This window comes from Plecotus auritus (assembly GCF_963455305.1).
Source record: "Plecotus auritus genome assembly, chromosome: 7".
Taxonomy (NCBI): Eukaryota; Metazoa; Chordata; class Mammalia; order Chiroptera; family Vespertilionidae; genus Plecotus; species Plecotus auritus.
This window is the reverse complement of record NC_137774.1, coordinates 54,044,334-54,113,428: the sequence shown is the minus strand read 5'-3', so window position 1 is coordinate 54,113,428 and position 69,095 is coordinate 54,044,334. Positions and strand designations below refer to the sequence as shown.

General features: G+C 51.8%; 3 protein-coding genes and 1 pseudogene across 7 annotated transcripts in view; 2 read left to right on the top strand and 2 right to left on the bottom strand.

Moving 5' to 3' along the window:
• The window catches only part of MAPK7 (mitogen-activated protein kinase 7), a 5,323-nt gene extending 711 nt beyond the window's left edge, over positions 1-4,612 (top strand). Inside the window, exons 3-7 of one of the 3 annotated variants that reach the window (XM_080679170.1) lie at positions 664-829; positions 1,700-2,781; positions 2,891-3,558; positions 3,938-4,071; positions 4,191-4,612. In XM_080679170.1, the coding sequence (XP_080535296.1) occupies positions 664-829; positions 1,700-2,781; positions 2,891-3,558; positions 3,938-4,071; positions 4,191-4,344 (2,204 nt within the window). In that variant the 3' untranslated portion in view covers positions 4,345-4,612. The remainder of the gene's footprint in view (positions 1-663; positions 830-1,699; positions 2,782-2,890; positions 3,559-3,937; positions 4,072-4,190) is intronic. The other 2 variants (XM_080679171.1, XM_080679172.1) reach the window with 2 other exon arrangements.
• MFAP4 (microfibril associated protein 4) lies at positions 4,524-7,737 on the bottom strand. Of its 2 annotated transcripts, XM_080679174.1 has the most exons (6): positions 7,685-7,737; positions 7,355-7,439; positions 6,722-6,876; positions 6,190-6,286; positions 5,938-6,120; positions 4,524-5,686 (listed from the first exon to the last, which is right to left on the bottom strand). In XM_080679174.1, the coding sequence occupies exons 1-6, from the start codon at positions 7,688-7,690 to the stop codon at positions 5,439-5,441; spliced, it is 774 nt and encodes a 257-aa protein (XP_080535300.1). In that variant the 5' UTR covers positions 7,691-7,737; the 3' UTR covers positions 4,524-5,438. The 2 variants fall into 2 exon arrangements, with proteins under 2 accessions (XP_080535300.1, XP_080535299.1); XM_080679173.1 differs by having other exon boundaries at positions 4,544-5,686; positions 5,938-6,286.
• A 15,078-nt stretch (positions 7,738-22,815) lies between these two features.
• LOC308252619 (diamine acetyltransferase 1-like) lies at positions 22,816-23,323 on the bottom strand (annotated as a pseudogene). The gene has a single exon. The product of its transcript is annotated as a diamine acetyltransferase 1-like (transcript).
• A 14,665-nt stretch (positions 23,324-37,988) lies between these two features.
• Positions 37,989-43,676, top strand: RNF112 (ring finger protein 112). Its single transcript, XM_080682043.1, is given in 14 exon segments — positions 37,989-38,121; positions 38,302-38,342; positions 39,278-39,512; positions 39,688-39,897; positions 39,990-40,115; positions 40,288-40,392; positions 40,747-40,797; positions 41,059-41,163; positions 41,165-41,269; positions 41,381-41,495; positions 41,645-41,811; positions 41,886-41,939; positions 42,039-42,113; positions 42,220-43,676. Coding segments are annotated over 13 exon segments (1,842 nt in total). The 5' UTR covers positions 37,989-38,121; positions 38,302-38,319; the 3' UTR covers positions 42,691-43,676.
• Positions 43,677-69,095: the final 25,419 nt, after the last annotated feature.

Below are 69,095 nucleotides of genomic sequence, written 5' to 3'. Positions count from 1 at the left end.
ATGTGGAAACCGCTTCCCGAGAGCGAGAAAGCTGCCCCATCTCAAACAGCCAGGAAGGAAAGCTGGGATGCAGATTCTGGTTTAAGTCAAACATGGGTTAGGTGCCATCTGGGTGCCAGGCTCTGTGTTGGGCACAGTTCTCAGAGACTCTGCCATGATAGTTTTGCCAGCACATCAGCTGACTTCCTCCTTAGAAAAAATGACAGTCCCGATTGGACCAGGTTGGAGATCCTGTGCTGGGTAGAGGTAGGGAGGTAGAAAGAGCACAGGCATTATGGAGTCTAGACTACCACTAACTAGCTATGCAACCCCCAATAAGTTACTGAGATGAGATTTCCTCATCTGTAACTTTGAGCTATTAGTAACTGTCTCAGGAGATGGATGAGAAGGGAAAACCTGATCTTGTATGTAAAGTGCTTAGCACAGGGCTTGCACTAGTAGGTGCTCAGTATACAGTAGCTGCTGTTATTCAGTATGTGGCCGCTCCTTTGCTCACTCCTGCCCCCAGCCCCCACCCCTGCACCAGCCCCTGCCACAGGCGTAGCCTGTGGCCAAGTACACGCTGTTGTTATTTGCATGCTGGATGGGAGGTGTTGAAGGCGGCCTTGTGCCACTGCAGCTGCCCCAGGTACCTTACAGTATCTGCCTTTCCTCTGCTCCCAGGCCAGCAGGTGGCCATTAAGAAGATCCCTAATGCTTTTGATGTGGTGACTAATGCCAAGCGGACCCTCAGGGAGCTAAAGATCCTCAAACACTTCAAGCATGACAACATCATCGCCATCAAGGATATCCTGAGGCCCACCGTGCCCTATGGCGAGTTCAAATCTGTGTAAGGAGGGGTGTTGGGAGAGGAGGCTGGATTGGGATGTTTTCTGAAGGCTGGGACCGGATTGCCACAGTTCTGGAAGGACAGCTGAACCTCATATAAGGCAGGCTGGAAAATTCCCACAGTTCCAGGACCAGTGTTCCCTTAGGGCAGTGGTCGGCAAACTGTGGCTCGTGAGCCACATGTGGCTCGTGAGCCGTGGTTTGCCGCTCTGCTGACTAATAAGTTTGCCAACCACTGACCTAGACTCTCGATTCCAGTAATTACAGGCTGTTGTTGTTCCTTGTGATTAAGCCCTTATCCCAGTGGTCAGCAAACTCATTAGTCAACAGAGCGGCAAACCGCGGCTCGCGAACCGCAGTTTGCCGACCACTGCCTTAGGGCATTCCCAGGGACAACTGTGATTCCTCAAGAAGAGTACAGGTGCTACAGTTTTATAGACTCTCGGTATATGGGATGGCAAATGTAGGACACTCTACTATAACCACACACTCCTTTTCCCACAGCAGACATCACTAGTCAATCACAGAACACTTTCCTACAGAAAATGGACAAGATACCACAGTTTTCATCATAGTCTTTCAAGCAGCCACTCCCAGATAATGGAGATCGCTGCCAAACGAAAACTATTGGCCAGCCCTGGTTTAGTCCAACCTCATCTTTTCTCTCATGGGGAAATAGGTCTGGAGAGAAAGGGATTTAATTCACTTAAGTTCATGGAAAAGCTGTAGAGACTAGGATCTTTATACCATGCTGTTGGCCCCCTACAGAATCTGAGGGTAAGGCCCTTACATGTCTGGAGTCAGGAGGGCATGGTGAGGTTGGGGCTGGAGTGTGGGCAATACAGCAATGCCTCTTCCCTGTCCCTTCTAGTTATGTGGTCCTGGACCTGATGGAGAGTGACCTGCACCAGATCATCCACTCCTCGCAGCCGCTTACACTGGAGCACGTGCGCTACTTCCTGTACCAGCTGCTACGGGGCCTCAAGTACATGCACTCAGCTCAGGTCATCCACCGTGACCTCAAGCCCTCTAACTTGTTGGTGAATGAGAACTGTGAGCTCAAGATCGGTGACTTTGGCATGGCGCGGGGCCTGTGCACCTCGCCTGCTGAGCATCAGTACTTCATGACTGAATATGTGGCCACGCGCTGGTACCGTGCCCCTGAGCTCATGCTGTCGCTGCATGAGTACACGCAGGCTATTGACCTGTGGTCTGTGGGCTGTATCTTTGGTGAGATGCTGGCTAGGCGCCAGCTCTTCCCAGGCAAAAACTATGTGCACCAGCTGCAGCTGATCATGATGGTGTTGGGTACTCCATCGCCAGCTGTGATTCAGGCTGTAGGGGCTGAAAGGGTACGGGCATATATCCAGAGTCTGCCACCACGCCAGCCTGTGCCCTGGGAGACAGTGTACCCAGGTGCTGACCACCAGGCCCTCTCACTGCTGGGGCGAATGCTGCGTTTTGAGCCCAGTGCCCGCATGTCAGCAGCTGCTGCCCTTCGCCACCCCTTTCTGGCCAAGTACCATGACCCTGATGATGAGCCTGACTGTGCCCCACCCTTTGACTTTGCCTTTGACCGGGAAGCCCTCACCCGGGAGCGGATTAAGGAGGCCATTGTGGCTGAGATTGAGGACTTTCATGCCCGGCGCGAGGGCATCCGCCAGCAGATACGTTTCCAGCCTTCTCTGCAGCCTGTGGCCAGTGAGCCTAGCTGCCCCGACATTGAGATGCCCAGTTCCTGGGCTCCCAGTGGGGACTGTGCCATGGAGTCACCTCCGCCAGCTCCACTCCCGTGCCCTGGCCCTGCACCTGACAACATTGATATGACCCTGCAGCCACCCCCTGCGTTGGCCAGTGAACCAGCCCCTCCAAAGAGGGAGGGTGCCATCTCAGACAACACCAAAGCAGCCCTCAAAGCTGCCCTGCTCAAGTCCTTGCGGAGCCGGCTCAGAGGTGCCTTCCAGAAGCAGCTGCTGACTGGGGAATGGGGTGGCAAGAGAGGGACTCTGGGCTTGTACAGGGCCATAGGCTCTTACCTTCCCCCTGTCCAACTTCCCTGTAGATGGGCCCAGTGCCCCCCTAGAAGCACCTGAGCCTCGGAAGCCAGTGACAGCCCAGGAGCGCCAGCGTGAGCGGGAAGAGAAGCGGCGGCGGAGGCAGGAGCGAGCAAAGGAGCGGGAAAAGCGGCGGCAGGAGCGGGAGCGCAAGGAGCGAGGGACTGGGGCCTCTGGGGGCCCCTCCACCGATCCCCTGGCTGGGCTGGTGCTTAGTGACAATGATCGCAGCCTGCTGGAGCGCTGGACTCGGATGGCCCAGCCCCCAGCCCCCACCCCTGCACCAGCCCCTGCCACAGTAACAACACCTCCAGCCCAGCCCACCAGTCCTGCTGGCTCTGTAGCCCAGCCCACTGGACCCCTACCGCCACCTGCAGGCGCCACCCCTGGTCCTGCATCACAGCCGGCCTGCCCAGCCCCTGGCCCTGCTCCCCACCCTGCTGGCCCTCCTAGGCCTGTCCCTGGCCCTGCTGCACTCCAGACCACCACCACCTCCAGCCTCCTGGCCCCCCAGTCGCTTGTGCCACCCCCTGGGATGCCTGGTTCCAGCACCCTGGGTGTTCTGCCTTACTTCCCATCTGGCCCACCCCCTCCAGACCCCAGGGGGACCCCTCAACCCTCCACCTCAGAGTCACCTGATGTCAACCTGGTGACCCAGCAGCTGTCCAAGTCTCAGGTGAGAGAAAAGCCCGGCTGTGCGGACCCTTGGACCTGGGCCCAGGGAAATGGGTGTGGGAAATCCTTGCTGTTTGGTCGTGTGTCTTGTTCCATGAAAAGTGAGCAACAGAGGCTTTATCTCTGAACATATGCCCATGCTGGTAGGAGGAGCATAATGCTGATGAGCAGGTGGTTGAGAGATAAATACAATGCTCCCCAGGAAGGGCCCGGCCTGGAGATGGGCCCCAGCCAGCTCCCAGGGATTGTCGAGGCTGGCACTGGTACCCATGGGCAGGCATCCAGATGGAGTCTTGAGCAGTATCAGGACAGGGGTTCCCTGCAGACCTCCGTCTGCTCTTGGTGGTACCTGCATTGTAACCTGCCAATATGCCCTGCAGGTGGAGGACCCTTTGCCCCCCGCGTTCTCAGGCACTCCAAAGGGCAGTGGGGCTGGTTATGGTGTTGGCTTTGACCTGGAAGAATTCCTAAACCAGTCTTTCGATATGGGTGTGGCGGATGGGCCACAGGATGGGTGAGTTGGCTGGACTGAACTTCTGGAGCAGAGCTGGGTTCCAGGAGGAACGTGCCTGTTGGGGGGAGACGGGGGAGCCAGCTCCGGTAACAACTCTCCCTGCTCCCCTTTCCCTGCAGCCAGACAGACTCGGCCTCGCTCTCAGCCTCCCTGCTGGCTGACTGGCTCGAGGGCCACGGCATGAACCCTTCTGACATTGAGTCTCTGCAGCGTGAGATCCAGATGGATTCCCCGATGCTGCTGGCTGATCTGCCTGACCTCCAGGAGCCCTGAGGCCCACAGCCTGTGCCTGAATGCCAGGGGAAGACCCAGATCCCAGGCCCGGCAGGAGAAGCTTGGCTTGGGATTATCCTGAGGTTCCTCTGAGACCCACCCCACAGCCTTAAGCAGCCACCTGAGCCACCACCGAGCCATGACAGGATCAGGAAACCCCTATTCCCCGGGCGATCCTTCTCAGTATTGTATTTTTATTATGTAATTTTATTATTAGTCATTCTCTTTGCCATAAAAATGAGACCTGTGAAATAGAAGGTTCCCTCTGGCACTAACTCCGGGTGTCTTTTTGGAGTGGAGGGCGGGGTGCTGTCAATAAGGAGGAGGAGGAGCCAGGCCCCACGTTCAGGGGGCCAACAGATGCAGTTGCACGCACAACAGTCACAGCCCACTTGCTCGTCCTGAGGCCGAGACCTCCTCTCCCCTCCTGCTTCCAGCCAACAGCATCCTGTGCTCCTCACGTGGCCAGACTTCAACCTGGGCCGGTGGCCGGACCTCATCTATGCCTGCCCGGGTTGTGGCTGTTTGGGGGGTGTGCAGTAGCTGTGATGAAATACAGTTTGGGCATCGAGCTTTGGAGGCCTGGGACAGGAAGCAGGGAAGCTGAGGTGATAGATGGGGCGAGGGGCCCACGGTGCTCGCCTCTCGCCTCTCGAGAAGTTGGTGGGGGGAAGTGAAGGGTGAGACATTCTCTGAGAACAGCCAGGGGGTTGCTAGGGTGTGGTGACGGCGGCCATGCAGGTGGCCTGGTGTACTCTGGGTGCGGATCACAGCAGGCACACCCCGACAGATGAGCGCGGGAAGGAGGCTGGCTAAGGGGAACACCAGCCTGCCGCCTGGGTGAGCAGCTCCTGGCTCTGTGTTGGGCGGAGGCAGAGGAGGCCTGGGAACTGGCTGGCAGCTTTGCCTCAGGTGGAGGGGGGAAGAGGCCTGGCTCTGGTGGACGCCTGGTGTGACAGGGTGAGCTGGGGCTAGAGCCATAAAGCCCTGTGAGAAGCAGGGCTGACTGGGGGAGGGGTGCAGGGGTGCGCAGGCCCAGCGGGGTGAGCACTCCTGGAGGCCAGCAGCCAGGAGTGTGGGCTTGGGGTCAGGCCTCAGGCCCGGCGTATTTTCATCTCGGTGCGCTTGAGGGAGTAGTAGAAGCCCTTCCACTGGGCCCAATTGATGCCGTTGGCATATGAGAGATGGGAGCCCCCCAGGTAGAAGCCATTGAGGTTGGCGAAGTGGCAGCTTCGGAACCAGAAGGCTCCTGAGGAGAGGGCCGCGCAGTTCTGCAGGAAGAGGTCCTGATCCCGGTCGAAGGTGGAGAACTTCTGGCCGCTGTGGTAAGACAGGGAGTCGCCTGGCGGGAAGAGGGATGGCTGTGGAGGCTGAGCTAACAGGAGGGGAGGGCTCCCTTCCTGAGCCAGAGCCTGGGGGCTGAGCTGCGCAAAGAAGCAGCTGCTCCAAGGCAGAGGGCGGGGCTGCGCCCAGGGCTGTGGGCCTGGTTGGGAGCCAGCTGTGACCTTTCCTGGCCAGGAAGGGAAAGGGGGGCCACAGAGGGTCAGAGACAGCCCGCCTTCCCCCACTCCCCTCCGCCTGCCAGGAAGGTACCTGCCCCACCGTCCTCGAAGCCTGCCACATAGAGGGAGTAGCCGTCCTCCTCGGCGCTGACTGCGTTGGGTGCAATGGAGAAGTCGGCGTACTTGGCATAGGCCGTGTTGTTCTCAAAGTCTTCCAGGTCCACTCGCAGTTCGTACTTCTGCTTCAGCGTGAGGAGGTGCAGGTTCTGCAGCCCTGTGGAGGGGCAGCAGGTCAGCCAGGTTCTGGCCCGGAGGGCCCCCACCTGCTTGGGCCCCGCCTTACCCAGCCAGTACTCCCCATCTGCGCGGCCGAAGCCCAGCTTGTAGTCGTTCCAGCCCCGGAAGAAACTCACTGAGCCATTGAATCGCTTCTGGAAAACCTGGAGCAGAGATGACAGGCCTGGGTTTTCAAGGTCCAGTGGACAGGGGCCTCACCCAGGTCTGGACCCTGAGGTACTAAGGTGGTTTGTTAAAGGACTGAGCAGGGGGGCGAAACCAGGTGCACACTGGCACCCCTTGAGCAGCTCCTGAGTGCTGGGAAGAGGTTAGGATGGTTTCAAACGCCAGGGTAGGAGTCCCTGTTGGCTGTGTGATGTTGAGTAAGTTCCTTCACTTCTCTGGGCTTCAGTTCCTTTATAAAAGGAACCTTCCTCCCAGGGTTATTATGGGGATTATGTGCACCTAGAATTCACTGTTGACAGCAGCTTACAAACTATGCCGTGGGGACAGAGATGAAGAAATTGAGGCTCCCAGAAGTGCAGCCTGGTCACATGCTGGGACCAGAACTGGGCCTCTGTTTCCCTCCTCCCACTCACCGTCCACTTCCCGCCCTCCGTGGTCATGTCGCAGAAGACGGGCACCGGCACGCTGGGCCCCTCGGGGTAGATGAGGTACACCCCATCGGTCTGGTAGCCCTGGCTGTAGATGTCGTCGCAGTCCAGGGGTTGCTGAAGGCAGGACCTCTCCAGAGCTGGGGGCCGGGGTGGGGGGAGGAAGGGGCTAAGGCAGCCGTGGGCAAACTACGGCCCGCGGGCCGGATCCGACTGTTCTATCCGGTTCTCTTGCTCTCCCCTCCGCTCCTTTACTTTGAATTTATATTAGTTCACACAAACACTCCATCCATGCTTTTGTTCCGGCCCTCCGGTCCAGTTTAAGAACCCATTGTGGCCCTCGAGTCAAAAAGTTTGCCCACCCCTGGGCTAAGGCATAGCTCACACCATGCACCCCACAATTTGTCTTTGTTCCTAGGGGCAGGGTACTCTCACAAGAAATTGCAAGAGTTCTTAGAGAGGGGGTGCTCGAAGGTCATCTCATCCACCTGCCCCGTTTAGAGCAGGAGCCGAGTCCTGAGAACTGGAGGGCTCCAGACACTGGCTCGGAGCCTCTCCCGCCCGCCCGCCTGTGGGCCCGGCTGCGGGCCCCGCTGCATTTGTGAACGGGCTGCTTACCATCTCCTCGGATCAAGGGGGTCTGGGGGGCACAGTGGGGAGTGGAGAGCAGCAGCAGCAGCAGCAGTGACAGGGCCAGGAGGGCCTGGTGGCAGGAAATCAGGATCCTCAACACAGTCCTCCCGACGCCACAGAGCACCCTGCTTTCTCTGCACTCGCCACCCTCTCCCCGTCCCCCCACACACACCGCCCCGCCAGAACCCGCTCTGGGCCAGGCTGCACGCCCTTGGAGACAGAGAGCTGCAGTGAGAGCCCCGGTGCTGTCCCAGTCCCCTCTCTGACTAGGGTCCTCTCCAAAAAGGGCTCAGTCCCCCCCACCAGGGCCCGTACCTTCATGCTGCCAGTTCAGCTCGGAGCGGCTGGTTGTCTGCTGCCCCAGACGGCGACCGCGTGAAGTTATGTGCTGGGCCCCCGCCAGCAGCCGGGCCCCACCCCCTGGAGCTGCAGAACCCCCTCTCCCCAGCCGGGCGCGGAACCAGCATCTGCTGGAGCCAGGGGACCACCTGGGTCTCATTAGGCCTGTCTGGTAGACGCCGCCATGGTTAACTCTCACTGGCTCGGCCCGAAGACGTTTCCTTTTTCTCCCTCTCCTCCCCGCCTGTGTCACCCTGCAGGGGAGCTGGGGTGGTGGGGGAGGGGGGGTGCGGGTGCCTGGGTTCTGCGAAGGAGAGGCCCACGGGGGACAGCTTCAGAGCCCCCCATGTTGGGCCAGGCTGGGGTGGGCGAAGAGGCAGCAGGGCCCACAGGCTCCTGGCAGGGCTGGGGCATTTCTAAGCCATGAGCATGGCTCGCAGGCGTCCAACTGCTGTCTGCTCCAGCTCTAGCCAGGGCCCTCTCCAGCCCCTTCCTTCCCTCCCAGACTCCCCCGGGGCCTGTCTGGCCGGCACACAAGCACAGGGCCTCCTTTGTCTTCTTCCACCGCACTGTCTCCCCTCCTTTCCTCAGACCCCTCACTTTGGCTCCCATCCAACATTAGACTCCCCTCTAGGTCACTCGCAACCATTGCACTATTTCCCAGCCCCAAAAGCCATCTCTTCCCTTCTTGCCTCCATGGAGCCATCCTGTCCGCTGGCCAACCGTCCAGAGGACCCGTGCTCCTTGTGTCGCTCCATCTGGCCTTCTAGAGCCCGCTCCCCCGGCGCTCGTCCAGCTCTTCCTGGTCTCTCTGCTCTGTACCCCCCTTTGTCCCCCTGCTGCTCTGTCCCCCCCCCCCCACTGCTCTGTCCCTCCCTGCTCTGTCCCCCCCTTTGTCCCCCTGCTGTTCTGTTCTCCCCCCCCCCCTCCGCTGCTCTGTATCCCCCTTGTCCCCCCTCCTGCTCTGGACCCCCTGCAGCTCTGGCCCCCCCTCTGTCTCCCCTCCTGCTCTGTATACCCCGCCCCTGCTGCTCTGGCCCCGCTGCTGCTGAAAGCCACCAGTGGCTCCTTTGGCCTCAAGGTTGAGGCTACATTCCTTCCTCACCTTGGGTTTGAGAGGAACTTGAAGTCAGTGTACCTTAAGGACCTTATCCCTTATTGCCTGTAGCTCATAAGCCCAGCCCAGCCACACCAGCCTCCCCGGCCTCGCCTGCTCTGGGAGTTTTCTGGTGGCCACCTGTCGACCATGAGTGCCAAGGGCAGGTCTCACTCTGCACCCTCAGCACCCATCCCAGAGCCTGGCACAGAGGACTGGCAAAGCCCTCATTCACAGACCAAATGTCTTCTGAGCAGGGACTCTGTGCTGGCTGTTGGGGATACAATATCTGCCCCCAAGGAGAGGCAAACACAGGCATTAGCCAGTCCATCGCAAATGTAGTGTTATAAAAGAACCTTTGTTGAGTGGATGGACAAAGGAAATATTCAGAAGTACAAAGTAAGAAAGCAGCTGTGCCTCAGGTCCCCTCTGAATCCCACAGGCAAGCCCAGCTGGCCTCCAAGATGGTTGCCTGTCCTTAGGACCCTTCTCCCTCGGCCCTGAGCACTCGGCTCTTTCAGCGGACTGACGGCCTAGCCTCCCTGGTGTGGCCACATTTCTGAATTTTGCCAACAAGATGCAAACAGCAGTGTCGTAAAGGTGGGTTTCTGCCCCTGTCCTGTCACTGGGCAGGATGTAGGAGTGCCAGCTGCCACCTTAGACAGTGAGGACGAGGCTGGAGGGGTGTCCAGAGGAGCGGGTCCTGCCAGCGTCATGGAGTGGCCCAGGGCCAGCTTTGGCCTGACCTGTAGGCCTATTTTACGTGCAAGCGAAAGAAATGTGGATCTAGTTTAAGGCTCTTTTTCCTGTTCCCACTGCTGAATGGAACTCGAGTGCAAATGCCAGCTGATTTTAGCACTGGCTACAAAAAGGAAATAATGAAAAATCAGCTATTGAAACAAAACAAAATGTGTTCTAAGCCGAGTATCGAAGACTTTTGCAGAATACAACTAATAAAGGAACCAAAAAAGAAAGAAAAATTAAGCAATGAGATATCAATCTTATTTTGCCTATTAATGTTCTTTTAAGTATTTTATTTTTTTTAAATATGTTTTTATTGATTTCGGAGATGAAGGGAGAGGGAGAGAGAGAGAGAAACATCAATGATGAGAGAGAATCCTTGATCGGCTGCCTCCTGCATGACCGCCACAACGCTCAACCACTGAGCCATGCTGGCCGGGGCTTGCCTATTAGTTTTTTTAAAAAATATATGTGGTTGCGGCAAAGCAGGTGGTCTGCTCACTGGGCGACATGTGAATGAGCATTGGGAAGAGAAATTCAGTGACATGTACCAAGGTCAGGGGCCAGGATCCTATTACAGAAGAACGGAGAAAAACCAAGCAACGCTTAGAGAAATGGAGTTACACTTTATTATTATTATTACCCACGGGCCCAGAGAAAAATGTCTTTTAACTTTCTGGGCAAAAACATGGAGGAAACTTTTTCCTATTTATACTTTTTCCAGTTCTTTGTCTCCCAAACAAGGGTTTTTCCGGTCCTCTTTGCAAGTTCTCTAAGAGCCCCATGTGCTGTGGCCTTGAGACCTCAACCAAAGGCCTGGCCTGGCGCCAGCACTGATAACTCCATCTGGGGATGGTTTATGGCCTCTCTAAAATGGGAGTAAACAGGTTTTGCAGGACCAGACAATTAAAGGGGCAGAGACTAGACCAGGGGTGGGCAAACTTTTTGACTCGAGGGCCACAATGGGTTCTTAAACTGGACCGGAGGGCCGGAACAAAAGCATGGATGGAGTGTTTGTGTGAACTAATATAAATTCAAAGTAAAGGAGCGGAGGGGAGAGCAAGAGAACCGGATAGAACAGCCGGATCCGTCCCGCGGGCTGTAGTTTGCCCACGGCTGGGACTATTAGGTTAATGGCACAGATTCAGATTGCTAGACCCCAAAAATGTCTCATTTTCCCCATCAATCCCAGTCTGGAAATACTGTCAGAAGGACACTCTGACTTTGAAAAAGTTATCTGTGCACATTGTTGGCTGCCCAGCCTGGGAAACTTCTTCCCAACTTTGTGGTTTCCCCCTAATTGGAATGCGGGTGCTTGCTTTCCCAGGATTTCTTCAAGTTTGGTTGCAGGCACTTGACCTTGGTTTAGCCAATCAAATGCCTTGCCCTCGGTTTTATTTTGGGAGGTGTTGGTTAGAGAAGCAGGGGCATGAAAAATCCATGATTCCAGAGTGTTTGGGTTCTAGGGCCTCTGGCTGGTTGGGGGTGACTTTGCAAGTGCCCTGAACTTGGTTCTGAGCCCTCCTGGCGATTGGTTGGTTCTGCCCATTCTCTGTTGGGGAGACTCCCAACTCACACAGGTGATGCTCACCAGCTCGGACTTCGCTGGGAGGCTTTTGGGGCCTCGCTGGTGGGAGCACCCCTGCCTGTTGGCCTTGCTTGGGTCCCTTGCCTCCCCCTCCCCACACCTTGCTCTGTCCTGCTCTGTGCCCAGGTCATCACTGGGCTCCCAGGGCCCCTGGCTTCTGTCTGGATGTGGCCACTGGGAGGCACTGGCTGGAGATGGGAGAGGAGAGAGGCTAGGGTAGTTCTCGCTGGCTTTCGATCTACCCAGCCTGCAGCTTTGGTGATGTCTGTGCCCTCCCCATTATAGTTCCTGCTGTAACCCCTCCACTGGCCCTCTTCCCTTCCCCCTGCTGGTCCCAGGGTGCCTCACACCGGGCTGGATTCCTTGATGCCCACACTCAATAGTCCCTTCATCAAAGTATCTTAAAAACAAAAAGAACAGCTGAGTCTGCCTTCCTTTCCTGCCAAGGTCATTGGTTTTGTTCTAAAAGCCCAGAAGCCTGTGGAGTGGCTGAGGACAAGACCCCAAGCTCCTCCTCTGATGATTCCCCCAGTGAGTGGGAGGAGGCCCAGCAGGGACTTTGGGAGGGAACTCCCAGGAGGGAGAGCACTCGAGGCGAGAGGTGTGTCCCCAGCCCGGCTAGTGAGGGGCTCCAAGAAGGGCTCCAGGAGGATGGTGTCCTGCCAGATGGAGATTGTGGCTGAGCCCCCGAAGCCCAGCCCTTCCCGAGGCTGCTTCTTGCGGCAAATGGAGGGACTCGTGGAGACAGTGCAGGAAGCGGCACTCCACGTGGAGGGAGGGCCTGTGCAGTATGTGTAGTCCTGGGGGCTGGTTGGTGCTGGACCCTCAGGCAGACAGGGTTAGGGCCCACTCCAGTGGTCTCAGTTGAACACGCAGACCTCTCTAAAGGCCTGTCTCCTTACAGTCATGTTCTGAGGTGCTGGGAGTTAGGCTTCAACATAGACTTCTGGGGAACACATTTCAGCCCCTAACAAGCACCTGCTAAGATGCCTCAGACACTGTACCCCTATATAGGCAGCGCTGGACAGACACACACATCTTTCAGCTCTCCTGGAGCTAGGCAGGGAGGAAAAGTATAGTGAGATGATGACCAGCGCTGTGAAGGAAGGGGTGGTGAGGGGGGCAGAGGCTGTGCCAGGAGAGGGAGAATTTGTGGTAGGGAGCACATTCCTTCCCCATATTTTCTTCTTTGTAAAGGGGAAAATTGTGAGGAATTCAATGTCTCTCCCACCTTTTTGTAGTGTTGGGGCTAGTTCATTCGAGCTGAGAATGTGGCCAAGAGAAGCAGCAGGTTGGAGATGAGGGTGGGCATTGAATGCCAGGCTAGGGGGTTGGAAGGTGCCCTGAAGGCCTCTGGGATTGGGGTGTGAGACAGACCTCCGTTCTGGTCTTCCTCTGGATTTATGCTGACGTGAGACCTGTGGCTGTTGCATTTGGGGAGAAAACATGCCAATGAAAGGCTCCTGCGCTGTGCTTTTTAAACAATCGGATGAATGCATGCGTGTAGCTGGGAAAGGCCCTCCTGGGGCCTGAGGGGACCGCGGCGGTCTCCCCGTCTCACTGTGTGGCCACTCGGTGGCCCTTGCACAGGGGAAGCTTGTGAACTTATTCTGAGACAGTCTTCCCTATTACCTCTTCTTTCACTGCTTTCTGCCCTTCCATTTTCTCTGTTCTCTTTCTGGTAATTTTATTAGTTGGATGTTGGACCTGCCAAACCAAACCTTTATTTGTTCTTATCTTTTCTCCGGCATTTTCCATCCGTGTTTTAAAATCTAATTTCTGGAGCATACCTTTAATGTTCGACACTCCTATTGATGTAAAAAAATTGGCTTTCGCCGAAACCGGTTTGGCTCAGTGGATAGAGCGTCGGCCTGCGGACTGAAGGGTCCCGGGTTCGATTCCGGTCAAGGGCACATACCTTGGTTGCAGGCACACCCCCAGTGGGGGGTGTGCAGGAGGCAGCTGATCGATGTTTCTCTCTCATTGATGTTTCTAGCTCTCTATCCCTCTCCTCTCTCTTCCTCTCTGTAAAAAATTAATAAAATATATTTTTAAAAAATTGGCTTTCATATTATTTTTTATTTTTCATTTCCTCCTTGTTTTAAGGCTTTATGGGGGATATAATTTACAAAGCGTGCAATCTAGTCACTGTGACTGAACAGTTCAACAATTGTTCCTTTAAACAAATTGACTTTACTTTTTAGAGCACTTTCAGGTTCACAGCAAAACTGAAGAGAAGGCACACAAATTTCCATATAACACATGCGAGCCAACCCCCTCTACCAACACCCCACAGAGTTACACTCAGCGGACCGCCATGGTCTTCCTTTTGCGGAGTGTCACGTAGTATCACATGTTGGAATCATGCAGAAGGCACCCTTTCAGCTGGCCACATGAACTTAGTAGTATGCCTTTCTGTCTCCTCCAGGCCTTCTCATGGCTGAACAGCGCATTTGTTTTTAACGCTAATACTTCATTGTCTGGATGTACCACAGTTTATTCACCTACTGAAGGACATCCTGGCTGCTTCCAAGTTTTGGCAATTATGACTAAAGCTGCTATGGTTGGGTCAATACCAAGGAGTGTGATTGATTGCTGGGTTGTATGGTAAGAGTACGTCTAGTATTTTATGAAACTGCCGAACTGCCTTCCCAAGAGGCGATGCCGTTTAGCAGTCCCGCCAGCAGCGAGTGGGAGTCCCCATTGCTCCACATCCTCGCAGCATCTGCTGTCAGTGCGCTGGTGTTCGCTGCTCCAGAAGGGGTGTCATTTTGTTGTTTTAATTTGCAGTTCCCTAATGACATATGACGTGGAGCATCTTTTCATATGCTTATACGCCATCTGCATATCTTTTTTGTGAGGTGTTCGTTCAGATCCTTAGCCCATTTTTAAATTGGGTTGCTCACATTCTTATTGTTTAACGAATTGCTCCACTTTAATAGCATGCATTATTTTCTCTTGGTTTTGGTTTGTTTCATGGACACTTTTTTTTTTTTTTTTTTTTTACTTCTTTGAGGATATAAACTATAATTTGTGAATTTTTCTTCTGTTTCCTGCATTGTCTCTCTTTCCTCCACCTGTTTGATTTGGTCACTGTCTCTTGTGTTGAGGCTTCCTTCAAATGCCTGATCCTGATTTTTTCAGGGTTGGGAGGAGGCTCTGGAACCTGTTAGGGTCTGTGTGGGCCCAGCGCAGCTGTGCCTCACTGTGGCTGCAGTGTGTTCTGCTCCACAGAACAGAACAGAACACCTGAGACAGCAGCACAGCCAGATGGAGGTGTTCACAAAACAAGCAAAACAGAAAGGGGCAGAGCAGGGCTACTTGAGCCTTTCTAACTTTTTTCACTTCCATACTCTTTTCAGTGGGTTTGGAAGGAAGAGGAAATAAGTATGAGAGATGAATTCATCAGATTTAAACCCCATGGGTTAGTTACACACTTCATCTTATTCTAAATAATTTCCTATTGCAGGCACAATGTTTTCCCTTAAAAAAAAAAAAAACTTTTAAAACCCAGTGTTTTATTTTTTTTTCAAATATATTTTTATTGATTTCAGAGAGGAAGGGAGAGGGAGAGAGAGATAGAAACATCAATGATGAGAGAGAATCATTGATTGGCTGCCTCTTGCACACCCCCTACTGGGGATTGATCCCGAAACCCAGGCATGTGTCCTTAACTGGAATCGAACCCAGGACCCTTCAGTCTGCAGGCCGATGCTCTATCCACTGAGCCAAACCAGCTAGGGCCAGTGTTTATTTTAACAGTAAAATGCTCAAGAGACTTTAAAAAGGTCCAAAGGCCTTGGGATACCCAGGTGTCAGGCAAGATTATAGGCAGGTGCCGAGTGTTGGTTTCTCCGTTGCTAAAACCTAAACTTTAATGTGCTGAGTCTGTCCTCCATGGTTCTGCTAGCTGGGAGCCGTGACCTCCTCCCACTCCGGGCCCATCAGGGCGCCACACTAACTAAACCCGACCAGGAGCAGGCGGCAGCAGCACGTGCTGCCATTGCCTGGGGGACATTTTATGGTCTGGGAGAAAGCTGCCACAGCAGTTCCCAAAATCAGAATTCACCCGCTGAGGAAGGAAGAGAGTCGCCGCAGAATCTTTCCTGGCGTGTTCCCTGCACCAGGCCTGCGGGCGCAAACGCGAGATGCTGGGGTCACTATTTAAACACAGCTCTCGACCAACAGGAGCCTCAGATTCCTTTCAAGATGAGACATGTTTGCTTTTTATGATAGATCCTCCCTTCCCCCAACTGGTGGGCAGAGTAACAGTAAACATGACGTAACCTGCAGCCTGGAAATACCTGAGTGCCTAACCATGTATCTTATATGGACTATACATTGAATCACCGATCAGCGCCCTAAGCCCCTATTCCTTCCCATTCGTCCCCTCAAAAGGACTTCTCACCTCTGCACGGGCCGCTGCTCTCCACTTGCAAGACAGCCCGGCAGGTCTTTCTCCTAATAAAGCCTGTAATATCTGGTATTTGGCTCCCGACTGATCTTTCATTCTATAAATGAGAAAAACTGAAGCTCAAAGACACAGCAGGACCAGGGTCAGAACCCGACGCTCGTTCTTTTCCCACATTCCTGGGAACCCCAAGAGACCTCTGACCCCCTGGGCAGGAGAGCGTCAGGTCCCCGGGGATGTGGAAGCGGGTGGGCCACATGCAGTGAGGATGCGGGGAGAGGGAGATCCAGGCAAGGAGGAGGGTGAGGGCCCGCAACCCACAGAGGTGCTGGGTGGCTGGCCTGTCACAGGCCACGTGAGTGGGGACACACGGCACTTTCTGTGGTGCCGTCCCACGGTGCCCCTCCCTGACACCCAGTTGGCCAGGCTCTGGCTTCTGTTGCCCAGTTCCCAGCACCGGCCCACCTGTGGGAGGAAGGGAGCCTGGGTGTGACCTCAGAGGGGGAGGGGGAGGAGGAGGGGGGGAGGAGGGGGAGGAGGGGAAGGGAGCAGCCCCGTGGAGTGGGTGAGGGCGGGCCTGGCTGAGGGGCGGTGGGAAGAGGCGTGGGCAGCGTGGCTCAGCACAGGGCGGCTGTGAGACAGGAAGGAATATTATGGTTTACAAACTGTAAGTGCTGCCCAGTCAGGAGCACCTTCTAGAGATCTGTGAGGAAAGCTAGGGTGGGCGGGCACGAGCTTGGGGACCCTGGTTCAAGTCCTAAGTGCCATTCCTGCTGATAGAGGACAATGGGCTCAGAGTTCTATTTCCAATAGTTCTCTCAGCACTGAGCTTTCATCCTTAGTTCCATATGCTCTCTCTCAACACTGCAGTGTTTAGGGAGCACTTGCTGAGAGTTTAGGGAGACAGAAATGAAGCAAACAGTCCTGCACACCCATATCCTCACTCATTCATTTTACTGAGCCCCCCCCCCCCGCCCCCCCCCCCACACACACACTTTGTGGCAATGGGGATACACCAAGGAACGAGACAGAGGAAGTCACCTGCCCTGGGAGCTGACATTGGGTGGGAGAACAGACAACGAACAAGACATACAGGTGGCTTGTGCAGCTCGCCGCGGGGTGATGAGTGTTGTGGAGGGAAAACATGCACGTGCCGTTGATGGAAGGGACTGACATTTTATCTCCCTTGGGCGGGGAGGGCTCAGGGAGGGTGTAAGATGGAATGAAACCAGGGATCAGACAGCGTGTTCTGTAAAGAGCCAAATATGAATTACTTTAGGCCTTGGGAGACATGTGGTCTCTGTCACAATTCTTCATTTCTGCTGCTGTGGGCACAGCTGCCATGATCACCCCACAGACACAGCGTGGGCCCTGCTCCACAGAGCCTCTGACAAGCAGTGGTGGTGGATGATCGGGCCATGGTATGCTGACCCCTGGAGGGAGGCCCTAAGGAAATGAGGGAGGGAGGCCCTAAGGAAATGAGGGAGAGAGGCCCTAAGGAAATGAGGGAGGGAGGCCCTAAGGAAATGAGGGAGGGAGGCCCTAAGGAAATGAGGGAGGGAGGCCCTAAGGAAATGAGGGAGGGAGGCCCTAAGGAAATGAGGGAGGGAGGCCCTAAGGAAATGAGGGAGGGAGGCCCTAAGGAAATGAGGGAGGGAGGCCCTAAGGAAATGAGGGAGGGAGGCCCTAAGGAAATGAGGGAGGGAGGCCCTAAGGAAATGAGGGAGGGAGGCCCTAAGGAAATGAGGGAGGGAGGCCCTAAGGAAATGAGGGAGGGAGGGAGCTGTGAGGACATTTGAGTAAAGAACAGTTTACTCAGGGCCCTGAGGCGGCAGTGCACAGACATGTTCCAGGGACTATGCGTCAGGTTGGGTGCTAGAGCAGCAGGACGAAGGGGGAGACTAGCAGGAGACTTCGAGAGAAGTGGAGCAGATTCTCTGGGCCTTGTCGACATAGGAAGGGCTTTGGCTTGTGCAATTATAAATGATGGGAGGAAGGGTTGTGAAGAAGTCTAAGGCCAGTGCATAGTTGTATTAATCTGGTTGCACCAAGACTAAATGTTTAGCTCCTGCCTGAGGTAGAACCAAGAGCAGGTTCTTCTTTTTCCTGCAGAGAGAGTTGGTCATGAGTCAAAGAAGAGACTGACCAGGATAAGAAAGTCCAAAGTCAGCTTTAATGCCCCTCCCACTGCCGACCTTGGAGGGGCACAGGGCAGGCACTCCTGCCCAGGGCCACGCAGACAGTGGGTCAGGCAGGGGTGCACAAGGTGTGTGTCATCCGGGCTACCTGTGGGTCCCGAGGCACCGGGTCTCCCTGATCCAGCCATGGCATTGCCACCTGAGTGTCCCGTGACCTCTGAGGTCTTCCCTGGCTGGCTGAGGGTGATCTTGGCTCTTACGGAGAATGGTCATGCACTTTGGGGCTGGGACCCTCACAGGTGACCTCTGATCTTTACAAGCTAAAGGGCAATCACACCTTGGCATTTCTAATAAAGCCGAATGTGCCAGAATTTATTTCCCTGTTTGGTCTCCTGTTTGGGTTGTTTCAGTTTGGTTGTTATGAATAAAGCCACAGTGAACATTCATGGCTCTGTCTCCTATGGACGTTCCCCTCACTCCCCACAGATGTTTGTGCAGGCATGGATGCGGGAAGGGAGGGGGGAGAGAGAGAAACATCTATCGGTTGCCTTCCACATGCATCCCACCAGGGATTAAACCCACAACCTGGGCATGTGCCCTGACCAGAGATCGACTTGACCTTTCTGTGCACAGGACGATGCTCAACCACCTGACCCACACTGGCCAGGGTGACTGCAGCTAGTTTAGAGTGCCATCTGGTGCCCCAAAGAGGGCACCTCAACACACATTGGCTATTTTCAGGGGCTTGTCCTGGGGTCCCACCAACACACTTAGTGCAGCCAGCCTGCATGCAGGCCCCGATGGTCACAAGTGGTGACCGAGGGTGAAGTCTGGTGTGTGGTCCCTTGAGGAGTGTCTGCTGGGAGAGGAATGGGGGATTCCCCTCAACTGGAAGTTCAAGGAAGGCCTTGTGGGGGAGGGGAATCCAAGCAGAGACCTGGAGGATGAGTAAGCATGGCCCAGGCTGGGCAGCCTCTCACAGGCCCTGCCAGGGAGGAAGGGGGCGGAGGGAGGGAGAGAACGTGTGCAGTGGGTGGGCGATGGAGAGAAGTTTAGGCTGGCACCCTTGGAGAATTTGAAGCAGGAAGGGACACACTTCACTTTTTTTTTTTAATTTTCCAGTTAGATTCACATGCAGTTGCAAGAAATAATACAGAGAGATCCATGAATCTTGCACCCAGTTTTCCCCAATGGTGGCGTCTTGTAAAATTCTAGTTCAGTATCACAAGATATGGACATGCATGCGGACAGCTGAGCACACTTCCCTCACCTTCACACAGGGACCCTCCTGCTACCTTCTCCAGCTACATCCGCTTCCGCCTCCCCAAGCCCCGCCCCTAAAGCCCCCCCTCCCAGCAACCACCTAACTTCTGTTTGTATGTTTTTGTCCTTCAGGAATGTCATGTAAATGACGTCATACAACATATAACCTTTTGGGACCGGCTTTTTCATTCAACATAATTCTCTGGAGCTTCAACCATATCATTGTGTGTCAACATTTCATTCCTTGTTACTGGTAAGTGGTATTCCACGATGTTCACGTACCACGTGGTTTAATCATTTGCCTATTGAAGGACATCTGGCTTGCTTCCAGTTTGGGGCTGTGATGAATGAAGCTGCTATAAACATCTGTGTGCAGGCTTTTGTGTGAACTTAATTCTTTATTTCTCTGAGACAAATGTCCAGGAGTGCAGCTACTGTGTTGTATGGTAGTTGCATGTTTAGTTTTTTTAAGAAACTGCCGAACTATTGCCCAGAGTGGTTGTACCATTTTACATTGCTACCATCAACGTGTGAGCAATCCAGTTTCTCCATGTCCTTGCCAGCATTTGACATCGTCATTTATTTTCTTTTATTGAAATCAAAGGGTAGTTTATTAAAAAAAAGAATCAAAGCAGAAGCTCTAAGTACCAGAGTGTACATTGTACACATTGAAATGACTCACAAGAATGAAGTTTTTTCATATACATTAAGATTACACCACCATGTTATGTTATCAAAAGATGTTCAAGGATAAATCTGACTCCAAACTGCATTGCCATCTTATTTTTTTTAATTTAATAAATCTTTATTGTTCAGATTATTACAATTGTTTCTCCTTTTCCCCCCCATAGCTCCCCTCCACCCAGTTCCCACCCCACCCTCTGCCCTTACCTCCCACCCCCACTGTCCTCATCCATAGGTGTATGATTTTTGTCCAGTCTCTTCCTGCACCCCCCATACCCTTTCCACCTGAGAATTATCAGTCCACTCCCTTTCTATGCCCCTAATTCTATTATATTCACCAGTTTATGTTGTTCCTCAGATTTTTTTTATTAATTTGGGAATATTGGGGGCCAGGCGGGAGCCCACCTCTAGGGGGGGAGGACTACACAATGCTCTGGCCTTGCTACCCCTTTTATTAAGGTTTGGGATCCACCCATAGAGGCAGGCAATTCCAGTAATAGCCAATCAGCAAGGATTTACATAAGATTGACAGGTGGAAGTTGCTTCAGCTATAATTGTCTCAATTAGACAGTGAGTGGTTGGCTCTGACCTTTCAGAGCTTCCAAGGTTAACCAGCCTTCCTGGTTCCTTGTCCACACCTCTCTGCTAGTGAAGGCAATGGGCGGTTTCCAACATCTCCCCCGTTTCTTTTCTTTAAAAAATTCTTGCATCTTCAGACTAGAAATAAACATATAAGAACAAAAAATGAGACAAGCAATAATGGCTATGCTGAGAGGCAAATGAATCAGTCTGTAGTAAGTTTCTTTTCTGGGCCAACAGTTTTTTGAGTCCCAATTTCAATGTCCAATAGTTTTGAGTCCCACTTTCAATGTCAAACAGTTCCTTATGTGTACATGTCAGCAATGATATCTCAGTTCTGGATGGTGGACAAATGGTGGTAATGCAGGTCCAACCCTCTCTGGTTTGGTCCTGGGCAACCTGCAGTGACACACAGCTGCTGACTGCAAGTATGGCAAGGTGTCGTCAGCGTATTCCATCTCTGGACTGTTTCTCCTCTTGTCTTCATGGCTGGAGTAGTCCTGTCATGTTCCTCAGATTTTTAATTCACTTGATTTTTAGGTTCACTTGTTGATAGATATGTATTTGTTGTTCATAATTTTTATCTTTACTTTTTTCTTCTTCCTCTTCTTAAAGAATACCTTTCAGCATTTCATATAATACTGGTTTGGTGGTGATGAACTCCTTTAGCTTTTTCTTATTTGTGAAGCTCTTTATCTGACCTTCCATTCTGAATGATAACTTTGCTGGGTAGAGTAATCTCGGTTGTAGGTTCTTGCTTTTCATCACTTTGAATATTTCTTGCCACTCCCATCTGGCCTGCATAGTTTCTGTTGAGAAATCAGCTGACAGTCGTATGGTAGGTAATTAACTGTTTTTCTCTTGCTGCTTTTAATATTCTCTCTTTGTCTTTTGCTCTTGGCATTTTAGTTATGATGTGTCTTGGTGTGGTCCTCTTTGGATTCCTCTTGTTTGGGGTTCTCTGCGCTTCCTGGACTTGTAAGTCTATTTCTTTCACCAGGTAGGGGAAGTTTTCAGTCATTATTTCTTCAAATAGGTTTTCAGTATCTTGCTCTCTGTCTTCTTCTGGCACCCCCATAATTCTGATGTTGGTACGCTTGAAGTTGTCCCAGAGGCTTCTTACACTATCTCCAACTTTTTGAATTCTTTTTTCTTTTTGCTTTTTCGGTTGAGTGTTTTTTGCTTCTTTGTTTTTCAAATCTTTGACTTGATTCTTGCATTCCTCTAGTCTGCTGTTGGGTCTCTGTATAATATTTTTTATTTCAGTCAGTGTATGTTTAATTTCTAGTTGGTCCTTTTTCATATCCTTGAGGGTCTCGCTAAATTTATCAGCCTTTTCTAGGATATTCTTGAAAAGCCTTATAACTGTGGTTTTGAATTCTATATCCAGTCATTTGTTTTCCTCCATTTCTTTCATTTGTGATCTGTTTCTTTGCCTCCACATTTTTGCTGCTTTCCTGAGTTGGTAGGGTAGCTTTGTGTGCTAGGTTTCCTATATGGCCCAGTGGGTCGGCCTCCCCAGTTAACCTGAGGTGGACACTCTTGGTGCACCCCTTTGTGGACTGTGTGTACAGCCTTGTTGTAGTTAAGTCTTGATTGTTGTTGGTATCACTGGGAGGAATAGACCTCCAGGCCAGTTGGCTGTGAGGGTCAGCTGTGTCTACGCTGGGAGAAGTTCGGTGCTGGAGACACCCTTATAGGATTAGACTTGCAAAATTGCAAGAGCCTCTGTGCTCAGCTTGGATGGGGCAGAGTCTCAGGGCAGAGCAGACAGTCTTGGCTTCCCGTTAGCCCTGCCCTTGCGCGCACGTGCGCGCCTCCAGACCTCTGCCTTCCGCAACTCCCCTTAGTTTCCGCCTGACAGTCCAGATTCCCCTGTAAGAGCATGGGTCACCAGGGGCTCGCCCGGAACTGGGGTTCAGTGCAGTCAGAACTAGGGTTCAGTGCAGTCAGGAGCTTCCGACTCCCTTCCGCTAGGGAATGCCTGCTGCAACCCCTGCATTCAGCTTTCTCTGCGAGCACTCCAGACCCGCCGCGGCTCCTCCAGGTCTCCGAGTCTCTGAGTCTCCGTGTGCCTTTCTCTCTACCTGACGGTCCAGACTCCCCCTGTATGAGCCTGGGTCCACGGGGTTTCGCCCGGAACTGGGTTTCAGTGCAGTCGGAACTGGGGTTCAGTGCAGTCGGGGGCTTCCTTCCCCTTCCTGCCAGAGAAAGTCAGCCAGGCACTCAGTCGCTCTTCCTCTCTGTGCGCGTCTCAGCCCTTTGCCACTCCTCTAATTCTCTGTGAGCTTTCCTTTTTCCTTCTAGTTGTAGAATTTCCACTCAGCCAGCCTTCCTGTGGTTCTGGATGATGTTCGTTCTGTCTTTTAGTTGTAGTTTTGAAATTGTTGTGTGAGGCAGCAGTTTAGGTGCTTACCTATGCCGCCATCTTGGTTTCTCTGCATTGCCATCTTAAAGTGACCACATTTCAAACATGCAACAATGCCACTGGCAATAAAGCTTTGGCATGGATGCTCATTCTCTTATTTCACTACAGACATGATAGAGAGAAGGTAAGTTGAGAATTTGCTCTAAAATACATGGGAGGTGTAGTATACACCCCACTCCTCACGCCTCCGTTGCCACTTTTAGCGAGTACTCTGTGGATCTTGAAGCGTCTCCATCCCTCCTCACCGGACAGATCAGAGGCACCTCTTTTTTTGTAGAAGTTGATAGATGGTGTATTCCATCCTGCCACCAGGAAGTGCATACTGCTTCAGCAACCTTTCATCACATCCTGGCTTAGAGTCTTCAGAATCTTTGATCCTATCCCAAAGCCTCTAAAGTCACTCACTAGGAAGAAGTCCTCAAGATACCAAAGTTTCCAATCCATGGGTCAGAGGTAAAAGAGTACATGGAGAAACCCACTGCTGCGTCCTTCCAGGGTGCTGTGCTCCCTGGCTACTTCTGCCAGCAGGCAGTGTAGAAGGGATGCTCTCTGAAACCGTCCTCCAGTGATCTTTCTCCATTATTATTACTTGTTCTTCCATACATTCACATCTAGCCAGTTCCTCCATCAGGCGCAGGGTGTCACCACAGTCGCGGCGGTGGCAGGGCAGATCGCGAAGTTAGCCATTTCGTCTTTTCCTTTTCTTCGGGTAGCAGACCAGGCCTCTGCACTTGAACAACAGGAGAAAGTGGCTCTTCACTCGTTCCGGAGCGGCCTCTGCTCACCAGGAGCCTCGGTTAGCAATGGAGAGCCGTGACCCAAGAGGTGGGAACTGCACATTTGTGGCACAGCTGACCTGCCTCCTTACTCTTATTTTAACCTTTCCAACTGATGTATATCTTGGAGTTTTAATTTGAATTTCCCTAATGACTAATGATGTTGAAGATCTTTTCATGTTCTTATTTGCCACCTGCACATCCTTTTCAGTGAAATGTCTGTTCGTGTCTTTGCCCATGTTGTAATTAATGGTTTGCTTTTTCACTGCCAAATTTTAAGGGATCTTTACATGTTCCGGATAATAGTTTTTGTCAGATATGTGGTTTGCAAATATTTTCTCCCACACGGTGACTAGCCTTTTATCCTCTTTACAGGGTTGGCCTTTCATAGAGCAAACATTTTACATTTTTATTGTCTAATTTATCAATTTCTCCTTTATGGATTGTGCTTTTGGTGTCATGTCTAACAACTTTTTGCCTAGTTCTGTGTCCCAAAGATTTTCTATTTTTTTCCCTAAAATTTTTTAATTTTACATTTGGGTTGGTGATCCATTTTGAGTTAATTTTTATAAAAGTGTGAGGCTTAAGTTAAAGTTATTATTATTATTATTGCCTATAGATATCCAATTGCTGCAGCATCATTTGTTGAAAAGGCCGTCTTTCCTACACTGAATTATTTTTATATCTTTGTCAAAAGTCAGTTGGGTAACCCTGGTCAGTGTGGCTCAGTTGTTTGGAGCATCATCCATACATAAGAGGCAGCAGGTTCAATTCCTGGTCAGGGCACACGCAGGACCCAACTGATCAGTGTAGCTCCTCCACCCCCCTCCTGCCCCCAATCTCTCTAAAAAGAAAGTCAGCGGGCCGAAACCGGTTTGGATCAGTGGATAGAGCGTCGGCCTGCGGACTAAAGGGTCCCGGGTTCGATTCCGGTCAAGGGCATGTACCTTGGTTGCAGGCACATCCCCAATGGGAGGTGTGCAGGAGGCAGCTGATCGATGTTTCTCTCTCATCGATGTTTCTAGCTCTCTATCCCTCTCCCTTCCTCTCTGTAAAAAGTCAATAAAAATATGTTTAAAAAAAAAAAAGAAAGTCAGCGGGGTATTTATGTGGGTCTGTTGCTGGGCTCTCTATTTGTTTCATTGACCTATGTGTCTATCCTTCTGCCAGCACCACACAGTCTTGATTACTGCAGCTATATCACGTCTTCAAGTTGGATAAACTAATTTACCTAATTTCTTCTTCTTTTAAAAAAAAGCTTTCACTATTCTAGTCACCCTGCCTTTCCATATAAATTTTAGAATAATCTTGATATATGTACAAAAATATCTTACTGGGATTTTGATAGAAATTGCATTAAATCTGCATGTCAGTTTGGGGAGAATTGATCAACATCTTTACTATCTTGAATCTTCCAATTCATGAACATGGTATGTTTCTCCACTTATTTAGATCTTTGATTCTTTTATTGGAGTTGTGTAATTTTCAGCATACAAATCCTGCATGTGGCTTGTTAGATTACAAATAATTACAAAATAGCTACAAAATACAAAATAAATATCAAAAAAGTAAATATTTTTAGTGTTGTAGATACTCAAATATTATAAAAGTATTGCATTTTTAATTTCAGTGTCCATGTGTTCATTGCTAGTATATAGAAATAGAATTGATTTTTTATATGCTTCTTGCATCCACTGACCTTGCCAAACTCACTAATTCCTCCTAGGAGCTTTTAGGTGTTTTTATGTGGCTCCCTTGGGATTTTCTACATTGACAGTTGTGTCATCTGCAATTGGAGACAGATTTATCTCATCCTTTCCTACCTGCCTTTTATTTCCTTTTCTTGCCTTATTGCCCTGGTTAGGACTTCCAGTGCTATGCTGAGCAAGAGCAGTGAGGGCAGACACCTGTGCCTAGCTCTGGGGGAGCAGCTTCTCTCACTGTGTGTGCAATGTTGGCTGTAGATGCTCTTTACCAAGCAGAAGAAGCTTCCCTATTCTTCTAAGAGGTGTTCTTTTTTTAAAAAAAATCTTCAATGAATATTGAATTTTTAAAAATAGTTTTTCTGCTCCAACTGATATTGATTATGTGGTTTTTTCCCTTTAGTCTGTTCATATGATGGGTTGCATTGATTGATTTTCAAACACTGGACCAGTTTTTCACCCTTGGATTATTAAGTCTCATTTATCTTCTCTCTACCTTTCAGTCATTCCTTGTTTTATATCCACTTTGTCATGGTGTATAATTCTTTTTTTCACTTTGCTGGATTCTATTTGCTGATATTTTGCTAAGGGCTCTTGCATCTACTGATGAGGCATATTGGTTTGGGTATTTATTTTTTAGAATTATCTTTTGTTTTGGTATAAAGCAGTACTAGGTTTATAAGTAAATTGGGAAGTGTTTCCTCTTCCTTCCATTTTTCTGGGAGAAATTGTATAGAATTCATGTTGATTGTTCTTTAAAAGTATGATAGGCCAAAACCGGTTTGGCTCAGTGGATAGAGCGTCGGCCTGCGGACTCAGGGGTCCCGGGTTCGATTCCGGTCAAGGGCATGTACCTTGGTTGCGGGCACATCCCCAGTGGGGGGCGTGCAAGAGGCAGCTGATCGATGTTTCTCTCTCGTCGATGTTTCTGGCTCTCTATCCCTCTCCCTTCCTCTCTTCCTCTCTGTAAAAAATCAATAAAATATATTAAAAAAAAAAAAAGTTTGATAGATTCTCGGAGGAAATCATGTGATCCTGGAGATCTTTTCCCTGGAAGACATTGTGCCACTTCATTCTGGCCGCCATGGTTTTTGAAGAGAAATTTGCTGCCGTTTGAAATGTTTTCCCCGTAGATAAAGTGTTGTTTTTCTCTGGCTGCTTTAAATACATTATCTTTAGTTCTCAAAGTCTAATTACGATGCATCTTGCCTTGAACTTATTTGGGTTTACCTGTTTGTGGTTTGCTCATCTTCATTAGTCTGTAGGTTTATGTTTCTTGTCAGATTTAGGGCGTTTCAGCCATTATTTCTCTGAGTACTTTCCCTGCCCTTCCTTCCTGTGCCACTGCTTCTAGGACTGCTTTGTTATAGTTCCACAGTCCTGAGTCTCCATCCCACCCCCACCTTTTTTTTCTTTCTGTTGTCATATTGGGTATTTCGATTGTTTCGTCTTCCAAGTTGCTGATATTTTCTGCTGTCCCCTCCATTCTGAGCCCTCCACTAAACATTCTATTTCAGTTGTTGTATTTTTAGTTCTAAACTTTCCATCTGGTGGTTGTGCAAAGCTTTTATTGTTTTGCTGAGACTTTCTCTGGTTTCATTGGTCTCAAGTGTGTTCTTAATTGCTGTTTGGAGCATTTATCACGGCCTCGTTACACTGTCAGGCGTTCTAACATCTCTGTCATCCTGGTGTTGGCATCCAGGCACTGTTTTTTTCACTCAGTGTGAGATCTTCCAAGTTCCTAGTATGATGAGTGATTTTTCAAACAAAATCTGGGCAGTTTTGAGTTATGTTAGGAGACACTGATTCTGTTTAAACGTGTCTTCGCTGGCTTTCCCTGGCGGCCCTCTGGCAGGGCAGGGTGCTGCCTCGTGTGCCTGGGAAGGGAGCCTGCAGGTTCCTCCTCCCGCCTTGCCCACATCCCAGGGGCCAGGCTGGGACTGCTCGTGGCTCAGGGCTTTGGCTCCCCATGTGACCTCCACTAACACTTTGGGGTGGGGGTAGAGCTTGTTACTGGCTGGGAGGAAGGTCAGGGCGCTCCTACTGGGCCTCCTCTCATACAACCTGGGGGAGGGAGGAGGTCTGGGCTCCCCACCTGGTAGTCTGCGGGCCTGGTGGGGGCGAGCTGCTCCTCTGAGGGGTCTGGCCGCAGTAGAGTACTTATTGTCCAGGAGTTTTCTGTCTTGCCAGATTTTCCCTTTCCTGGCTCCTTGACTAGAGAGAGCAGGCTTGGGAGAAGGGGGCGGGTGGTGGTGGTGGTGGTGGTGGAGGGGGGGAGGGGGTAGGTTGAAAGGCTTGGGAGCAGGGTGGGGTGGAGGGGAGTAGCGGGGTGGTTGAAAGGCTTGGGAGGTGGGGGGCAGGGTTGAAGGGGGCGGAGGGGCTTTCTGTTTGTGCTCCCTGGCATTTCCAGGTGCCGGCCTGTTTCCACACAGAGCAGCAGACTCATCCTCACATCCTCACAGAGTGCACACCGCCAGCCCTGGGCGGGCATTTCAGGCAGCTGCAGGCTCCCTGTTCTGGAAGGGCTCACGCGATGTTCATTCTGGTGCAGGGGGAGGGCAGGTTGGTGAGGAGCAGGGGAGGGAGGAGCCTCGGGGTCTCGAGCCTGTGTCTGTGCCAGGCGGCCTGCAGGTTGGGTGGCGCCTGTACCGTGTGGCTGCTCCCAGCCCACAGCCTGCTTTCCACCTCCCTTGTTGGTCCTGGAGCATCAGGTAGGCACGGCCGCCTAGACCGTGTGATCAGGGGTCTCCTGCTCTCCCTGCATCAGACTCGCTGTCGGAAAGCAAAAGCAAACTCCAGCTGGGCAACCTCCTTCCTGACCTCGGGGTCAGCTGTAATTTCCGTTCCCTGACCTTGCGTCAGTGGCTCCACATGCATGCCATCAGCAAACATGCTGGACTGCGGATGACAAGGCCACATCGCTCTGCCCAGCCCCGGGCTATGGGGCCGGGAGGGGAAAGCAATTGGCCAGGGTTTTGAGAGAGGAAGGAGAAACGTGTGTGTGTGTGTGTGTGTGTGTGTGTGTGTGTGTGTGTGTGACAGAGGGAGAGGGGGGAGAGGGAGGGGGACTAGAGGCAAGACGGGCGTGGCTGTGCGTCCCTGGGTGCCTCCGGCTCCCCTCTGTGCAGTGGAGCGCACCCCTTTAGAGGAGCTCAGAGCACTGGGGACCCTGCTGCTCCATGGCAGCGGGCGAGGAGCCCAGTGAGCACGTGATCAGCATGTCAGCGGCACCAGTGGGCGGTGGTTACCTGTTGGGCATCTGTCCTCGGGTGCTCCCTGAGATCCTGCTTCTGTAGGAATCTCTTGGCTTTTGACAAAGAAAAGGAGGCCAGGCTTTGGGGGGAGGCTGAGAGCCACAGCAGTTGGGGGGACGTGGGCACAGTGCTATGAGTGGCGTGGGCTTCTGTCAGTGAGCGGAGCGACTCCGCCCGGGAGCTGGCGGGACGGGGTCTGAGGATGCTGCCTGGTGCCCTGCACGCTGCTGGTCTGGTCCACGCTGAGGACAGCCTTATGCGGGGGTCTGGTGCCCCCACAACTGAGGACACAGTCTTATGCAGCGGCCGGCGGGTTCAGTTTGGCTGTCCGCCTATGTCCAGCTGTGAGTCTCTGCCTCTCACTTTGGAGGGGCCGGGGGGCCTGGGCTCAGCTGGGCAGAGTCTGCAGCACGGAGTGTGCTCTCAGCGCCAGCTGGCCCGGCGCTCCGCTTCCTGGCTGACCGCCTGGGTGCTCCAGGCCTGGTGGGCAGCATGGGAGTCAGAAAGAGGGTGGCACAGAGCAGGGGAGGGTCTGCGGCCAAGTCTAGATTCTGATTTGGGGGAAAGATGGAGCAGGAGGGAGGGCTGCTGCCAACAGCCAAGAGCCCGCCAGCCGGTGTGACTCTCCAGAAGGATGCTGTGGTCTTCACGCCCACCACTGGCATTGCCCACCCCTCCTGCTGTCCCCATCCTGTGGTGCCACCAGCAGGTACATTCCACTTGGCCCTGCCTCTGCAGCCCGCTTCCTATAGCCATGTTTCACTGCGGCTTCTCTATTTTTTTCATTACACTCAGCAAACGGCTGCTGGGCTACTGCAGCCCGACTGTTTAGCTGTTGAAGCTTCAGGGTAAGACACGGTGTGGCCCTGGCCGGGTGGCTCCGTTGGTTGGCGCATCGTCCTGCACATGGAAAGCTGGCACGTTTGATTCAGGGCACAGACTTAGGCTGCAGGTTCAATCCCCTGTGTGTGGGCGGAAACTGATCAATGCTTTTTTTTCTCTCTTCTCCCCTTCCTAGCTCTAAAATCAATAAACATGTCATGGGGTGAGGATAAAAACATGCACTCCCCCCAAAAAACTGGTGGTAGCATTGGGGAAGTCATTTAAGCTCTCCAAGTCTCCTTTTCCTCACCTGTAAAATGGGGGAAGGGGGTTAATTCCCATGTCAGGGTGTGTGAGGGTTAGAGTGGTAGCTCCAGTCTCAGGTGGCTCCTGCCCCTCCTCCCACGCCCACAGATAGTCCCCAGCTCTCTCCCCTCTGATCTGCTGAGCCAGCTGCCAGAGCGAGGGCCCAGAGGGGCTGCAGGAGTTCTGTCCTCTGGTTCTCCGTTGTTTCTAGTTCTGTGCCTGAATCCAGGCCCTCCTGGCCCCTGCGGCCTCTGAGCTTCTCTCCCCGTCATCACACGCATGCTGTCACTGTGCCTGTTCTGGGCTGAGTTGTGTTCCATCAAAATCTATCTGTTGCAGTCCTACCCCCAGCGTCTCACATGTGGCCGCATTTGGAACTCGAGCTTTAAGTAGGTAATTAAGGTGACAGGAGGTCAGGTAGGTTGCCCTAAGCCAGTGACTAGTGAGCAGAAGAGATTGGGACACAGAAGTCACAGAGGGGAGACGAAGTGAGGACACGGAGAAGCAGTGTCTAGACGCCCAGGAGAGGCCTCCGGGCAGATGAACCCTGCCGGCACCTGCTCTCCAACTCCAGCCTCCAAAGCGGTGAGAAAGGCTGTGTCTGCCACTCAGTGGGTGGTGCCCCACGGCAGGCTGCCCACCAGGGCCTCCATCAGACCTCACTCATGGCCAGAGAAAGGCTTTGCTGTCCAAAGCATCCATTGTAGATGTTTAAAATGTGCCTGGCTCCTATAAGCTTGTTTGGCATGACTTCAACTAGTACTGTGCCAGAACCTCTGACTGTGGGCGGGGACTGCCCATGCGCTGACCCCACCCTCCACTCACCCGCCACACCCTCCCACAAGCCTGCTTCCCGTGGGCCTTCCCTACCCACCGCCAGCACTGCGGCCCTGCCAGGGGCAGCCTCTGAGGGCGCCATGGCTGAAGGAGCCATGGCAGGCATCGTAGGTGAGACCTCTAATCAGGAATGGGCTCATCCTGAGGGGTGGGCCTGGAGGTGCCAGAGACCAGCAACATGCTGCTTGGTAGCCCTGAGTGTACACCGCCTAGTTATTAATCACCCACCATCTCTCTATATAAAAGCCTAATATGCAAAGTGTCCCCTCAGGAGTTCCATCGCTCGCTATGATGTGTGCTGACCACCAGGAGGCGGCACAGAACGAAGGAAGGCCCTGGCCAGCAGCCAGCACTGCTAGGGACCCCACTAGTTCATGTATAACTGGACATTTAGGATGCTTTACAACTTCCCCTTTAATTAAAAAAAGCTTCTGTCTTTGATCACATGGCCAATGGAAAACCTCAAAGCAGCAGAGCAAACGAGAGCTGGTGGGGGGCTGAGAGCCTCCCTCTCATGCTAGCAGCTGATGGGGCGGCCCCCTTGGAGTGGCTGCGTGGGGGGCTCCCCCCCACACCCACTCAGGTGTCAGATGGGGACATGGGACAACATGCTGCTGACAGAAAAGTGCCTGAACCCCTCCAGACCTCCGCCCCGAGGGCTGGCTCAGGGCTGTTTGACACTCAAGGTGCCCGGGAAGCAGCTGTCTGTCATGACTCAGGGACACACTCTGGCCACACGCCTCCTGTTTACACTGCTTACGGTTCCCAGCATCATGGAGGTCAAGCCGGAGATCGAACCTGGCCCCCTCAGGCCCTGGCCCTGCCTCTGCTCTCACTCCAGCCCCACCCCACACTGGCCTTCGTGTGTGTTGCTCCCTGCGCCCGGAATGCCTCTTCTTCCCCTACTGTTCATGGGGGTTCATTCTCACACCCCCACCCCGCAAGGCGGGGTGAGGGCTTTTCCAGGTCCATGGTCCCTGGACTCTGCACAGCACCGGCCCTGCTGAGGGCAGCTGCCTGGAGCTAGGGGCAGGGCGGGCATTGTCTCCCTCGGTTACCTGTAGCCCTTGCGTCCAGGCCCAGGCTCGGCACACAGGAGGCATCTCCTGAGCACGAGGGACACCTAGGAGAGGAGCACGTTACCTGTGGGAAGCCTGAGCCAGCTGGACCTGGGTGAGGCTGTGAGGGCCTCCCAGAGGCATGGCAGGGCCAGGTGTGGCGGTGGGAGCGCTGGCGACGCTGGGCTACGGGAACTCACAAGCGCACAGGGGCAGGTGAGGGTGCCACACAGCCCTCCCTCCCTCCATCTGGCGCTGGCTTCGCCTGGGCTGGCACCATGGGAGGTCTCAGCTCTCCCAGCTGGGTTCCTGTTTCCCTGTTAACAAAGGAGCTGAGACACCTGTTGTGAGCATCATTGGGCAGCTCAATGGAAGGCACTGTGACCCCTGAATTGCTAAGCAAATGTTGGTTCATGTTCTCCTCAGAAATTCTTTCAGGAAGCCTGGGATTGGATTGATGGGGGTCTTGGGAGGGAGGTGAGGAGCTCAGCCTTGCCTCCAGCTGCCCAGCGGGAGGAGGTGTCAGGGTCAGGGTCAGGTCAGGGTCAGGAGCAGGTCAGGGTGGGCCTGGCTCTCCAGCGTCTGGACAACTTACGCCAACGAAGAGTTCAGGGCCTGGCCTCAGTGTCCCTCTGCCAAGTGCCCTACCACTCTGAGCACAGAGGGCAAGAGTAGATACCACTTGTAGCCAGGCCGTCGGTGGGGTGGGTCATGTGGCTTCATTCGTGGGGAGCTGAGCGGACAGTGGCCTCTCCAGCTCATCAGGGCTTGGGGATCTGGCTGCAGCTTGGAATGGGCTCACTCAGGGCCCAGCCCCTGTGAGAAGGGGCAGAAGGCCTGGGAGGGAATTCCAGGCCACGCATGGCCTTATCTTGATCTTCATCCAAACTAACAGATGCCAGCCGAGTGTGGAGGCTCCTGGGGAGCAGCATACCCTCCAGCTCTGTGGTCTCTGCTTCAGCGTGTCCCAAGGCTTCTCCTCCTTCACCCCAAAGAGGCCTGACCCCCAGGCCCACCTGCACCGGCGTCTTAGAGGCATGCACAGGGGTCCTGTTGCGGATGCCCTGTGCCAGGCCGGGGTGAGCTCAGGGATGGCCGGGGGCCTGTGGGCCTCAGGAACATCCTGTTAACACCCGGGGCCAGGTCGAGGGGCCAGGACAAGGGGCAGCCATGATGGATGGGCACCAGGCAGTTGGGGATCCCATAGCGCCCATCCCCTAGCTCACCACATCTGACAGTAACCTGGGGCCTCTTCCTGAGCCTGCAGGGGCCTGAGGGGCAGAGCCTGCGATGGTGCCCTGCAGGCCTGGGCCACCCTAGCGCTCGCCGCCCCCTTCACAAGCTGGGCTCCATGTCTGGTACCTCTGGGTCTGTGCAGGTGTAGGTTTTCCCGCTAGAAATGTTTCTTAACTCCCAGCCTTCACCGACCAACTTACCCATTTTTCAGGCTGAGCTTTGGCACTGCTTTGTGGAGAGTCCCTGCGCAGGTGCCCAGACCCGATGAGGTGCCTTCGGTCCTTTCACCTACCACTCACTGCCCTCCTCTGAGCACTTTCACCCGGGACCTGTCTGACCACCTCGCCAGGCTGGAGGAACCCGAGGCCACCCGTCCACTCCCCAGGCAGGCATGATGCCTGGCGTGCACTGCTCAATACAGATTTGTCCTAGGGCCCTGGCCTGCGTGGCTCCATTGGTTGGAGCGTCATCCTGTGCACCGGAAGGTTGTAGGTTCGATTCCTGGTCAGGGCACATACCTAAGTTGTCGGTTCGATCCCTAGTCAGGGTGCATGTAAGAGGTGACTGATCACTGTATCTCTGTCACATTGATCTCTCTCTCTTTCTCTCTTTCTCTCTCCCCTTTTCTCCCTCTCTGAAAATCAATTTAAAAGTTTGTAATATGGATGGATACATATAAAAATAGATAACTGGATGGGCAGACATGTGAATAGTGAGAGATGAAAGGATGGACAGTGGCTGGGTGGACTCACTCACCTGGCAGGCATAGGGACGCCTTGGGTGGAGTCAGTACACGGCACATCCTGCCTAGGGAGCAGGGGCTTTCCTGGGAAACCCCGCTGACTGCCCTAGAGACCTTCGCAGGCTTCTCAGTCTGAGAGCGGCACTTGCACCTCCGCAGAGACCGTGGAGGAGAAAGATGCTCTGGGGAGAAAGGGAGCAAGGAGCGGCTGTCTCGCCTTGGCCATAGCCAGAGGGAGCTGGGGGCATTTGGAGAGAGGCACAGTGGACGGGGCGTGGTGAGGCTCAGGCTGGGGGTGGGGAGTAGCTTGGGGAGAAGAAGCTAACAGAGCTGTTGGCTCAGGGTGGTGATAGGCAGAGGGGTGCCACCTCAGCCCCAGGGTCCCAAGTCTGAGCTTGTTTCCTCCACTTTGCCCAGGCACTCACCCAGCAGGAAGTGCCCCTGGGCAGCTGGGTGGAGGCCTGCACGAGCGGTCCTCCCAGGAGAGGGACACAGGGCTGGAGAGCTGTAGCGGGCCCAGGCTGTGTGACCCCCACGTGGCCTGTACCTGGCTGCAGCAGCCTGGCCTCCAGGCGTCTCCCAGGAGCACAGGGGAGAGGCGCTGCTGGCCATGCTCAGCACCTGCTGTGCAGGGCAGGCCTCCCATGCCCCGGCAGCTCCCAGGCCGGGGAGGTGGAGAGGAGCAGGACTCTCTGGCAGAAGGGTTTCTGGTCCTTTGAGCCCCTTCATCACATGCAGGAGACCGAGGCTGCTTGCCCAAGGCCACACCGGAAGCTGGGCTCAGGACCACCCCAAACTCAGTTGCCTGCTTCTGCATAGATTGGCTGGCTGAGTCTTCTTCCCCCTTCCAGCCAAGTGGCTGAGCTGCAGTAAGACCACAAACTTCTCCATGCTGTCAGCACAGGGACATGATCTGCCGCCCAAGAAAACCATAGAGCCCTAACTGGTTTGGCTCAGTGGATAGAGCATCTGCCTGTGGACTGAAGGGTCCCAGGTTCAATTCCAGTCAAGGGCATGTACCTTGGTTGTGGGCACATCCCCAGTAGGGGCTGTGCAGGAGGCAGCTAATTGATATTTCTCATCGATGTTTCCAACTCTCTATCCCACTCCCTTCCTCTCTGTAAAAAAATCAATATAAATATATTTTTTTAAAAAAAAGAAAAGAAAACCATAGAGTGTAGTGATTTAAAAGCCTGGTATGGGGCCCTAGTGCCTGGGCTTAGGTTCCAGCTCTGCCAGTAACAGCTGTGTGACCTGGAACAAGTGATTTAACCGCTCTAGCCGCAGTTTTCTCGTGCCTCCCTCATAGGCTGTGTTGATGAGGGTGAGTTCATGTATATGCTGGAACGGCACTGTGAGCAGGAGTGCGTGATCTGTGTTCACATAGGGGAGTGTGAGCTCACGTGTAAGTATGCGCGAGTGTGAGGGCGTCGGTGCACAAGCAGTGTGTGTGTCTGAGAGTGTTAATTAGTGAGCAAATGAGTGTGTGTGGAGGTACAGTTGTGAATCTAAGTGCACTTGTGTGAACTGAACATACACGTGCATGAGTGTTGGGGGTACAGAGAGAAGGGAGAGTAGTAAAGGTGTGTGTGCAGTGTGGGGAGTGGGAGCATTTTCCGCATGTAGATGTGTGTGTTTACATGGAAGGCCGTGAACAGGTGAGGCGTGTGTGTGCCTGTGTCAGGGGACTCTGAAGCCTCCGCAAGCAGGGTCCAGTCTGAGAGACTGGATTTTGGGCTCCGAAGCTGGTTTTCCAAAAGTGACTTCACCCGTCACCTCCTCCTGGCCCAGCGGCTGCAGCTGGAGCGCAGGTTGGCGGCCGAGCTGGGCCCCAGGAGACTGGTCCCACGGGGGTGGGGGGTGGGGGGTGGGGTGGGGAGAGGAGCCCGATGCCTGCTGGGTGGACGAGTGGACACAGGGATGAAATAATACTGAATTCAATCTAGCCCCACAGCTCAAGCTCCTGAAACCAGGACCACCCCCCTGCCCCGGCCCCTCCCTGTCCATTCCCTTCTCACTGAAGTCACCTCTTGCCCCAGCTGCACCAGGCCTGTCTACCTTGCAGGGCAGGGCCTGGCTCGGTGTGGCCTTTCCTTTCCCATGATCCCTGGGGTTGGTCAGGGCCCATGGAGAGCCTGCGTGGAGCCCTCACCATTGTTAGAGAGCAAGGCGTTTCCTTTCCTTCCAGACAGCGAGGCCCTGTGCAGGTGATGCCAGCCATGGTCGCCTCTGGGCAGAGCTTGCCTACCAGGCAGGAACTTGCCATGGGCCCGGCCTGTTGACCCGGGAGATCTTCCTCCACATCAGAGTGAACACAGCAAAAGGAGCTGCCCATAGCCCACACGGAATTGACGTTTTTACCATTAATTTTTAAAAGAGGATTTAAATAATCTTTACAATGTTGAATTTGGTAAGAACCAATTACTTATTATTGTGTAGAAACACTTAACTGCCATTTCCTGTTTTGGTCACCCTGATATTCCAGAACCTAGTTCAGTGCTTGGCACTTCATAGGTGTTCAAATATCTGTTGGCTCAGTGGCACCCATGACTGGAATCTGACTTCATAGAAGATGGTGCAGCTGCGGTCACCGGAGGACATGATGGCGGGCAGCAGACACTGGATTAAGCGGACACTACCTTGATCTTGACGTTTTCTTTTTGCAGTTTAGACTCATTTTCTCATCAGGTTTCTGATAGATCCTCTCTTCCCCCAACTGGTGGGCGGAGTATGACGTAACCTGTGGCCTGGACATACCTGAGTACCTAACCAGGCAGCTTATATGGACTATACATTGAACCACCAATCAGCACCTGCCAGATACCCTAAGCCCTTGTCCCATATGACCATACATTAAGCCACCAATCAGTGCGTGCCGAGTACACTAAGCCCCCATTCCTTCCCATTCCTCCCCTCCAAAGGCATGTTCACCTCCCATGCACGTGTTGCTGCTCTTCCCTTGCAAGACAGCCGGCAGGTCTCTTTCCCCTAATAAAGCCTGTAGTCCTGGTTTTTGGCTCCCGATTGATTTCTCAGTTTCAACCATCCCCAGAGACTAGAAGTGCTCACAGGCCTGTGGACCAGAGGATATAATGGGGCCATCCCTGCCTGACCTCCACAGCCGGTCTCCTGGACCAGGGGTTCTCCTTGGAGCCCAGGAGCAGGCCAGGCCTTTCTCCAGGGGCACAGGCTCTCAGCAGGGTGCTCTCCCCTTGCCTCTGCCAGTGTCTCACAGTGAGCCCTTCGGTTGCCCAGACCTGGGATGGGGCCTCTGCTGGGTAGCTGGGCCTCCCTCCTGCTCTGTCCTTCTAACCCAGGGGTGGGCAAACTTTTTGACTCGAGGGCCACAATGGGTTCTTAAACTGGACCAGAGGGCCGGAACAAAAGAATGGATGGAGTGTTTGTGTGAACTAATATAAGTTCAAAGTAAACATCATTACATAAAAGGGTATGGTCTTTTTTTTTTAATTTCAATAGTTTTATTCATTTCAAACATTTTTACAAGAAGAATGTAAATACTAATTATTATAATTTGAAACTTCAAAAAATGGAGGAATCATAGCACAATAACATACCCATACCTTATATTGAAGATGGCAAAGGCAAAATAAAATTGCCTAACAAAGGTACAAAAGCCTTTCAAATTAAACTTAAATATAATAAAATAATTTAAAACTAAAACAAATAGAAAAGAACAAAATGTGTAAACAGTAAATTAAACATTTTCTTTAGTGCAACTTCCAAATTATGCCCGGGACGTAGATGTAGATGGCAATGTAGACTGGGTTGAAAGGTTTTTGGTCTTTAAAACATCAACTTCAGTGGGAACAGTGTTGTTGGTCTCCTTTTGAGCTAATGCTCTGATACTGTGCTCTCCAGGGGCGTGTCTCCCTACATCACCACGATAACGTGTCTACGCATTCCCAGGGTGATGTTGGGGGACGCGTCCGCGGGCATTACAAGGAGCCTCTGGAAGATTGAGAGGTTGTTCCTTTACTGAATGGGCGGATATAAATCCGCCCACTCAGAAGAAGGAGCTGCGGCTGTGTTTCCTGACGACGTTGCCATGTTAACACTGCTGCTGGTGAAGGAGTGGAGGGGAGAGCAAGAGAACCCTCCACTCTTTCGGCTCCGTGGGCCGGATAGAACAGCCGAACGGGCCGGATCCGGCCCGCGGGCTGTAGTTTGCCCAAGGCTGTTCTAACCTGTTGTCCACGCAGCAGCCAGAGTGACCAGGGCTGCTTCCTGGGGGTGTGACCAGTGCCACACGTAGGCCTGAGCCGGGGCGGTGCAGTCTTCTCTGGAAGTCACGCGCAGTGTGAGCTTCGAGTGTGTATTTCAAGTGAAGTCTGATGGGAAAATGGAGCATGCACCCTCCCCCTCCTGCCCTTATCTTTTCCGTCTCCATGGTGACTCATCACTTTGCCTGCCGCATGCATCCCAGCCTCTGCCAGGGACTCAGAGCCTGGCTGGGTCCCTCCCTCCTCTGGGCCTGTTCCTGCAGCCCTGCCTCCTCCCCCAGGCGAGTCCAGAGGCAGCCTCCTCTTCCCCATCGACCGTCACATCTATTTTTCAGCTCTGGCAGCGGCTCCTCGGGGAGACCATCCCCCACACCCTCCGCCTGCCACAGGGCACCAGCCCTTCCATCCTCTCTCTGCCTCAAGGTCTCTGGGCCTCCGCCCTCAGCCGCTGGACCCATCCCCACTCCCAGCCTCCCAGTCATTTCCTTTTGTCACCGGTTTGGCAAACAGGCAAGTCTTCTCCTAATATGTGGGGAAAAGAATGGGAGTGGGAAGGGGCTCCCTGGAGATGGGGTGGAGCGCAGAGGGGCGATGGAGAGGCCATGAAAACCCAGGATTGAGACAGGAATCTGGATTCTTTTCTAAATAACGTTTTTTGTTGTTATTTTCCCTGCCAAATTTCTCTCCAAGGAGAGAAACCAGAGCTTCATGGGAAACAGCAGCAACAGTTGGTAAGCGGCAGGGCCTGCTGGATATTGGTGCAGGCCTCCTGGGTCGGCTGTCCCGGGAGGGAGCTCCAGGTTGGATCTGCCCGGATCTGGAGAGGAGGTGGTGCCGGAAATGGCGGGTGTTGCAGGGAGGCAGATTGGAGCTCAAGAAGGGGAGCGTGGGAGAGTACAAGAACCAGGTTTCTGCCCCACCACCACGGGCTCCACCCTAGGAGTCCCACCTCCGGTGTGTTTAGAAGGTTGCAGAAGGGATCACTCCTTGGGCAGCCCTAACTCCTCCAGGAAGCCCTGGCAGCAGGGGGCTGTGGGTGAAGTTTTTACGAGCATTTGAGCCAGGCGCTGATGGGGTGCAGGCGCTGATGGGGTGCAGGCGCTGGGTGGGGTGCAGGCGCTGATGGGGTGCAGGCGCTGATGGGGTGCAGGCGCTGGGTGGGGTGCAGGCGCTGATGGGGTGCAGGCGCTGGGTGGGGTGCAGGCGCTGATGGGGTGCAGGCGCTGGGTGGGGTGCAGGCGCTGATGGGGTGCAGGCGCTGATGGGGTGCAGGCGCTGGTGGGGTGCAGGCGCTGATGGGGTGCAGGCGGTGGGTGGGGTGCAGGCGCTGATGGGGTGCAGGCGCTGGGTGGGGTGCAGGCGCTGATGGGGTGCAGGCGCTGGGTGGGGTGCAGGCGCTGGGTGGGGTGCCGGCGCTGGGTGGGGTGCAGGCGCAGTGCCTGGAGCACCATGGCATCAGCTCACTCCGATGGCCCCCCGTGGCCGGCGCTCTCGCCTGCTGGACAATGAGGGAGCAGCCGGATGGGGGAACCTTGCCCAGGGAGGTACTTGGCCTGGCAGAGCCAAGGTTTCACCCTCCAGGCAGCTCTCTGCTGCCCGCGGTTCTGACCCTAAGTCCCTGCCCCACATGCTGCTCTCAAATGACCCGTTTGCCCCCGCCCCCCAGGTCCCACACACCGTCCCCCAGGCTGGAGCTGGGCCTGGGGTCCCGGCCCCGGGAGCCTCGGGAGCCGCCCGCCTGCGCCCTCTGCCCGGAGAGGCTGCGCGAGCCCCTGCGGGACCGCGGCCCGGACGCCCGCAGCCGGTGCCCCCAGCGCCGCAGGGGCTGCCCGCGGAAGGGCCTCCGGGGTCTGGAGGAGAAGATGGGGCGCCTGCTGCGGAGGCCGCCGCCCGCCGTGCAGGTCGGGATCAGGCCCCCTGGAGGGGTGGGCGGGCGGAGAGAGCGGTCGGGTCTGAGAGGGGGTGGCTTCGGCCTGCCCTAGGGTGTCGGGTGAGAAATGGGGCCGGGTTGGACGCACTCCAGCTTGGGGTCCACTCCCGCAAGCCGGGCGCTAAAGGACCCCTCCTCGGGCCCAGGAGAGCTGCGCGGGGCCGGAGCCACTGCTGCTGGTGCGGGTCGGCACCTCCGGAGGCCCGCTCCTGAGGATGGGGGCTGTCAACCGCTGCCTGAAGCACCCGCTGGCCCGGGACACCCCGGTCTGCCTCCTCGCCGTGCTGGGGGCGCAGCGCTCAGGGAAGACCTTGCTCCTCAACCGCCTGCTCCAGGGGCTGCCGGGCCTGGCGAGGGTGGGCTCCGCCGGGGCTGGAGGGCTGGTGTCCGGCGCGGCTTTGGGTGGGAACGGGCTGGACACACCCTGATGCCCTCCTCTGCCCGGCAGGAGGCGGGCGAGGGCTGGCCTAGTGGAGGAGGCGCCCTGCCGGGGTGCAGATGGGGCGCCGACAGCCTTGACAGGGGCGTGCGTATGTGGAGCCACCCTTTCATGCTGGGGAAGGAGGGTCGTGAGGTGAGGGAAGGGCCCAGGAGGTCCAGGTTGGGGCAGGGTGGGGAGGGGAAGAAGGAGCTGAGATGGGCAAAGGGGAGGAGAATGGATAAGGAGAGCTGGGGCCAGGACAAGGAGCCGGTGCCCAAAGGAAGTGAGGCAGGCTCGGCCCCTCAGTCTGTCCTGCCCTGCACAGGTGGCTGTGTTTCTGGTGGACACTGGGGACGCCATGAGCCCTGAGCTGAGCCGAGAGACAAGGACCAAGTTGTGTGCCCTCATCATGATGCTGAGCTCCTACCAGGTGAGGCGCTGGGACCTGGACCCTGGGCACCTCACTGGGTCTGGCCCTCAGAGCCGGGGACGGTCACTCCAGGGTCTTTGTAGATTCTGGGGGTGCCCCTGCAAGGGAAGGATGCCCCCAGTTGGTGAAGGTGGGAGCATCACTTGTTCTAAAGGAGATTGAAGTCCCTGGGGGGCAGTTGAAGTTCAGGATCACCCCTGCCTGCTTTCCATCTCCCGCAGGCTGTGCAGACCCCTGGGCTGGGCTCTCCAAGGTCCCGAGACCCACAGCCAGACTGTGAGCTCCCTCCTCACCGGGATCTTCCCAGGATCTCTGCCTTCGCAGACCCTCTCCCATTTATTCTCCTTGTTCCAGATCCTCAACACTTCCCAGGAGCTGAAGGACGCAGACCTTGAATATCTGGAGGTGAGGACACATCTGGTGTTGGGGTGCCACCCCGTCCCTGCTCTGACCATAAGGCTAGAGGGCTGGACCAACCGGAATCAGGTGCCTCCCAGTTCTGACCTAGCATCCCATGATCTGCAGGTTTGGTGGGTTTGAGGCAGAGGATGAAGCCTGAGACACCTGGTGGGAGGGAGGCTGGGAGCGTGCATCGTACTGTGGGCCCCCTGGGGACGGGAGACATCGACCCTGGAGTGTCCCCGCTGTGACCCTCATTGCTTCTAGATGTTTGTCCACGTGGCTGAGGTGATGGGCAGGCATTATGGGATGGTGCCCATCCAGGTGAGAGACCCGTTTCTGGACTCGTCACTCAGACCCAGACACCCGCTGGCTGCTGGTGTCAGGAGCCCTTCTCTTCCAGCACCTGGATCTCCTAGTTCGTGACTCATTCCACCCCAACAAGGCAGGGCAGGGGCCCGAGGGGGACACCCTCCAGGTGAGTGTGCAGAGGGAGGGGTGCAGGAGCGGGCAGGCAGAGGTGAGGGTCCTGTAGGTCAGCTAGGAAGGGGGCTGGACCCCCAGCTCAACGATCTCCTCTGTCTCTCAGAAATCTGGCAAATACCCCAGGGTTCGGGAGCTGCTGCGAGGGAAGCAAGCCCGCTGCTGCCTCCTACCTGCGCTGAGGCGACCATGCGCCGGCAGAGACCATGGGAGCCCGGGCAGTAAGTGTCCCAGCAGCAAAGGCCCCCCAGCTTGCCCTCCTCTAGTGACCGGACCGGCCTCACACTTGCCAGTGTCTCCCAGCCTCGGACCCCTCCTCCTCCTAAAGCAGGTCCCGCGCAGCCCATCCTCAGCGAGAGTCTCTTCTCAGGCCCAGAGGACGATGCCTGCCCCATGCGGGCCTACGTTGCCGATGTGCTGAGTGCCGCCCCCCAGCATGCCAAGAGCCGTTGCCAGGGCTACTGGAGTGAGGGACGCCCCATGGCCAGGGGGGATGGACGCCTGCTCACAGGGCAGCAGCTAGCTCAGGAAATCAAGGTGTGACATCTCTCCAAAGACCCAGGAGAGGGCCCAGCCTCTTCCTCCCTGACTCCCTCATGATATTTCCGCAGAACCTCTCGGGCTGGATGGGGAGGCCAGGGCCTGGCTTTGCCTCTCCGGATGAGGTACAGAGCTCCCCGGGGACCCAGGGGGCAGGGGGAGCAAGCTGGTGCACCTGGGCCCCGCGGAAGAATGAGAGGCAGCCTGGGTTTTCCTGTGGACAGATGGCCGCCCAGCTGCACGACCTGAGGATTGTGGAAGCTGCCAAGAAGGAGTTTAAGGAGTATGTGCGGCAGCAGGTGAGTCCCAGCCTGTGTGGGGCAAGGTGTCCAGAGAGGCGGGGCCCTTGGGGGAGAGGCTCTCAGATCTCCTGGTCAGGGACCCCTCTTTCTCCTCCTGGCATAGGATGTGGCCACCAAGCGCATATTCTCTGCACTCCGGGTCCTGCCAGACACGATGAGGAACCTCCTCTCTGCCCAGAAAGATGCCATCCTGGCTCACCACGGAGCGGCCTTGCGGTGCCAGGGGAGAGAGCAGGCCTTGGAGGCCCTGGAGGCTGAGTTGCAGACCCAGGCCAGGGCCTTCATGGACACCTACACCATGCGCTTCTGCGGCCACCTGGCCGCCGTGGGTGGTGCCGTGGGGGCCGGGCTCATGGGCCTGGCAGGGGGCGTGGTGGGCGCCGGCATGGCTGCAGCAGCACTGGCTGCAGAGGCTGGGATGGTGGCCGCTGGAGCTGCAGTGGGGGCCACAGGGGCCGCCGTGGTTGGGGGTGGCGTGGGCGCGGGGCTGGCTGCCACCTTGGGCTGCATGGAGAAGGAGGAGGAGGAGAGGCTGCAGGAAGGGGACCGAGAACCGCTGCTCCAGGGAGAGTAACAGGCCCAGGAGACAGGAAGAGGAGGGAGGGATGCGAGACGGGAGGGAAGGAAAGGGGGGTTCCGAGGACCCCCATGTCCCACACTGCCCTAGTGAATACCCAGGTCTGGGTGGCTGGCTGAGCTGAAGAATCCAGGGGGCCCTGGGGAGAGGTCCAGGGGCAGGAGCAGCGGTGGGTGGTAAGTAGAATGTAGGGCTGTTTCGGTTGCAGGCAATTGCTAACTGGCCATTGACCCAAATAAACCTGACACGTGTCCCCACCAGCTGTTTGCTCCTGCTCCCTACCCTGGCTTATCCTGGGCGGGCTCAGGAAGCTGAGTGAGCTGGACCTTCTGGGGGGGTGGGGAGGATGGGGAGAGGGCTTGTCCTTTCAGATGGGGACAGCCCTGGGTTCAGTGACCTTGGCGATCAGTATTGGGGAGCACTAAAGGGGGGCTGGGGTGGAGAGAGCAGGGAGGCCACTGGACAAAACCAAAGACTCCATGTGGGGGGCAGTGGCCTGCCCCCGGAGTGGAGAAACCTGTCCCTGGGACTGCTCCCAAGCTGCCCAGCAGGACCGAGGTGTGTCCCCACTCATGAACCTCGGGGAGTCGGCAGCAGGCCTTGAGCGAGGCCTCGGGGCTGTGCCCTTTGCCACGCTGGTCAGGTGCAGTGTGCCTGTGCTGTGTGTGGAATGCCATCCTGGCGCCGCGCTAGCTGCCAAAGATGAAACCCCCGCGATCGCATCCGCGCTGGACAGATGGCCCTGGGAGCATCTGTGAAAGTCCTCAAGCTTCAGCGAGGGAGCACGCTCTCTCCTTGCCCCACCAGCCTTGGGAAGACCTTCTGCTCCATGTCAGCAGGAGGCCTGGGTACAGCCCCACAGGGAGCCCGAGGGCCCAGGGCCCTCCCAGGGGGCCAGGAGGTCCCACCAGGAAGACTTGCAAGCTTTTGAATTGTAAAAAGCTGAAGGGCACATTATACGAAAAATAAAATGTGTGCTTGAATGTTCACTTCCCAGTCAATTATTGAAGCAGAGGCAAGAGGAATTGTATTAAGTGCTATTTGTCTTGTGCTTGATAGCTTTCTTTTCTTAATCCTCACCCGAGGCTATTTTTCATTGATTTTTAGAGAAAGTGATGTAGGGAGGGAGAGAGAGACACACACAGAGAGAGAGACATATATGAGAGAGAGACACATCAATTGGTTGACTCCCACACATGCCCTGACAGGGGCCGGGGGACGAACCTGCAACCCAAGTATGTGCCCTTGATCTGCAATCAAACCTGAGAACCTTTGGTGCGTGGGCCTGATGCCCTACCACTGGGCCACACTGGCCAGGGCTGTGCCTTGTAGCTTTCAAAGCATTTTCCCAAACATATCTCTCCTAAGCCTCAAAAACATCTCATGCAGTATGTACTTATTTTTTTAAATATGTTTTTATTGATTTTAGAGAGAGAGGGTGAGAGAAACATCAATTGGCTGCCTCCTGCACACCCCCTACTAGGGATGGAGCCCACAACCCAAGCATGTGCCTTAATGGGAATCGAACTGGCAACCTCTTAGTGCATGGAACGATGCTCAACCAACTAAGCCACCCCAGCCAGGACTAGAGTACTTATTTTTACAGAAGCTCAAAGGAATGATGTGATCAGTTGAAACAACTAGTCCAAGATAAGCCAGGACTTGAACCCAAGTTTTCTGGTGCCAAATTCCTTGCTCAAGTGAGCCATCTCCCACAAGTCTATCCAGGCTCCAAGACCCGGCCTCTTGGTCCCAATCCAATTAGGGGGAATCTCTGGCTTCCAATATTAATTCACAAGAGCCTACATGATGCTGTCCAAGGTCCCAGCCACCTGCTGAAGTCTGGCAGGTTTCTCCTCTGTAACCTGTTGAAGGTCACTCCAAGGTACTTTAAGATTCTTGAGTGACAAGTTTCTGGGTTAGAGATCTGGTGACTTACTTTCAATTCCTGCCTCTGAGGTCTCCCTCCTGTTGAAGATGACAGTACCACAGCACAAAGGGACGAAGCCCTGCTTGGACTGAATGCTTGTGTTCCTCAGATCCACGTTGAAATCAGTCCTCACTGTGATGGAATTAGGTGGTGCTGCCTTTGGGGTGATTAGGCCATGAGTGGGATTAGCGCTTCCACCATGCGAGGACATGGTCACCATGAGCTGGGAAGCGGGCTCTCATCAGCTACTGTTACCAGAGATGTTGGCGGCAGAACAGCACCAGGTGTTATCAGCGAAGTTGGGCCTCGGTTCTTTTTTTGTTTTTTTAAAATCTTTATTGTTGAAAATATTACATCCCCTAACTGGTTTGGCTCAGTGGATATAGCGTCGGCCTGCGGACTCAAGGGTCCCAGGTTTGATTCCAGTTAAGGGCATGTACCTTGGTTGCGGGCACATCCGCAGTAGGAGGTGTGCAGGAGGCAGCTGATGGATGTTTCTCTCTCATCGATGTTTCTAATTTTCTATCCCTCTCCCTTCATCTCTGTAAAAAAATCAATAAAATATATTTTTTTAAAAAGAAAATATTACAGATGTTGCCCCCCCTTTTTTTTTGGACCTGGGTTCTTGAGCTCAGCAAAGAAAGAATTCAGAGCCAGGAACTCAAATTATAAAAGAAAGTTTAATTAGAATATTATAGAAGGAAGTGAGCCAGATGGGCTGTGTGGGCTCAGGAAACAAGCTACAGAAGCAAAAGAAGGGCCCTTGGAGCTTAGGAAAGGGAAAGGTAATGCTCTGGGGTGGGAAATGTGGGGTGTGCTCCTGGGAGGGAGAGCATGCTGGATCCTTTCTCATGAGTTTTTTGTTGTTGTTGCTGTTAATCCTCACACGAGGATATTTTTCCCATTGCTTATGAGAGACAGACAGACACACACACACACACACACACACACACACACACACACACACAGAAAAATATTGCTATGAGAGAAACACATTGATTGGTTGCCCCAGCATGAGTCCTGACTAGGAACTGAACCCCGCAACACTTTGCTGCATGGGCTGATGTTCTAACCACTTAGCACACTGGCCAGGGAGAGTTTTAAAGACTGAGAGTTTAGGGGAGGTCTTATGGGAGGACTCAATAAAATTCAATAGCTTTATGCTGATACAAAAAAAAAAAAAAAGAAAAAGATTTATTTCTCTGACTTAATCTGTCCTTGGGTGTGGTTGGCACAAAAAGCACTGAATTGGATTTCTGCTATCTCCCTGAGTAGGGCGACTTAAGCCATTTTCCCTCTGGTTGGGGAGGAGAAGTGTAAATCATTATTCTTAAGCAGAGGTCCTCAAACTACGGCCCACGGGCCACATGCGGCCCGCCGAGGACATTTATCCGGCCCGCCGGGTGCCGCTGCCTGTCCTGCTTAGCAGCCGACTGTCCCGGGCCCGCAGTGCGCATAGGAATTTGTTCATAGTTTGTTTTTTTTAAACTATAGTCCGGCCCTCCAACGGTCTGAGGGACAGTGAACTGACCCCCTGTTTAAAAAGTTTGAGGACCCCTGTGTGTCCTTGGGTAGGGAAGACAGGATTTTGAGATTTACTAGATGGCTGTAAACTGCTTGGCTGTTTAACTAATTCAGTTTCTCTCTTGCACTGCCCTGGCTTACTAGCTTGTCTCAGTATCTCACCGCATCTGCTGGCCCCTGGATCTTGGACTCCCAATATTCAGAACTGTGAGAATAAGTGTTTGCTGTTTTTAGCCACCTAGTAATGTGTTCTGTTATAGCAGCACCTTGACTTCATGGAGCAGGAGCCCCTGACTGCATGAAACCATGTCATGAGCAAGAAGAATCCACGAGAGCCAGAGACACCACATGCAGGAAAGGCTTGGAGATAAGAAAGGAGGACCTAGGTTGTAAGACACCCAGAGCTGGGGGTGAGGTAGTGCACCTTGGGGCCTTGACGAGCCATTGCAGGACAACAGGAAGAGCAAGTGCTTAGTAAATAGAAGTTTGTCCCACCCTATAGATACAATCTCTGCCTGGCCAGCATGGCTAAGTGGTTGGGGTCATGAACCAGGAGGTCACAGTTCAATTCCCAGTCAGGGCACATGCCTGGGTTGTGGGCTCCATCCCTAGTAGGGGTGCATGCAGGAGACAGCCAATCAATGATTCTTTCTCATCATTGATGTTTCTATCTCTCTCTCCCTCCTCCTTCCTCTCTGAAATCAATAAAAATATATTTTCAAAAATTATCTCTGATAATCTCCCATAGTGGGCAGGGTTCTTAATTCAAATTCTTCTAGGCAGTCAGGGAGGAACAGAAGTTTCTCTCGAGCCTGTGGCTAAAGCTGCCTCTAGCACAGAGCAATCTGCATGCTACAGAGGCACAACTTGGGGTGACTCGTTCAAACTCCACAATGCGACATGTATGTTTATTTATTACTGCATTATAGCCTCCCCTACTCTCACTAGCACAGAAATTTGTCCCCTGAAGTGGGTGATGCTCTAACAAAAACCCGAAGTGTCAGTGGCTGGGTAGAGGCAGTAGGAAGCACTGCTGGGTCACCTCATGCACTGACACAGCATTTGGTAAAACTTGCCCACAATAACATGGGGAGCAGACCCTGAGCTGTTGAGGAAAAATTTTTTTAAAATCTGCCAACCTAGAAAACCTCTGCAAATGTAGAAAATAAATAGTTCTGGTATTGAATAAGCATTAAACCAGACTGGGCTGTGTTGAGGAGTTAGGAGCCGGCCAGGCAGTTAGGGGTGGGACTACAGGAGAGGGATGTAAAAGGGAGGTGCAATTGAACCCCATGAGCAGAAACCAGTTGATCAGCCACAACCTGTCCCATGAAAAATCGCCAGAACAAAGGGCCCTGATCCCAGGCTGAACACACAGGGTCCAGAAAATGAGCCAGAACCCTGAAGTATAAAATGTATGGATGTTGCTGGGGCCACATTTTTAGAACCAGCCAATGGGAAGTTAGCAGGGCATATATCAACCTCTAGACAAAGGAGCGGCCCCTGGAAACCCACCTGGGTCCCTGGCCTGCCGCAGGGTGTCTTTATATACCAGTAATAACACTTTGCTTTCACTCATCTCTATCCCTGAACTCATTCTTCGATTTCGTGAGACAACGAACTTGGACCTGAACAGAAATTTTGGATACCAGTGTCACATGTAATCTAATATTTATAAAGGAGATTACAAAGAAAGAAAAGAAATGCCACCATTTTCATACAGCCAAGCAGATACAACCTAGCAGGTGAATGTTCTCAGGCATGAGGACTCGACCTCGGGTGAGAGGGCTTGGCAGCGTCATCTGCTCTGTGTGCTTTCCTAGTTCAGCCCTTTCCTGAGCGTACTAGCAACTTCTCCTGGGCCTGGAGTGGCACCTGTGCTGGTACAGTCTTGTTGGAAGGAAAAATAGAACTTGTATCTATAATGAGCTGGCAGTCAAGGTGTCTCAGCTACAGGCCCAGGTGACAAGGAGATGGGAGTTGATGTTGACATTGAAGAGTTGACTCCCAGGCCCTTCTGAAAAATAAAAAAAACAAAAAACAAAAAAACAATTCCTGGGTTTTAATTCTTGTAAAAGGCTTATTTAGCCTTTAAACAGATTTGCATATATATTAAAAGGACAAAGTACTTGCAAATACAAGTTTGCTCTAAGAAAAAAGAGGGGGAGAAAAGATCTCTTTCCATTTTTTTTTTTTTTAAATATATTCCATTGATCTTCTACAGAGAGGAAGGGAGAGGGATAGAGAGTTAGAAACATCGATGAGAGAGAAACATCGATCAGCTGCCTCTTGCACGCCCCCTACTGGGGACGTGCCCACAACCAAGGCACATGCGCTTGACCGGAATTGAACCTGGGACCCTTGAGTCCGCAGGCCGCCGCTCCATCCACTGAGCCAAACCGGCTAGGGCTCTTTCCATTTTTGTAACAAGGAAAACTCGATCTTGTTTTTATTTACCCTTGCTATTTCCCCTATTTGTTACTATTTTGTAGTAGCAATGTCAGCATACTAGTAGGTGGCTAATTAGTTAAGGGAGCAAATGGAATCGGACATTAAGCCTGATTCACTAGGAAGCCACAGCATTCACAGGCTCCCCAGAGGACAGCTGCGTCCTTCCCCAAGGGGACTTCATCCCCAAGCGGGCAGAAAGAGTCACTACCGGTTCTCTCAAACTCTCAGCCTATAAAACCCCTCAAAACAAAGGTCCAGGGTGCACCCTCCTTCCCAGGAGCCACCTGCGCCTCTTCTCCCCTGTCCCCCACAAGCATGCACTTCCTAAACTCTAGGGGACCCTACGAGCCTTGCGACCAGGGCAGCAATGGGCAGTGGCAGTTGGTGTCAGGCTACCCCCCTGAACCCTGTCCCAAAGCCCCCTTCCTTGTTTGAGGTCCCCAGCTCTAATACACGTCCTCTAACATTCACCTGGACTTGCGATGGGAAAACTTTCCTGTACCAACTCAAGAACATGCTCACGGGCAACCTGCAGCAGGGAGCTTTTCTGTAATAAAACTTTGCTTTTGCTCATCAAAAAACAAAACAAAACAAAACAAAACAAAACCACAAAAAAAAAAAAAAAAACACCCAAAAACAAAAACACACTCATTACCAGCTGACCCTAGCAGACCCGCTCAGGGCCTGGTCCCCTTTCTGGGAAAAGTCATGGATGAGACCCTGGGCATCTGGAAGCAGTCCTTTATTTTGCTCCACTAAATCTTACCACTAAAACTCACCTTCCCATGTGTGGGCCCCTGGAGGAACCCTATTTCCACTGGCAACACCAGCACAATGTCTAATGAATGCCAGCCGTTTTCTACCCTTCGCTTGGCATTTCGCAGCCATCAAAATAACCCGCAATTCTATAGTAGAATGCAAAGCAATGACCAGACTCACAAGGTGATGAGTTAGAAAATTAAGTACAATATGTGGTGTGGTGAACAATCTTTAAATACGTGCACCAATTATGTAAGGGAGGAAAAAATATTTTTCTTCTACTTGTTAAACACAAGACAACAGCCCCAAATGGCGTTGTTTATGTTAAGCTCTGCATCACTGAACCGAGACTGAATTTAAGTAGAGTTTTAACTCCTTCAGAAATGGAACCTTAGCCGGTCCGTCAGGAATCCAGGGGTCAGCACTAGAGAGGTCACGGGCCTGATGGACCCTGTCACCCCGGAAGGAAAGTGACCTTGCAATGACCAGTTAGCTTTTTTCCTAGTACAGCTGCCTTGTTCCTGCTCCCTTCTGCCTATGAAGGTCTTTCACTTTCCGCAGCTCCTCAGAGCTCCCTTTCATCTGCTAGGGGGGAGGCTGCCTGATTCACGAATCATTGAATAAAGTTAATAAGATCTTTAAAGTGTACTCAGTTGATTTTTAAAAAATTATTTTTATTGATTTCAGAGAGGAAGGGAGAGGGAGATAGAAACATCAGTTATGAGAGAGAATCATTGATTGGCTGCCTCCTGCACGACCCCCACAACCCAGGCATGTGCCCCTGACCGGAATCGAACCCAGGACCCTTCCGTCCGCAGGCCAACGCTCTACTCACTGAGCCAAACCAGCTAGGGCAGTTGACTTTCTTTTTCTTTTCTTTTCTTTTCTTTTTTTTTTTTTTTTTTTCACATACTTTTCTAAATTATTGGCTAGGTCCATGTAACAAAAGGCAGATTAATAAGATAAAAGCATACACATTTGTGTAATATAAGTTTTATGTGACATGGGAGCCTTCGTAAGAAAACGGAGACCCAAGGCTGGAACGAGGGTTGGCGCTGTCCCTGGCCTGCGGGAGGCTTGCGGCCCTGGGTGAGCGCATGCGCAGGGGAGGCAGGGGCTGGGGGCGGGAGGCCTGCCCGCTCCCTCTCCGCTGATCCCACAAGCTGCGTGGTCCTCCCGGACCGGATGAGGGGCGGCAGGCTTTGCATCCAGGGGCCGGTGCTTGCATCTCTCGGAGGCTGCTGTGGTAGGAGGAGAGATGTCTGCAAGCCCTAGACCTCCCAGCTCAGACCCTGGGACGCCCCAGTTGCCCCAGTTTACAGTCTACATGGAGAGGCGCTCCTTGCCAATGTCGACGCCCGCCTGCTCTTCCAGATTGCAGAACGGGGCGGTTTGGAGGAAGCATCTGCTAAGTGATGGAGAGGCTGCAGGCGCCGTTTGCCTCATCCTCCGCTCCATCGTGTTTTTGCCGGCACGTGCGACAGGCCCCTAGCAAACCGCTTGAGTAGTGTCTACTCTGTAAAGGTGTTTGTTTGATTACATTTAAACGGATTCCCTGCCATCCTCTCCATCTTACCCCCCTCCTCCTAAAAGAAGAAAGATCACAAACTAAACAACAATTATAGCTACAGCCCACCCCCCCAGGGGAAATATTTTCTCAGGGTCTGCTTTTTGTTTTTGTTTTTGCTAATCCTCACCAGAGGATATTTTCCCCATTGATATTTAGAGAGAGTGGAAGGGGGGAGGAGAGGGAGAGAAACATCAATGTGAGAGAGACACAGCGATGGGTTGCCCTGACCGGGTCCAGGGATTGAACCTGCAACCCAGGTACATGCCCTTGAGGGGAATCGAACCCAGAATGAGACCCTTCAGTGCTCCGCTGCTGCTCTAACCACTGAGCAACGTGGGCCAGGGCTTATCTCAGGATCTTTAGGAAATGTTTTCCTGAGGCGCTGGCTTCTCTGATTAGCTTTATTTTTATTTTTTTTTTAAAAATAAATCTTTATTCAGATTATTACAATTATTTCTCCTTTTTCCCCCCATAGCTCCCCTCCACCCATTTCCCACCCCACCTTCTGCCCTTACCTCCCCCCCACTGTCCTCATCCATAGGTGTACGATTTTTGTCCATTCTCTTCATGAACCCCCCATACCCCTTTCCCCCTGAGAATTATCAGTCCACTCCCTTTCTATGCCCCTGATTCTATTATATTCACCAGATTATTCTGTTCCTCAGGTTTTAAATTCACTTGATTTTTAGGTTCGCTTGTTGATAGATATGTATTTGTTGTTCATAATTTTTCTCTTTACTTTTTTCTTCTTCCTCTTCTTTAAGAATACCTTTCAGCATTTCATATAATACTGGTTTGGTGGTGATGAACTCCTTCAGCTTTTTCTTATCTGTGAAGCTCTTTATCTGCCCTTCAATTCTGAATGATAGCTTTGCTGGGTAGAGTAATCTTGGTTGTAGGTTCTTGCTATTCATCACATTGAAAATTTCTTGCCACTCCCGTCTGGCCTGCATAGTTTCTGTTGAGAAGTCAGCTGACAGTCGTATGGGTGCTCCCTTGTAGGTAATTAACTGTTTTTCTCTTGCTGCTTTTAATATTCTCTCTTTGTCTTTTGCTCTTGGCATTTTAATTATGATGTGTCTTGGTGTGGTCCTCTTTGGATTCCTTTTGTTTGGGGTTCTGTGGGCTTCCTGGACTTGTAAGTCTATTTCTTTCACCAGGTGGGGGAAGTTTCCGGTGATTATTTCTTCAAATAGGTTTTCAGTATCTTGCTCTCTCTCTTCTTCTGGCACCCCCATAATTCTGATGTTGGTACGCTTGAAGTTGTCCCAGAGTCTTCTTACATTATCTTCAACTTTTTGGATTTTTTTTTTTGCTTTTTGCTTTTTCGGTTGAGTGTTTTTTGCTTCTTTGTATTTCAATTCTTTGACTTAATTCTTGGGTTCCTCTATTCTGTTTCTGGGTCTTTGTATAATATTTTTTATTTCAGTCAGTGTATGTTTAATTTCTAGTTGGTCCTTTTTCATATCTTCGAGGGTCTCGTTATATTTATCGGCCTTTTCTAGGATATTCTTAAAAAGTCTTATAACCGTGGTTTTGAATTCTATATCCAGTCGTTTGTTTTCCTCCATTTCTTTCGTTTGTGATCTGATTCTTTGACCCCACATTTTCACTGATTCCCTGAGTTGGTAAGGTAGATATTTGTGCTAGGTTTCCAATATGGCCCAGTGGGTCTGCTTCCCCAGTTAACCTGAGGTGGACACTCTTGGTGCACCCCTTTGTGGACTGTGTGTACAGCCTTGTTGTAATTAAGTCTTTATTGTTGTTGGTATCACTGGGAAGAATTGACCTCCGGGCCAGTTGGCTGTAAGGATCAGCTGTGTTTATGCTGGGAGAAGTTCAGTGCTGGAGACAGCCTTATAGGATTAGACTTGCCAAATTGCAATAGGCTCTGTGCTCAGCTTGGATGGGGTGGAGTCTCAGTCTTGGCTTCCTGTCAGCCTTGCCCTTGCGCGCATGTGCGCTTTCAGTCCTCCGCCTTCCCCAGCTCGAGTCTCCGCCTGAGAGTCCAGACTCCCCCCACAAGAGCGTGGGTCCCCAGGGGCTCGCCTGGAACTGGGGTTCACTGCAGTCAGAACTGGAGCTCAGTGCTGTCAGGAGCCTCTGACTCCCTTCCACTAGGGAAAGCCTGTGGCAACCTCCGCAGCCTTTGTGCGCACTGGCCCGCGCGCGCCTTCAGACTTCTGCCTTTCCCAGCTCAAGTCTCCGCCCGAGAGTCCAGACTCCCCCCGTAAGAGCGTGGGTCCCCAGGGGTTCGCCCGGAACTGGGGTTCAGTGCAGTCAGAACTGGGGTTCAGTGCGGTCGGAGGCTTCCTTCCCCCTTCCGCCAGAGAAAGTCAGCCAGGCTCTCAGCCGCCCTTCCTCTCTGCGCGCACAAAGCCCCTTTGCCGTACCTCCAATTCTCTGTGAGCTTTTCTTTTTCCTTCTAGTTGTAGAATTTTCACTCAGCCAGCTTTCCTGTGGTTCTGGATGGTGTCCGTTCTGTCTTTTAGTTGTAGTTTTGAAATTGTTGTGCGAGGCAGCAGTTTAGGTGTTTACCTATGCCGCCATCTTGGTTTCTCCTGATTAGCTTTAGAATGTGTGTGTGGGGGGCGGGGGGGGGGGGGTGGAAACACAGTACCCGATAGAATTGATTGTGTTTCTAACTCAGGAGAAAAGTATATTTTCTGTGAGGTTGGAGTCGATTTGTTTGGGAGTGAATGAATAGCCCCATGCAACCTGGTTTGCAAGAGCACTGACATTTTGTCACTTGGTAGTCTTCATGCAGTTTGACCTTACTCAGTCTAGTTTCCAGTTTCAAGGTTTCAGAGCTTTCTTTGTGCAGGTGCACAAACTAAACTCAAGAAATAAAAGCATGCCACACGTGGCCAGGCTAGTCTTACCTTTTTGGGTCTCTGAGTGTCATTTATGTAATACAGGCACCCCTTTTCTGGCCTAGTAGATGTCTATCAAGTGTTGTGTCTGCACCGAGAAAATCAAGTGCACCACTAAAAACTGTCCCTTCAGCAGGTCTTTAACTCACTTGTGTTCTTCGAGTGGTGGCACATGCGGCTCTGTGGTATCACAGGGACCACTCACCTTAAGAAACTTTAACTGAGCTTTGGCTGAAATCACACTCAGTCTCTGTTCAACTCTATAGAGCAAAACAAAAATGTCAGAAAGACAATTCCTTTAAGAGACAATGGAATGGGTATCGTAAGGCCAACCTTCCATGGGAGGACCTGAGATAGGAATGTCCTGTGGAGCCCAGACAATGTGGCTCAGTGCGTGAGCACTGACCCATGAACAAGGAGTCATGGTTTGATTCCTGAAACTCGGGGCACATGCCTGGGTTTCGGGCTCGATCCCCAGTGGGGCTGTGCAGGAGGCAGCCAATCAGTGATTCTCATTATTGATGTTTCTATCTCTCTCTCCCTCTCCCTTCCTCTCTGAAATCAATAAAAATACATTTTTAAACATGTCCTGTGGAACCTGCTTGTGATAAGCACTGCTGCCGCAGGCTGCACGTGGTTTCTCCAGGACTATCCCAGAGTCTCCCCCAGCAGGCGTTTCCCTCAGTCACCACTTCAATCAGACACGGGACCAGCAGTGTCTGCGGTGCCTCAGCAGACACCAGGCCACCCGGTGGGAACCAGGACTCAGCCGGAGAGCCGGCCTCCTTCGCCTCAGCAGCTGCTCCTGAGAGGATGCTGAATGACATCCAGACAAATTGAAATTCCAGCAGCACTACAAAAAGACCCGTGTAGATATATAACAAACCTAATAAAGAACAGGCTTAACTAATATGCACAAAGTATGAACATTTTACTTATTTATTGACGTTACAAATTATGTTAAAAAATACCAGTCAGAATTTTTAGAAAATGTAGCATTTTTTTTCCAACATTTAGGTAAAAAGTTTTAAGTCCAGAAATATTGTACATTTTGAAAATGAACAAAAACGAAGTAGAAAACACACAAAGAGATATTGAGATACATTTTAAAACAAAAAATTAAAAATGATGAGGCTTTTGCAGAGACTAAAGGGAGCAAGTAATCCATCAAAAATCCACGTTCAGGGAATCAGAATGACATCATCTCAGAGAGACCAAGGCCGTGGGAATAGACAGGCACTCGTGAGCTGCGAACACAGGCCTGACTTCCGAAGCGCTGGCCTTGGGATGTGTGTGCCCTGACACCCGCTGTGGTGTGCCCTGTGGTCCCCACACGCTGCTCCGTGAGGCCCATTCATGCAAGAACCTGGGCCTGAGGCCTGCGTCCTGGGCTCAGTGAGAGGGACTCCGCCGTGTCCTCGCTGGCCTGGCAGGGCTCCCTGAACAGGAGCTTGGCCCCGGCTCTCACAGGGATGGAGCCGACTCCCATCTCCTGGGCCTGGGGCATGAGCTGAGTTCAGCACCAGGGCCCAGGGACCGCCTGGCGCTGGATGGACGCCTATTTGCATGGAGTGCCTCCTCTGGCAGAGGGTGGGGAAGAAAGGAGGCCTGGGCAGCCCCGCTCCTCTGTGGGGTCAGGAGCTGTGCGCCATGGCCTGGACCCCCTCCTCCCAGGACTCCTCTCTCACTGCACAGGTAGGAACGTCTCCTGAGACCAGGTCTTAATGATCAGTTTCTCTCCATTTATGGTCAGTTTCCTAAGAAGCTTTATCCTGGTCCTGGCCAGTCTCTGACGAGTGTCGGTCTGCAGGTTCCCTCTGCCAGCCTGTGCTGACTCAGCCAACCTCCTCTGCATCTCCAGGCACAAGAAACAGGTTCACCCGCACCCCGAGCAGGTGCGCCAGCGTCGGAGGCTTTGCTGGAAGAGGGCAGCGGAGGGGCGAGAACTGCCCATGCCTCCTGTGCCTCAGGGAAGTCCCAGGGCTCCGGGGTCCAGGCCGCGTCTCTAGATCCAATGCCGCCTGGACGAGCTCAGATGTTCTGCACATCACTGGGCTGAAGCCTGAGGACCAGGCTGTTATTGTAAGATATGGGACGGCAGCCGTAAGACTGGCAGCATTCAGACCCACTAGGACGGGAGACCAGCATCTCCCTGCTCCCCCAGCGGGTGCAGACCCGCCTGGTCCTCCGGCCGTGACTCCTGCTGTCAGATCTCCGTTGCACCTATTTCTCCTTGGACCCTTAGTTCTGACAATGTCACATCCTTGTCTTCATTACAAGCAACTATTAGACTTACTGCTCTTATTCTCACTATGTTCATGGTTTTTACAAGCAGAATTTTCTAGATCAGAGATAAAAATTTCCCAATGGGGACATTTGAGGAGGTCAAATCGGGTTGGTTCGGGCGATGCCAGCTCAGGGTTGAGGAGTGTCAAGATGTGCCTCTGGTCTGTGCTCATGCTGAATTTTGTGAGACAAGCCACATGCAGAAGTGAATCATGTTCCCTATAGCACAGTGGTTCTCAACCTTCCTAATGCCACGACCCTTTAATACAGTTCCTCATGTTGTAGTGACCCCCAACCATAAAATTATTTCCGTTGCTACTTCATAACTGTAATTTTGCTACTGTTATGAATCGTAACATAAATATCTGTTTTCCGATGGTCTTAGGCTCTACAGCAGCGGTTCTCAACCTGTGGGTCGTGACCCACAGGTTGAGAACCGCTAGCAGGGTCACCTAAGACCATCGGAAAACACAGATATTTACGTTACGATTCATAACAGTAGCAAAATTACAGTTATGAAGTAGCAACGGAAATAATTTTATGGTTGGGGGTCACTACAACATGAGGAACTATATTAAAGGGTCGTGGCATTAGGAAGGTTGAGAACCACTGCATAGCAGCAGAGGATGGCCAGAAGGTTTGGCATCAACATCGATACCATTTGTAACAACAGCTCGCTCCCCGCCTCCTTGGCCGGCACCACACTGTTGTCGTGCCCAGGGCTGTGTACTGATGTTCTTCAGCTGATCCCGTCAGCGTCCGTGTCCAGGCACCCCACCACCTCCTCCTGGGCTCTGGCCAGGCTGTTCCATGGGGCCATGCTTCTCCTTCCAATTTTGTCAGTTTATTTTGTTCATTACATTCCACCAATCTGAAAATGTGCCCAAGGGGGTGTGATTTCCCCAAATCCTTTTAGGGGCCATGTGGACCAAGCCACCTGAAGGCCATTGACCTAGTTCAAATCTCTTGGGGAAGATGAGGAAACTGAGGCCGAGAGGAGGAGACAGACTTGCCCACTACCACATGGGGTGTTGGTAAGACAGGGGCAGGGTGTAAAAATGACCAGTGGACCTGGGAAAGCTGCTAAACGTCCTTTGTCATCCAGGAAATGCAAACCCAAACCACCAGGAGATGCCACGCCCCTGTAGCAGGGCTATAATCACCTTTAAAATAAATATATATATATTTATTGATTTCAGAGAGGAAAGGAGAGGGAGAGAGAGATAGAAACATCAATGATGAAAGAATCATTGATCGGCTGCCTCCTGCACGTCCCCACACTGGGGATCGAGCCCGCAACCCAGGCATGTGCCTGACCGGGAATCAAACCTTGACCTCCTGGTTCATAGGTGGCTGTTCAACCACTGAGCCATGCTGGCCAGGCAATCCTGTGTATTTTGAATAATTATTAGAGGTATCCAGATATTTAAAACTACCATCTCTCCAGTTAGTCATTCTATATAATAAAAGGGTAATTAATATGCTAAGTGTCCGACCCATTGGTTGACTGTTCGATCTACTGCTCAACCAGTCGCGATGACGTGCACTGATCAACATGGGGCAGACGCTCCGGTAGGCTAGCTTTCTGCTGAGGTCTGGCTGATTGGGACTGGGTGAGAGGGCCCGACACGCCCTGGAGCCCTCCCGCAGTCCCTCTCTGGCTGGCCAGCCCGCATTGGCCGCGATTGGAACTGGGTGAGACGGCCCCGATTGGCCCCGATCGCTGGCCACACCAAGGGACCCCCCTTGTGCGTGAATTCGTGCATCGGACCTCTAGTCTATCTATATAAAAAGCTGATATGCCAAGTGTCCTTCCCATTATCCGACCAGTCGTTACGACGTGCACTGCCCACTATGGGGCAGACACTCAATGCAGGAGCTGCTCTGAGGCACACTTGCCATTTACAGAGAAACGGCAGGGCGGACCTGGCTGACAAAGCAACACTCGGCTTCCCCCAAGTGGGACACAGGCCTCACCACCACCCTGGAGCACCACCCACCAAATTGCAGCCAACGCTGCGGAGACTCCATGACAGCCTGGAAATGGCTCCGGGTAATGACATCACATAGCAACACCCGGCTTCCTCTCCCTAGCAACGACTAGCCTCCTTGCAGTTTCTTCAGCCCAGGAACACAACTTGCTTTATAGCCAGGTGGAAACAGTTTACACTGTAACCAAATGTCTGTGAAGCGTTTTCCTGTGCCTCATCTCATTTGATCCTCACAGAAGTCCTGGAGTAGGTAGATAGGAGACCCAGGGGAATCCTATCTTCTTTTCATTAGCCAGAAAACAGAGATTTAGAAAGCTCAGAAACTTGACCCGACTGAAAATAAGAAATGGTGGACCTTGAAAATGACTTCAGGTTTTCTCACTGCACAGAATATAGTCAAACACTGCTGCAGTTAAATATTTTACCCTTTGTTCTCCCTGCATGATCTACAATAATAATCTGCTTCGTGTTGATATTTACTGCTGTGTTGCTGACAATTACCTGAAAGAGAAGTTGGGGTGCTTCACTGGGCTGGAAAAAGTTTAGCTACATCAGAAAGCAGGTCTAATTAAGCAAGTTTGTTCTATATCTATAAAAGGCTAAGTTGATTGGTGCATGCGTGATACATATAAAGCCAATTGCACATGTGTGTTTCCATCTGTCATTGTTGATCATGAATTTGGTTGACACTTCTATTATAGAGAAAGGGCAAATAGCGATATTAAAATATTTCTTCTAATTAATTTCCTTTCAGTGTTCACGAATCTGTGTGCTGGACCACTAGTATATCAATAAGAAGATATCCAGAAGCTTCTAAAACAAATGAAACACTAATTATCCTTACAAATTTCTAGAGAGGATAATTTTTTCCATTTCCATGCATACCTCACAAAAAACAATTCCCACAAGTGGAATAAAACAACTAGAAAAGGTGGCTCAAAGCTGTCTCTAACCTTCATAAGTCATAAATAAACTAAAAACTGTTAACTAAAGCAGTCATGAACAGTTGTGTGGTCTTTGATTTGCTCCTAGCCAGTTGAGGGGGTTCATGCTATAGCATATATTTCATGTTAGGCCTACATAGGGACCCCAGGGTGAAGAGAACAGTGTGACTAAGCTGGAAGGACACAGACCCAACTCTCCAAAACAAACACGACTAGGTTCTGGGCCCCCGGCTCTAAGCCCGTTCAAGCTTCAATCGTCCTTTTGTTTGTGACACTTGTCTGTTTCAGTTGGTTTCTATGTCCTGTCTGGAGTGTTAATGCTGCTGCACAGCCATTGTCACGTCCGGTGGTTCAGCAACTCATCCTGCAATAAAAAGGAAAAAAGAGATCTACCTTGGATTAACTACAGAGTATATTTAAAACATGTGCTTGTGATCTTAACAAGATGGTGACCAGGGCAAAAACCTGGACATCGTGAATCACAGGCCTGTGGCCTGATGTCTGCGCTTGGCCGAAGGAGAGCCGGAGAGAGCAGCTGCTGACATCTGGCCCAGATCTGAGCTCCTGAGGCCTCACACGACATGAGCCTGCTGGGCTCATGGCCAGGCCACTGGGTTCTGTTGGACATGAAATTCTCACAGACCATCAGCCTCAGAGGTTACTCTGAGACCAGGATGAAATAAAACAAAACCAGGCTGCTTCATAATTTACCTAAGAGCAACAAAAGTGCCAATCACGGACCTGTCCCTGCTTTCTGATAGCATTCCATCTAGATCGAATTCCTGGTTTCCTTGAACTCTCCATCAAATCACCGACCTAACAGCCAAGGTCTGCCCTAGGCTCTTTCTAACACCTTCTCGCTCAGCGCCTGCCCCTGGTGTGCTCGCTCCCTCCCTGCAGCCAGTCAAAGCCCAGTGCCTTCAGTGACACAAGCGCTCCTGGTGAGTGGCTGAGGAGCACTGAGGACTCAATGGAAATGTGACACAGAGGCTGCGAGTGGGCTGAGTGGCCTGGGCAAGGGCTCCCACACCTCCTCCCTGCACCCTTGTCCCACGCACTAATGATTTTCACGCCTTGCTTTACCCAAATGCATAAAATGGGGAGCATTCCATCACAAAGGGGGGTGGTGTGAACAATAATGAGAAGAGGCAAAAAATAGCAAAAGATAACAGTGATTGTTACTATTTCTTCTTACAATTGTAAATTATTCCAATCACAACTCAAGATCTGAGGTCTGAAGTCCAGGTGTCGCTGCTGCAGGCAGGGCCCGGAGCCCTACAGCCACCACTGCGGTGGGCCACGCTCGCTCAGGGTGGACTCACTCTCCAGGTGTGAAGAGGGGCCCACAGACCTGTTCTCCCTCCATCTCACCAGGGAGCTCGGCCAGTCTCCCCAGCCCCCTACTCCTACCCTGAATGGAAGTAATACCGTTAGCTTTATTGTATGTATGACCAACCCCTCCTGGGGTCGACAGATTTTCTCTTAATTCCCTCAGGAGAGGGAACGAGTGGCCAGACCCTGCCTTCTGCCTGGGACTGGACCGTCTCTAGTTCATTCTACCCGTGGCAGGGAGAGGAGTGTGGCAGCAGATGTTGCCTCCCACCTCAAGCCTGCGTCCTTTATCCGTGACCCAGGGATGGATTGAATGTTTTAATTCACCGAGCACCCTTAACATTTTTTCAGTTAAAAATTAAGTTATTTATATTTGTTGTGGTAAAATATACACAGCATAAAATTTACCATTTGCCTATTTTTCCGTGTACAGTTCTTTGGCATTACGTACATTCACATTGTAGTTAAGTCAGCAGCATCACAGAGGAGTGAGGTGCTTGTTTGTCTCCCTTATAACTCAACAAAGATTCCTCTGCACAACGCACAGGATGCCTGGGAGACCCACACACCTGCACCCCAAAGGTGGAGGCGGGACTAGGGAAACAGCAGGGATGGTGCCCACAACCCTATGGCCCCTGCCATGGCAGCTGAGCCCATGGGCCCAGCCAGTGTACTGGGGATGGCAGATGAGGCCCATGGCTCTGCCCAACCCCACCAAGCCCTAATGAAGGAGAGAGAAGGCGGCAGCCACTGTGCCCACTACTCTGGCTCCCTCCCCGGGCTGTGGCAGTGCTTGGTGGCAGAAGTGGAGGCAGCGCAAGTGATTCAGGCATCCCAGCTGCAGTGGCACTGGGCAGCAGAGCAGCAAGAGCACCCCCCCTCCCCCCGCCCACCCGCCGCTCCCCGCCCCGCCCTTGGTGCAGAGATCTCGACTCCCCAGGAGCAGCAGCGACACAGGCTGTCCTGGTGCCCCGTGGTGATACCTGCAACTGCAGAAAATGCGTGACTGCAGTGACATGGGCAGCAACGCGGCCCAGTGACTCCGGAGGCACAAGCAGTGACAGAGAGGGCGCCTGGGAGCCTCGGCCCAGGCAGAAGAGGGTGGAAAGCACTAGCTCTCAAATGTAACGGAAGCACAGGCGAGAAAAATAAAAAGATCGGTGCTTAGCGCCACCTAGGGAAGACAAAAGAAAGGCCTCTAACTACCAACTTGCTGAATTGTTAAATGAAACAAAAATGTACCTAAGTAAGAAGTGACTGCTACTTCAAATGTGCAGACAGAACAACAACCCATCGAGAACCACGAATAATCACAGGAACACTGTCTCACAAAAAGGACGTGACAATTCTCCAGAAACCAAACTCCAGGTGCAGAAGCTGTGATGTAAATGACAGAGAATTAAATGTAGCTCTCATGGAATAACGCAACGAAGTACAAGGAAATGGAGAAAGGCAGTTCAATGAGTTCAGGAATAAAATTAATGAGCAGAAGTAGTACTTTACCAAAGAGATTTAAACTCTGAAAAACAAATAAATTCTGGAGCTGATGAACTCAATAAATAAGCTGAAAAATTCATTAGAAAGCAATGGAAACAGAGAAGACCATAGGGGAGAGAGTAGCAAGCTTGAAGATAGAAATAGAAATGTCCTGTAGAAGAGAGAACTAGGGTTTTTAATGAGAGAACTCTGTGAGAACTAGCTGACTCTATTAGAAAGGGCAACAGAAGGGTCATGGGCATCCAGAAGAAGAAGAGAGGGAGAAGGGATCAGAAACTGCTTGAAGAAATAATAAAAAGAACTTCTCAAAACTGGGGGAGGGGCAGGGCATAAAAATACAAGAAGCTAATAGAACACCTAGTTGTCTCAACAAAAAAAGACCTCTAGGACATATTAAAACAGCGACAACATTTATAGTAAAGAGAGAATTCTAAAGTCAACCAAGGGGGAGAAAACAGTCACATAGAAAGGAAACCCCTATCTGGCTGTCATCAGATTTCTCAGCAGAAACTACAGACTAGGGCAGGGTGGAATGCCATGTTCAAAATATTGAAAGATGAAAGCTGCCAGCCAAGAATAATCTCTCTAACACGGTTCTACTCCAGTTATGAAGGAGAAATAAAGGCTTTCCCAGACAAACAAGAGTTGAGGAGTTCACAAAAAACCTTCTAGACATGAAATGTTGGAAGGAGCTTTACTGCCAGAAAGAAAAAGCAAAAGTACATAACACTTTGAGTAGGATGATAGAATCAGAAAATTGAAACTGTATTACAGACCAGGGTGTTAAACACAATTATAGCATAAAGGTAAAAGGGGGAAAACATGAAACATAGCTACAGCCACTTCAATTTGGTAATGAATGTACAACATAAAGGGATAGTTTGTGACAAAAAAGGGGGAAGGAAAAGGTCTGAAGTTGTATAGGCAAAAGGAAATGACATGCTATTGTCTATGAGACACTTTATGTAAACCTCAGGATAACCACAAGATACACAGCATAAAATTTACCATTTGCCTATTTTTCAGTGTACAGTTCTTTGGCATTACGTACATTCACATTGTAGTTAAGTCAGCAGCATCACAGAGGAGTGAGGTGCTTGTTTGTCTCCCTTATAACTCAACAAAGATTCCTCTGCACAACGCACAGGATGCCTGGGAGACCCACACACCTGCACCCCAAAGGTGGAGGCGGGACTAGGGAAACAGCAGTTTTATGTCTATGTTTTAGCATAGACATAAAACATTTAAAAAAGAAAAATGGAGAAAAATTATACAAAACCACCAAACTAAAATGGAAGACAGAAACACAAGGGTAAAGCAACAATGTAGAGAGAACCAAGCTGGCGGCATAGGTAAATACCTGTCCTCGCTGCCTCCCACAACCACATCAACATTACAACTAAAATAGAGAACCTCCTGAAAGCGGGCTGAGTGGAAGTCCTACAACTAGAGAAGTAAAGAAGAAAGCACACTGAGACAGTAGGAGGGACGGAGGCGTGGAACGGGATGGTCTGGCACCTACGTGTGCTGTTTTTTCAATTGGGAGGGAGATCATCTCTGCAGAGGCCTCCATGAGGAAGGAGCAAGGAGTCCCAGCCCCACACAGACCCCGAGTCCAGGGTCCCAGAGCTGGGAAGAGAAGTTCTCATAACTACAGGCTGTAAAACCAGTGGGGATTGTAGCTGAGTGACACAGAGGCTGCTGGAGACCCAGCTGTTCCTCTTAAAGGGCCAGTGCATGAACTTACTTGGACTCACTCCATCTGAGCTCCAGTGCCTGGCACTGGGTGGTGGTTCTGGGGGACCCAGACACATATGAGGAGGAATTGGATTGTCTGGCATTGGGGCAGGAACTTGGGGTGGCTTTCTCCCAGATGGAGGTGCTTGCAGGGGTCATTGTGCCTGTGCTGAGACCTCCTGGTCTCAGGCTGACTGGCAGCCATTTCTGTTTGTTCCACTCTGATGATTCCCTGAGACGCCACCCCATCCAATTCGCAGCCCCACCCAATCTGTGTGCAGTGGCTTTTGCATGTGAATGGCCTGTCCTTGCTCAGGCTTCAGACTTTGCTAAAATCTCTCAAACAAGCAGCAGCTTGGTCAGAGTGCCCCAAACCCATCAATAAAAGGCCCAAGACCTGGCACTAGCACCGGCCTGCCTTACTCCACAGCTGGGCCTCACCTGAGCACCTCCAAACCCAATACAAATAGGAGGAATCTGCAGATTTCTCCGTAGCTCCTGCCAGGTGGCCCAGGCAGTGACTGACTTTCCAACTCCCAGGAGACCCAAGAGCGAGTGCATCCACTGGTCAGTGTCAGAACACACAAGATTACAACTCTACCATTCACAAGTGACACGCTCCAGGGGCAAACTCGGTGAGCACCAAAGCCCCACTAAAGCAAGTCCTGCTCCATAGGGGTGTCTCCTGCACAGCAGCTCTTCCACTGTAGTCACAGCTGGTACTCACAGCCAATTGGCCTGGAAGTCAATTCCCCCCAGTGATACAAACAGATATCAAGGCTCAATACAATAAGACTGTACACACAGTCCACAAAGGGGTAGACCTAGAGTGTCCAGCTCAGGTGATGGGGGATGCTAAGCCACTGGACCCTAAAGGACACCTACTGCTCAAGGCCCCCCAACCAATTCTAGGAGACACAGCAGCTCTACCTTATACATAGAAACAAACACAGGGAAGCAGCCAAAATGCAGAGACAAAGAAACATGTCACAAATGAAAGAAATGGAAGAAAGCAAACTATTGGATATAGAGTTCAAAACCACAATCATAAGGTTACTCAAGCATCTTCTTGAGACCGCCAAGGGACTTAGTGAGACTTTCAAGGATCTTAGTGAGAATGCCAAAAAATAAAAATAAAAAATGGAAAAGGACCAGTCAGAAACTAAGCATACACTGACTGAAATAAAGAGTAATATACAGGGATTCAAGAGTAAAGTAAAGGATTCCAAGAATCAAATCAACAATTTGGAATATGAGGAAGCAAAAAACACCCAATCAGAAGAACAAAAAGAAAAAAAGAATCCAAAAATATGAAGATAGTGTAAGGAGCTGCTGGGACAACTTCAAGCATACCAACATTTGCATTATGGGGGTGCCAGAAGAAGAGAACAGAATACTTAAAATCTATTTGAAGACATAATGACAGAAAACTTCCCCTACCTGGTGAAAGAAATAGATTTACATGTCCAGGAAGCACAGAGAGTCCAAAACAAGAGGAACCCAAAGAGGCCCACACCAAGACACATCATACTTAAAATGCCAAGGGTTAAAGACAAAGAGAGAATCTTAAAAGTAGCAAGAGAAAAGCAGTTAGTTTCCTACAAGGGAGTGCCCATACAACAGTCAGAAACTTTGAAGGACAGAAGGGATTGGAAAGAAATATTCAAAGTGATGAATAACAAGGACCTACAACCAAGATTACTCTACCCAGCAAAGCTCTCATTTAGAATTGAAGGTCAGATAAAGAGCTTCCCAGACAAGACAATGCTAAAGGAGTTCATCACCACCAAACCAGTATTACATGAAATGTTGAAGGGTATTCTTTAAGAAGAGGAAGAAGAAAAAGATAAAAAATATGAACAACAAAATGGCAATAAATACATACATATCAACAATTGAATCTAAAAATCAAAATAAATGAATAAGAAATCTGATGAACAGAATAAACTGATGAATAAAATAGAATCAGAGGCATGGAAATAGAACAGACTGACGATTCTCAGAGGGAAGAGGGGTGGAGGGACAGGAAGAGATTAAACAAAGATCTTATATGCATACTAGAGGCCCAGTGCATGAAATTCATGTACAGGTAGGGTCCCTCGGCCTGGCCGGTGCTCAGGACCAATCTGTGGGGCGACCAGTGGGGTGATCGGGGCCCCTGCTCACACCCACCTTGGCTGGCCTGGCACCACCCGCTTTACGACACTGGCCTCCACCACCACCAGTCGCCTCCCTCTGCGGGGCAACCAGAGGGGCAATTGGGGGGTCCCCATTGGCACCTGCCTTGGCTGGCTTGGCAACGCCTGCTTGCTGTCTCCATCCCCCACTGCTGCTGCTGGTCACCTCCCTCTGTGGGACGACCAGCGGGGCAATCGGGGGCCCCGCTGGCACCCGCCTTGGCTGGCCTGGTGCCACCTGCTCACCAGCCCTGCCCCCCCTGCCACCACCGCCAGTCAGGGCCTGTGGGCTGGGGGCAGCTCCTGCATTGAGCGTCTGACCCTGGTGGTCAGTGCATGTCATAGCGACCGGTCGTTCCGCTGGTTGTTCCACTGTTCAGTCTATTTGCATAGGAGGCTTTTATTATATAGGATATGCATTACCTATGGACACAGACATAGGGTGGCAAAGGCCAGGGGCAGGGCGGAAACCACGTGGAGGGAATGGGGAGAAAAAAGAGGCACATCTATAATACTCTCAACAATAAAGATTTTAAAAAAAAGAAACAATGTAGATATAGAGCAATTGGAAAACAAAAGATAAAATGGCAGTAGTAAGTCCACTTATATCAATAATCACCCTAAACATAAATGGATTGAACTCACCAATCAAAAGGCACAGAGTAGCTGGATGGATGAAGAAATAATTGCCGGGGGTGGGGGCAGGAGGACAGGAGCAGGCTGGAAGAGGTTTATGGGGGAAAGGAGGACCTATGTAATACTTTCAACAATAAAGATTAAGAAAAAAAGAACAGCTAACATTTACTAAAAAAAAAAGAAAGAAAGAAAAAGAAACAAGACCCAATTATATGCTGCCTTCAGGAAACCGATCTCAGTTGCAAAGACAAACATAGGCTCAAAGTGAAGGACTGGAAGAGAATACTCCAGCCCTGGCCAGTGTTTTTCAGTGGTTAGAGCACTGGCCTGTGCACTGGAGGTTCTTAGGTTCAATTCCCGGTCAAGAGCACTTACCTAGGTTGCAGGTTCGTTCCCCGCCCCTGGTTGGGGTGCATGTGGGAGGCAACCAGTTGATGTGTCTCTTTCACATCAATGTTTCTCTCTCCCTCCCTCCCTCCCTCCCTCCCTCCCTCCCTCCCCCGCTTCTCCCTCTGCTTCTCCCTCCTTCCCTCCATCTCTCCCTCTCTTCCACTCTCTCTGAAAAGCAATGGAAAAAATATCCTCAGGTGAGAATTAACAAAAAATAAAAAAGGGTAATATCTCACAAAAAAAGATGATACTCCAAATAAATGGTAGCAAAAAGAAAGAGAGTGTAGCTAGACTTATATAAGACAAAATGGTATTCAAGCCTAAAAATGTAACAAGAGACAAAGGTGGACATTATATAATGATGAGACAAGACATAACATTTATCTGCACCCAACTTAGAAGCATCAAAATATATAAAGCAATTCTTAACAGACCTTAAGGAAGAATCTGACAGCTACACAATAATAGTAAGAGACTAACACCTCACTTACACCAATAGGTAGATTCCCCATACAGAGAGTCAACAAGGAAATATTCATTTTAAATGATACATTAGAGCAGGTAGACTTAATATATATAGAACATTCCATCTAACAGCACCAGAATATGCATTCTTCTCAAATGCACATGTAACATTCTCAAAGATAGACTATATGTTGGAACACAATACAAGTTTCAAAAAGGTAAAAAGATTGATGCCCTACCTGGTTTGGCTCAGTGGATAGAGCGTCAGCCTTTGGACTGAAGGGTCCTAGGTTTGATTCTGGTCAAGGGCTTGGTCCCCAGTAGGGGGCATGCAGGAGGCAGCCGGTCAATGATTCTCATCTTTGTGATGTTTCTATCTCTCTCTCCCTCTTCCTTCCTCTCTAAAATCAATTAAAAAGAAGAAAGACAAGAAAAAAGATAAGATTATAATCGTATCAAGCATCTCTTTTAAAAAATATTTTCCCCCCAATATTTTTCGTGTTTGACAGAAAGAGCTTGTGGAAGCTCTGGTCTTAGCTGCCCCAGAGTAACCAGTGTGGTGAGAGCCCTCCACCCCACAGCTTCTCTCTTTTGTGCAACAGACACAGCTCCTCTTCCTTCTACAAAGACTGGAACCCGCCAAAACCGGTTTGGCTCAATGGATAGAGCGTCGGCCTGCGGACTGAAGGGTCCCGGGTTCGATTCCGGTCAAGGGCATGTACCTTGGTTGCGGGCACATCCCTAGTGGGGGGTGTGCAGGAGGCAGCTGATCGATGTTTCTCTCTCATCGATGTTTCTAACTCTCTATCCTTCTTCCTTCCTCTCTGTAAAACATCAATAAAATATATTAAAAAAAAAAAAAAAAAAGACTGGAACCCATTCCAGATCTTTCCTTCTTTAGGACACCAGGCTCCGTGGGTGTATTATGGGTGTGTTATTTGTTGAATTAAGATTGATACTTCATGTTCTTTTTTTATTGATTTTTTACAGAGATGAAGGGAAAGAGATAGAGAGTTAGAAACATCGATGAGAGAGAAACATCCATCAGCTGCCTCCTGCACACCCCCTACTGGGGATGTGCCCGCAACCACGGTACATGCCCTTGACGGGAATCAAACGCGGGCCCCTTCAGTCCGCAGGCTGACGCTCTATCCACTGAGCCAAACCGGCTAGGGCTACTTCATGTTCTTAAATAGACTAAGGGCTCCATCCCCATTGTGGGGCGTGCAGGAGGCAGCCAATTGGTGATTCTCTCTCATCGCTGATGTTTCTGTCTCTCTCCCTCTCCCTTCCTCTCTGAAATCAATAAAAATGTTTAAAAAGATGAACAGACTAGGATAGTGCTTTATCTATGTAATTGCTTCTTTATTTAAGTGCTTGGTTATTTTAATAGTGATGACCAGGCTCCTGGCAACTAAGTGGGCCCCAATTAATAAACAGAGACTCTCAGCTGCTCCTGAACCAGGCCTCTCTCAAGGCGCTTAGGGTAGAAGCCTGCCCTGAACTGTCTGCTGGCCTGTCCCTGCCTCCTGAGCCCGCAGTAGGACTGAGACTTCCTCATCCAATTGGAGATGTGCAGCTACTTCATGAGTATATTCACTAACCCATCAAAGCAGTTCCATTCTGACCAATAGGACAATGCTTTTTGGACCAATCAAATGTGAGAATTGGAGTCCTCGTTGACATGAGGAGGACCAATCAAGGACCAGAAGTGGGGACTTTGCTCTATTGGGTCAGCTCAGGGAGCACCAGGGGCTGACTGCAGACCTGCTGTTGTAATTGGAACAGCATTAACTCATAGCCGTGCTATGTGACAACTGGCTGCTTGCACTGAATAAAG

Coding starts and splice junctions, on each gene's coding strand:
- MFAP4 (XM_080679173.1), bottom strand. Junction 6,287..6,721: donor CGGAGGGCGGGAAGTGGACG/GTGAGTGGGAGG, acceptor TCTCTGCTCCAG/GTTTTCCAGAAGCGATTCAA. Junction 5,687..5,937: donor CTTCGAGGACGGTGGGGCAG/GTACCTTCCTGG, acceptor TCTTCCCGCCAG/GCGACTCCCTGTCTTACCAC.